Raw genomic sequence first — 72089 nt, 5'->3', positions numbered from 1 at the left:
AAATCTTATCTTTCTCCAAACCTTCATTTCTCAACTCAATTACCTTTGAGCGAAGGTTGCCGAGAGCTATTGAGCAGCTTTCGTGTTCGGCATTCTTTTGTTTCCTCAAGGCATTGCTAAGAATTAAGCCCTGCAAGAAAAAGAAAGAATTAAGCATGACAATGAAATACTTTATTTCCAACTTTAAAGTTAACAACTTCTGTACCTTTGTACTGTTGTATGCAAGGCTATCAGCAAGATCATCCTTCGACATGGCCGGAAGGCCTTCCTCAAGCTTCGGAAATCCCATACTTGCGGCTATCTCCCAGCAAACGAATATTTCTTTGTTATCCGGGAGATAGTATAGGAAATCATCTTCGTTAGTGCCATTGAACACTAAGGCCCCCTTCGGATATTTTAGTTTCCGGGCATAGTGTCTGGCCTCTAAGATTTCTTCTTTGGATAATTTTTTCCCGGAAGCATGTCGAATAATGTAATCAACATCTTCGGCCAAAGCTTCGGAGGCAGGAGATTTAGCTTTTTCTATCATATCTTGCCCCTCTGCCATGCCGGTATCTGGAGTTTGTTGCTCAGCTTTATCCTCAGGCGTGACAGCCTTCGTCTCAATGGGCACTGTAGGCCCAGCTTCGGCTTCGGCCTGGACCTTGGCAACTTTCTTAATAGGAGTAGGGGTCAAGGCTTTTCTAGTCTCCATGACAGCGTCTAGCACGCTGGCCATCCTCCTCCTTTTGGGAGTTGTGGCAGGAGCCTTTGTCATCTTCGGCAATTCTGCCTCTGCCGGTGGGCTCAAAATTTTTGGCATCATCAGTGTTTCTTCCAATTTTGGCTCTCTGGCCGTATCATCCTTGGCTTCGGCTGGCCCGACTATAGGCACCTTCGGCACTACAATCGATTCTTTAGCGCTCTGCACGATGGGAGCAGCTTGTTTTGCTTCGGTAGTTGAAGAGGTCCCTTCGCCAAATTTAGGCACTACGACCGGTTCAATATATCGCGTCCGGTGGGTCAGAACCTTCATTTTCTTGCCCTTCGGCACAGCAGTGGTGGCCGAAGTGGCAATTTATCTCTTCTTTCCTTGCCTTCGCAGTGGGTAGTGATAATCAGGGTATACGAAGCCAATTGCATCAAACACCCTGTTCAATCTTTTCTTACCTCGACCCCCGAAGGCTGCGGACAAGGCATCATCTTCGGCCTTGGAATATGTCCCAAGCAGCTCGTCGCTGGTAGCTTCAATGCATTTCAACCAACCATCATTTGCTTCGTCAAACTTCTCTCTAAATCTGAAGGTATATTTTAATCGAACTAGGCCACCTTCACTAGATTCAGCAGTAGTCTCCTTCGGCATATCCCAGTTCTCCACAAGTGGTCACATTATAGGTTATGTGCTCTTGAACTATATCTCTTGTGCCAATGAAGGCGCAAACATTGCTAAAGGCCTTCTGGCATGCTTCGACGTCACTTTCAATAGTGACCTTCGGCCTTCGAAGGCCGAAGCGAGACCAGATGGGGCGCTAGATAATTTCCTTGATGTCTTCCCTTTTAATCAGATCATTTTTAACATAAAACCACTCCTCCATCCAGGCCCCGGGCCATTGTTTCCGGTATGTTGGCACCGGGTAGCTTGCATTAGAGTGAGTAGTGAATCCGTAACAACCGAAGTTGTTGTGGTACTGTTCCTTGCCGGTAGCCTTCGTCTCGTATAATAGCTCGTGCATATTGCAGAAGCACTTCGCGCTCGGCTCCAGCCCCTGGCTTCTTACAGCCCAGACAAACATCCCCATCATAATTATAGCTTTGGGGGGTAATCTGATGAAGAAAGATCTGGAATATCTTTAATACCTCAACCATAAATTTGCTCAACGGGAACCGAAGGCCTAACTTCAGGAAGCTTCGGTAAATAACAACTTCATTTTCCTCAGGAGCAGGGGCAGTGTTGTCTCCTCCAACCCTCACAATAGACATGTCGCGAAAATATCTCCCTCTCATGTCATCAATATGACTTTGTTTAATGGTCGATTTTCTGAAGATGGCATGGCTTGGCCGCCAGGGCCGGTCCTCAGAATCTTCATCTCCACTTTCCACATCATAACTATCACTGTCATCAGAATCTTCAGACAAACCCTCCATTATCTCCTTAGTAATTTTTTTGTATTTGTTTTTGCCAAAGACTCATAAAATCCAGCAATAAAAGGATCCGCAACTTTCTTCTCTTCATACAGCTTCTTCTCCTCAGTTATCTTCTTCTCCTCAGTCATCTTCTTCTCCTGAGTCATCTCCTCAGATATGGAGCAAGCACGTCTCTAAACTGAAGCTCGAAAATCAAACAAGAGCTGGTAAGCAAGAGTTAAAAATTTGACAAAATAACGCAAACAGCAGAAATGGCGCATCAAATGCTGCCGCTATAGGTTCCTATTTATACGCCTAGCGCTTTGCAACTTGGCGGGCCCCATTTATCATTGACTTTCGCTATTCTAGCGAAGGGAAGGTGTTTTTTCGGACCTTCGGCTTAAGACCTTCGTTCACGTCGCAGTATGAATTTATTGTTATAACAAATCAATACTGCGAGGGGCTACTGTTGGGGGCCTTCGTCTTCTGAAGGTCCTCAAAAACACAACTAACATGTTTTCCAAGTATAATACATTCACAGGGACCTTCGGCCTCGGAATGAAGTTGTACACGATATGAAAAGCATGGTTTGGGAGAAGGATGAACCAGTTCTGAAGCTACGCGTAGAGAAGCTTCGGCTTAGCGGCGAAAAATGAAACCGACTTAAATAGGAAAAGGCTATCTAGTCCTCGATAGATTGTCCTTAAGTCAATAGTAAATATCAAGGGCATGAATGTAATTTTACACAGGCTGCGTCCTGTGCCTATAAATAGATGAACAGTAACACCGCACTGTTCACGCTGATTGGTGTTCACTCGCACGTCACTCTTGGACTCAAACCTTCTGTCGAGCCGAAGGTACAAATGTAACTTACTGTTATTAATGTTTGCCCATGATGAAATAATGAGAATATAAATAATCTTATGATTCAATATGATTGTTCATGTTGTTTTCCATATCTCATATGCCTCTACTTTTATTATCGTATACTGAGATTATGAAGGTATGTCCTTCATAACCTTCGTCTGAAGATCATTATATCCTAAGGGAGATAATGCTTCGAAGGACGAAGGTCTTTAACTATTGACATTTTGTGTTGCCTTGTTCTTAACTCATAGCATTTGAGAACAAGTCCCCAACATCTTGCAATTGCATCTTGAGTTCCGCCAGCTAGGGATGAAAACGGGACGGAAAATTCCCGTATCGTCCCTTTCGAATACTGTTTTTTCCCGATCGTTTTCGAATTGTTCAGAAACTGATTAGAAACGGTACGGAAACGATTTAGCTAGTTTTTTTTTATCGTTTTCGTATTTTTCGTTTCTGAGTCGTGCTAATACCGTTTTCTACCGTTTTATATAATATGAGATAGATCTAGCATATAATTTATTTAAGTTATAGACTTTTGTTGTGTTAAAGTGAATGAATAAGCGAAAAGCAAATGTTATAATTACTCTAACTAATATTAATGATGAAAAAGAGTTGTTTGTGTATTTCTAAATCTTAAAAATTAGGCAATACATCACTTTATTATGTTTTTTGTTAAAACTACAAAATAGTTATCTTTCCGACTATAGTTTATCATTTTCGATCGTTTTCGAATAACCGACAATTCCGATCCCGTATTCCGACCGTTGATTTTTCGTTTTCGTTTTCGTCCTGGCCAAAAAATATGAAAACATATAAATTCCAGCTTCATCTGTAAAATCCAATCTAGAACATAATGTCCCCTGAATGCCTGCTTGAATTCCACCCACATGACCAAATGTCCAGCAGGCTGAATAGCTGAAATTTTTTCCCACCAAGTGCTGGCAGGACCTATCAATTGTTGGGCGGCAAACATGGGCTTCTAGGTTTCAGTACATCGGATCAATCCGAATTTTTGCTCCATGACTTGTATCCATTCATCCGCTTCCAAAGGTTCTTCTGCTTTGACAAAAAGCGGTGGACGAGTTTCAGAAAACTCCAAGTACGTGGTGTCTCGGGGCCCTTGAGGTTGACCTCTGCCTCCATGTTGCTGAAACTGATTCCTCGCCAATTCACACAGGAAACGTGTGTTGTCAGCGGTAGCATTAACTAAGGCAGCGATAGCCTCAGCCAATGTGGGAGGTACAGGTGGCGGGTTTGGAGTTTCCTCCCTGTTGCGGGAAGTTCCCACCCCGTCTTGAGCACGCGTTCTTGATGGCATCTGAGGAAGAAAGATATACTGAATTATTACATGCCAAAAGTACACCACCTTTATTACATTATTCCAAACTAGTACTAATTATACATACTCATTAGTACAACTCAACTTCCTTATTTAATTTACATAAGGACACTACTTATACTACACTACTCTAATTATCTTCGTCCTTGGCCGCTCCCCCTCCACTGCCAGCTTTGGGAGAACGTTCATCTGCGAGGTTCATGGAAGGAGGGGCTCCAAAAAGATCCAACTCCCCATCAGGTCCTCCACTAGCTGCTCCAAATGCTCTGGCTCCCATGGCTGCGACTTCAGGTGGTACATTCAGATGCAGCCGGTCGTATAGCACGTGCACTTTCTCATGTAAAGTGTTACAATACGCTTGCAGATTCTCCAGGGATGCGCTTAGTTCCACTACCCGGGCTAGAGCATTTGCATCACAATCCCAGGCGAAAGAGCGTGAATTTACGACCCAGTCGATAGTCGTGTCTCGTTCCACGATTTCCTGCTGCAAGCGATTTACCTCCTTTGATAGCTCAGCAATGCGGCGACTATCTTGCGCACGCTCCCTATTTCCATGGCGTAGTTCTGACATGAGTCGTTCCACCCTGGCCTCTAGATCTCCTATTGGATCATTGCTTCCGCTACTGCTCTCCTCATGTCTAGGAGCCAACTGATGCCGGGGCACACCTTGAGGTCCGGTTGCCTTCCTTTGGGTGGTCTTGGTACGCACCATACCTCCATAAGAGGGGAAGATTTATTTAGTGTAGTTTAAACATGATGCATGCATGTCCTAATGATTATGGAACCTACTTTTCGTTGATCCCCTACCTCCTACGTATACTATTATTTGGCACTCGGTTACCCGACTTCAAAAGGTAAGTTACTACCAGAAAGTGACAAGATAAGAGTGAAAGAATGTTTCAAGGTAAGTATTTTAAAAATCTTTTGAAGTACTATGTAATGTCCGAAGAGACGAGCTTCACTCCGATACTAGCTGTGATGGAACCTCCAAAGGTATTAGGCCCACCTACAGATGTCCTTGTCCTACGGACCTCAGACAGTTAGGCCGGTGTGCATAATGACTCGTAAGTTTGGTCATCTGTATCTTCATCATATCGCCCAAGAGCGCTCAACCCATCACGCAGACATTACACATAATCGGAGTAGAGAATGAGCGGAAAGGAATACAATAATATAATTTGCATTCAGATAAAAATATAGAAAGAGTAATTATTACATAACCGGGTGTTTGAGTGCGGAACTTATTATTACATCACCGGGAGGCAAAACAACTTCCCCAAATAAGTTTAGTGTTCTTCCTCCTGCTTGGGAACCATCTTGGAGCAGAAACAGTAGAACTCAGCTGTTTCATCACCTACAACAACATGAGTTCGAAAACCCTGAGTACGGAGTGTACTTTCGCAAGTCTTACCAGTCAAAGGAAAAAGACTCTCAAGGATATGCTGGCTTTTGGGAATCAAGGTAAAGCTTAGCAAGATTCAAAGGCTCTATTTACAGAAAAGCTTACTATGAGTGGATCCTTAAAAATCCATTTTTATTATAAGGTTAAGTAGTTACCTGTATCTAGAGTTCTTTCTATTCTAGATCAAGCACTTGGCCTATGCTAGCCGTCTTTTATCATCCCTTCAGTTCACTAGAATGCTACGTGTAAGTCAGTGACCAAGTCTTCATGTCCGAGAAGTAACGATGATCCGAATTGATTAATACCCAGCTGTGGATCTCCAACCACACGACATATGTTGCACTTAACCCTTGCATATGTCAACTCGCCATCGGTTTTCTCAAGACCAAAATGGGTTCACGCCAACCGAGAGCACAAATACTCCACTGTCCAGCCTCTTGACACGGAGGGTACACGCTACTCTCGCCATCTCTCCACTCCCATTGCGTGGTGGCCTTTCTGGTATTGGTCTGACCGAGGTAAAGCTTACCCATGACGAGGCATATGGCCAGTTAAAATGGTCCTCAGTCAAGAGGCCTACATCGGCTTGGTCCTTAAGCAACTCAGACGGAGACACTACACCAAGACTCTCTTCTTGTGCAAGTCACCCGCTCGGTCTCATCTTATCATTCATTCCCAAAGTTTGGTACCTGGTAGAGGTACATCTTTTTAGATGTTGAACTCATCACGGCCGTGATGGATCCACCATCATAAGTCTTTTCTTTGTAAAAATCCCCATCCCATATGAAGCACCACCTTTTGTTTAAAACAAAACATTTTGTTTTCTAAAGCAAAGCTAAGCATCAGAAAATTTTAAGTAAATCTGGTAACAATGAATGGTAATCATCTTTCCAAGGAAGGGAATGCATCAATTGTTTAGCACACAACTCCAACCACCTAATGCATCATATAAGGTGATAAAGTTTTTAAAACATCAAGGAGAAGGGATAATGCACCGAGGCTTGTCTTATGTTGCAAAAGGTTATGGGTCTACTCCACAGATGTCGAAGTAGAAGTTATTCTTGGCTGGAGGATTCTCAGCTTGAGTGACAACTTCTTCTTCAACCACAATTTCTTCCTCGTTTTCTATACATGACAATACATGTACATGAATGCTTATGTGATGTCATGAATATGCAGTTACAATAGAAACATACTAAGTTGTATCTTGAATACAACTTTCCTTCACGGTATACACTAATCACTAGGGTTTCCTAAGTTGACATTCTATTAGTGTTAAGCAACTAAACCCTAGGAGGCTAGTTATTGGGTTTGTGATCAAACAATGATCAAATCATTTTAATTTTCACCCAAGGTCTTCAATCATTATACTAAGCCTACCCAAAAAGTTTTACCATTTTTGGAGCTACTAAATTATTTCTAAAATTCTAAAAGGCTGAGTTTGAACACCTTTAAAGGCTACATAATTCTAGGTTTGGGATAAAAATCTTGGAACTATTTTTATTAAATACTAGATGATTTTATGAGTCTAGCCAAATTTGTCTCATAATTTTATTAGTTTTCTACTATTTTCTACAATTTTCCTAAGCTGTCGGTAAAAAGAAAAAGATAAATCATGAACAGTGTTGTGCCAATTCTGGCCCTAGCCAGCCCGCGACAGGAGAATACACGTGCGCCCGCGCCCACGCTGGCAAACTTGCGCAGAGGCCCCTGGCCTATTAAATAACTGGTAAAGAATCCCTAAGTGCTATTCATATGTCTCTCTGACCATTGCACTTAAGCCCATGTATTTCTATTTCTTCACAAATCAAGTCCCTGGTGACGGCGCGCCAAGCGCATGGCCGGAGCCGTGCGTACTCGCCGTCGAGGACGTGCTCCGATGGTGTCGAGCACACGAACACCCTCAGGGATGCAACCCGAGCCTATTCATGCGCTCCATTTGATTAGAGCGCCGCTAATTCATAGCTATCCACGGTGGCGGCAGAACCAGATCACCGACATGTCTTTACCTGTGTACCCGAGCCGGTCTAGTTTAATCCAAGGATGCAGTAGGACTAAGTGGCTTACTACGGTTATAGTTCTTGCGCAAACTCGGACGAAAACTACTTGGCACAACCAGTCGACGGGAACCATGTCCGAGGCGGCGTTCCCGGACAGTACCGTCGCGTTCTCTACCCTATGGCGCGATAGCGTTCAATCGGTCGAGACCGAGAGCTTTCCTAACGTCAGAGGATGCAGAAACGCGAACCAGAGGGGCATGAACGGACCTGTGGATGGCTGACCACGGCGCGAGGTCACACGGCGGCGCGACTAACCGAATTGGGGTAAAACTGGAATTCACGAGCTACGGTGGTTAATCGGGAGCGAGAAGTGGTGTTCTGGCTTCGTAATAAGATAGCGGAGCAGGCAGGGGCATCAATTTATAGCGACCAGAAGCGGTGGCTCTGAATTTTGGATGAGAGCGGGACTCATTTCCCCGACGAGATCATTACCGAGACCCACCGTGGAGCACATGCGTTCACCGGGTGACGATCACGACCTAGAGGACGCCACGACCATGACAACACGGTGAATCTGGTTTAGTTCATCCGGCAGGGCAAATTGAAGGGCTTCGTTCTCCAATTTTTATGTGACAACCCACTAATCCGACTACATCAAAGTTGTTGCCCAATATACCAGCTTCGACTTTGTTATAGGGTTCTTGATTAGATTCTCACTAAATCATGCGCAAATCGATCTCAAAGTTCATCAGAATTCACTGACAGACAAGTTTCAGTATTTGATTTTACTGACAGTCCAACTTCAGGTCCATTTTTCTCCAATTTCCATGTAGCTCTAGAGCTCAATCACTTAATCAAACTAAGACTACCATAGTAGATCTACCATTTTGCTGTAGTAACTTACGGCAAAATCTCCATGGATTAAGAGATATGGGGACTCCAAGTCAACCCAATCACATTGTTTTTCAGGGTTAAGCCATATGGGTGCCTTTGAGACTTTTTGTAATTTACTCCAAATTATTTCACAAAACTTGGAAATCTCCAAATGTAAAAGTTGCTTAGTTTTTGTTACTCTACCACTTTGATATATGAACTTTGGTCCAAAAGTGTATAGAAATTAATCTCATATCATAGAGCACTAATTAGGGTTTCTAGGGTTCTTATTAGGGTTTTGAGTGTTCTAGGGTTTATGTGCCACTCAATCACTCTAAGCTTAGTCTCTTCTGAACATATCCACTAACCTTTGAGATCATACTCAATTTGCTATCACACACACCCACATACCTCTATCCCTTAGCTAGGTACCCTATCCTAGGGTTTATGGATCACTTCAAGTCATCACATCACAACTTGTTTTGAAATTTTAGCCTAGTGGATGCATTCAAGGTGTAACATATATAATGAAATGTCAATGCATATGATGTCATGCCCAAGTTTTAGTTCTTGTAACACCAAGGGTGTTACACGAGCCTTGGCCGAGGCAGAGGCTGTGGTAGATTGGACCTTGGTCCGAATATTCCTTCCTAACGGTTGCACATTTTGCCTGGAGTGATGACCGTCCATTACTATCGTCCGTTACTAACCATTTCCTGTGTTATGGCTAGTAATGGACGGACTGTAATGGCTATCGACTAGTAACAGACGTCTCTAATGGCGTCAGCTTCTGGTTGGCTATAACAGTAGCTCTGATGGCGACCGTTACTGTTTGTTCGCCTCTCTCTGCACGTGTACAAATACGGAGGAGGTGAAGCTGCTTCTTGTCGCACGTATGAACAGTCTCAAACGCGTTGCACATAGCCCATTCCCGTCCCACCTTTTGTGAGCACAGGGAGTGTGGGAGAGCAGACCCCCGAAATCGCCGTCCGCAGAGCTACAATTGCACGAGTGTGCGGGTGATCGGGTTTTTAGGGAGCGTACTCGTGATTGCTCACTCCATCTACTAGACCAACGCTGATCTGGTTCTTCATCGTCGATGCCGTTCGTGGAACTGCACTGCGTACATCTGCCGCATCGACTACGTATGACTACATCAAACATACACACGAGATGTCTCGTGTGAATGGAGCCACTGATGCCTTGAGCATCGGTCCCTCCGGATGGTACACTCTATTCTTAGTATCTGTGCATATTTTACTGTTGTTTACTGCTTATGTGAGTAGTGATACACATATGCACATACATGTCATCACATACATCACTGTGGTTTTCTGGATTAAATTAAAACTGAAAATGCCTATTTCTCTAACAATACAAAAACCTGATATTAGGCATTTTTCTGTTAGTGGTTTTGCTGCTGCATTAAAACCAAGTGAACCTTTTGATGGGACATTTTACAAGCGGTGACTATTCACTCCTGAAGATGAGAGAATGTTCGATGTTGCCGATAACCTGTTTCGAGGCACCGTGATTGACGCTCTTGCCAACAAGTATGTTGATTTTTATCTAACATGCACATCTACAAAAGAGTTATGGGATGCATTAGATGAGAAGTTTGGTGTTTCTGATGTTGGTAGCGAGTTGTACATCATAGAGCCGTTGTTTGACTACAAGATGGTGGAAAATTGTCCTATAGTTGAACAGGCTCATGAAATAGAAGCACTGGCTAAGGAACTCAAACAATTTTCATGTGTCTTGCCTGACAAGTTCGTAGCTGACAGTATTTTTGCTAAGCTGCCACCTTCTTAGACGGATTTTGCTACCACTCTAAAACATAAGAGACAAGAGTTTAGTGTGGCTGAGCTTATTAGTTCTCTTGATGTTGAGGAGAGGGCGAGAGCAAAAGACACTCATGGAAAAGGAGTTGAGACTTCTAGTGCCAATATGATACAAAAGAAGAACTCCAATGTGTCACACAATAATAAAAGGAAGAACAAGCAACAGAATGCCATGAAGCCCAAGTAGGTAGCCTTGTTCAAAAAGAAGAACAAAGGAGCTGGTTGTTTTGTTTGCGGGAGTACTGATCATTGGGCAAGCGCTTGTCTAGACCGCAAATTTAAACAAGAGAAAAGACAAGCTCAAGAGAAGAAAACAACAAACATGGTTGTTAGCGAGACCGCAGAAGGAATATCAGGGTATGATAATCTTTTACCTACTGTTCTTTCAGTGTGTCAGTCCCCTGAGTGATGGGCTGACACTGGTGCTAACATTCATGTGTGTAATGATATTTCTTTGTTTTCTTCTTATCAGTGCAAAGGGGTTGGAGCCTTCCTGATGGGGAACAGATCACATGCGCGTGTTCTTGGTGTTGGTACAGTCATTCTAAAGTTTACTTTGGGAAAGACAGTGCTATTGAAGAACGTGCAGCATGTCCCCTCCGTCAAAAAGAATCTTGTTAGTGGCTCACTTTTATGTCGAGATGGCTATAAACTTGTGTTTGAATCTAATAAATGTATATTGTCAAAGTATGAGACATTTGTTGGAAAAGGCTATGACAGTGGAGGCTTGTTCCGCTTATCTTTGCATGATGTGTATAATAAGTCTGTGAACATTGTGATTTCAAACGAGTCGTATATTGGCATTAACAACTTTGTCACATCAATTTTGGTTGTGTGTCGCAGTTAGCAAATTTAAATTTAATCCCGAAATTTGATTTAGTCAAAGGTTCTAAGTGCTAGGTGTGTGTGCAATCTAAGCAACCTCGCAAGCCTCATAAGGCTGCGGAGGCGAGGAACTTGGCACTACTAGACTTAATACATTCCGATTTATGTGAGATGAATAGAATATTGACGAAGCTTTGCATTATTTTAAGACCTAGAAAGCTTAAGTTGAAAATCAACTCGAGAGGAAAATTAAACAGTTAAGGTCTGATCGTGGTGGAGAATATTTTTCGGGTGATTTTTCTGATTTTTGTGTGGAACATGGTATTATTTATGAGAGGACAGCGCCATACTCTCCACAATCCAATGGGGTTGTTAAAAGAAAGAATCATACTTTAACTGATTTGGTTAGCGCCATGTTAGAGACTTCAGGACTATCTAAGGAATGGTGGGGTGAGGCGATCTTGACAGCATGTCATGTTCTGAATAAAGTTCCCACAAAGAATAAAGAAATCACACCATTCAAGGAATGAGCAAAGAGGAAATTAAATATCTCCTATTTGCGCACCTAGGGTTGTTTGGCTAAAGTGATTGCGCCAATTATCAAGAAGCGCAAATTAGGACCGAAAATTGTTGATTGTGTTTTCCTTGGGTATGCTTTCCACAACATTAGATATAGGTTCTTAATTATAAACTCTGGAGTACCAGACATGTTGGTTGGTACTATTATGGAGTCTAGAGATGCTACGTTTTTTGAGGACAAAATTCCCATGAAAGCTACACATGATATGTCTAATGATGAACCATCGATACCCCATGAGCATTTTATTCTGGTAGAACACACCGAGGAATTCCATATACATAATCCTGTGGAAGATGACAATGTATCTACTCGAAAGAGTAAGAGACCAAGGATTGCAAAGTCCTTTGGTGATGATTACATTGTATATCTTGTGGATGACACGCCAAGTACCATTGAAGAGGCATATTCCTCTACTGATGATGACTTTTGGAATGAAGCAATAATGAGTGAGATGGATTCTATTATGTCCAATGCAACTTGGGAGGTCGTTGAGCGTCCTTATGGGTGTAAGCCCATTGGGAGTAAATGGGTGTTCAAGAAAAAGCTTAGGCTTGATGGTACTATTGAAAGGTACAAGGTGGGGCTTGTAATTAAAGGCTATTCATAGAAGGAAAGTGAGGATTTCTTTTATACTTATTGACCTCTAGCTCGATTGACCACAATTCGTGTGCTACTTTCTCTTGCTGCCTCTCATGGTCTTCTCATCTATCAAATGGATGTTAAGACAACATTCCTAAATGGAGAGCTAGATGAGGAAATCTACATGGAGCAGCCAGCTGAGTTTGTAGCAAATGGTCAAGAAGGCATGGTTTGTGAATTATTGAAATCTTTATATGGCCTAAAACAAACACCTAAGCAATGGCATGAAAAGTTCGATAGAACTTTGATATCTACCAGCTTTGTTGTGAACGAAGCAGACAAATGTGTATATTATCGGTATGGTGGGGGCGAGGGAGTAATTTTATGCTTATATATTGATGACATTCTTATCTTGGGGACAAGTCTTGATGTGATTAAACAGACAAAAGAATTTCCGTCTAATAATTTTGAAATGAAAGATTTGGGAGAAGCTGATGTTATTCTTAACATTAAGCTACTGAGTGAAGGCAATGGTGGGATCACACTTGTGCAATCCCATTATGTGGAAAAGGTTTTGAGTCGCTTTGGTTATAGCAAATGTGAATCTGCTCCAACACCTTATTATCCTAGTAAGCTATTGAAAAAAAATCGAAGGATATCTAGGGATCAATTGAGATATTCCCAAACAATTGGTTCACTCATGTACTTAGCTAGCGCTACGAGGCCTGACATCTCGTTTGCTGTGTGCAAACTTAACTGGTTTGTTTCAAATCCGGGAGATGATCATTGGCATGCTCTTGAGAGAGTTCTACACTATCTAAAAGGTACTATGAGTTTAGGCATCCATTATACCGGGTACCCAACAGTACTGGAGGCTTATTGTGATGCAAATTGGATATCTCATGCTGATGAGATATATGCCACAAGTGGATATGTGTTTTCACTTGGAGGTGGCACTGTTTCATGGAAGTCTTGCAAGCAGACCATCTTAACGAGGTCGACTATGGAAATAGAACTCACAGCATCAGATAGCGCTTCAATTGAGGCTGAGTGGCTTCGTGAACTCCTTATGGATTACCGATGGTTGAAAAACATGTGCCGGCTATTTCTATGAACTGTGATAATCAGACTGTGATAATTAAGATAAATAGTTATAAGGATAATATGAAGTCAAGGCACATAAAGAGGCGTTTGAAATATGTCAGGAAATTGAGAAACTCCAGAGCAATAGCGTTGGACTATGTCCACACGTCTAAAAATCTGGCAGATCAATTTACTAAGGGGCTATCACGTAGTGTGATAGATAATGCATCAAGTGAGATGGGCCTGAGACCCACCTAAAGTTTATCATAGTTGTAACCTGTTCTATGTGATCGGAGATCCCGTGAATTAGAATGGTGAAACAAGCTAGTGATAGACTGAGAGGAAAGACCCTTAATAAGGTTCATTTCGGATGCACATCTTTCCTTACTGTAAGGTAGGTTGGTGTTTACACCTTAATATGTTCCAAGTGGCTTTGTGAAGCAAAGATGTTGTCCTATAGAACATCTTTAGAGGAACATACCTATATGGGTTAACTGCTAGTCACAGTTTATGAGATCTGGGTGGTCTATAGATACCCATGAAAGGCTATGGAGTTTGACTTATATGCTCTAACTAGAGGGGATGCTCTTAGTAATCTAGTACTGGTAAAGAGTTTAGTTGAAACTTATTCCACACAAAACTGCTAATTCAAGGCCAAGTCCATTGTGTAGTTGTGGTTAATTGTAGTTTAGGTTCTAGGTGGATGTTCAACTTAACAGTCTCCATCGAAACACCAGTATATGAAACATTTGAGATGATGAGAGCATTTTAGTGTGACTTAGCATTTGCTGGGGATTGTTGGATTAATGTAGACCTGTCCTAAATTAATATTCAATAATAGTCAATGCTAAAGACTCACTTTAATGCTACAATGTACTAATACTTTAGTACCATACCCAAAGTTCAAGGGACAAATCAATCAACTTAAATAGGTGGACCATTGGTGCATCTATTGAGAAGTTGAGAAAAGGATGAAGGACTACCACACGCGCGCGCTGCCGGCCTGGCCAGGCCGTGGTAAATCAAACCTTGGTCTGAATATTGCTTCCTAACGGTTGCACATTTTGCCTGGAGTGATGATCGTCCATTACTATCGTCCGTTACTAACCGTTTCCTCTGTTATGGCTTGTAATGGACGGGTTGTAATGGCTGTCGGCTAGTAACGGTGAGAGAAGCATTTTGGTGCACAAGCGACAAACGCAATGCAACAATCAGGATGCATGCTTGTCCTATCCGGCCTCACAAGTTTTACCAACATAATGTGGTAATAGTGTTCTATATCGGTGGCATACCTACGTTCTCTCTCGGTATATTGCTATTTGTCAACTACACATACGTGTTCGAGGTTAGCGTTCCTGCAGAAAATTCCATCACAGCTCAATTTTCCATGATGCAATTCACACATGACAGTTTATCACAATTTATACTCCATATATTTCTATATGGAGGTTAGCTCCTCATTAAACGCCAAGCCACACATAGGCGCCGCTGCCACACTTTAACCATAGGGCAGCCCATTATGGTAACTCACCTTCTTACCTAAGCATAGGTGCATCGTTGCAAGTACATTACACTTCTCAGTATTCCCATGTATGTATACCCATTCACACACATGGGGTACTGAATCCCATAAAAGTAAATAATCCACATCGCAGCCTTAATATATGCATATGAAGAACATATATATAGTCAAGTGCCATATTTATACACTCCCCTAGATTGATGTTTGTTCATCATGCTCTCACAACTCACCTTACCTGAGCGTCGATCCATTCAAGATTGAATGGCCCAAAAACTAACATTACACATGTATGCAATATCCCCCAGGTTGTGGGTTAGTGTTTTGAACTAAGCAATCTGGTAGTCCTTAATTTAGGGCTTAACAGAGGATGTCGCTAGCATTATAGTTTTTCAAATCCGTTTTTCAAAACCAAACAGTGGGTTTAGTTGAAAATAGATTTTCCAAAACCCAAACTTTGTTTTGAAAATACGTATGTAACTTTATATACCTAATCTTGCTCCGATGCCAGTTAAATTTCCTCGATTATCAAGCCTACACTGGCTCGGTCCTTAAACCACTCAGACGGAGACACTACACCGAGACTCCCTTCTCGTGCAAGTTAGCTGCCCAATCTCGATTTTAACTTATTTCCCAAAATTTGGTACCTGGCAGAGGTACTCTATTCAGATGTTGAATCCACCATGGCCATATGGATTCACCATCCTAAGTTGTTTTTCTAAAAGTTCCCATATCCCATGTTACACATCATTCTTTTGAAAACAAGTTTTAATCTTCTAAGAAGCGCTAAGCATCATTAATTATCTTTATAAAAGAGGTATCGAGGAATGGTAATCAATTTTCCAAGGAAGAAAATGCATCAAATATTTTATCACACTACTCCTATTACTTAATGCATCATATAAGGTGTCTCTTGCTTTGATTACAAGTCACTTGAGAATAAGAAGGGAAAAGAAAAAGGCCAAACCAAGCAACAAGAGCAACAAAGAACACAAGTGATCCTCTCACAAGCCCTAATGCACGAGATCTGATTTTGGTGCTTTGAGTGGATTGATTGCTTTGATTGTGTCTTGGAGTGTTGGGATTTTTCTCTTGCAATGAATGTAGAATTCAGAATACTTAGATAGGAGTGAATGATGTGGTTGGGGGGTATTTATAGCCTCCCAACCACTTCTAGCCGCTGGCTGATTTCTGTCGGCGATGGGCGCACCGGACAATCCGGTGCGCCACCGGACATCCATTGTGCACTGTCCGGTGCGCGCCACATCAGCGCAACCATTAGGGTTCGGAGCTGGTCGACCGTTGGAGTCGTTGTCGTCTTGCTTCACCGGACAGTCCGGTGCCCTCTGACTTATGTGCTCTGACTTCTGACATGCACTGTTCACCGCGGCAGGTGACCGTTGGCGCGCAGGGAGCCGTTGCTCGGCTGGTTCACCGGACAGTCCGGTGAATTATAGTGGAGCGCGCCCTAGAATTCCCGAGAGTGGCTGGTTTGGAGTTGTACGGCCCTGGTGCATCGGACACTGTCCGATGGCACACCGGACAGTCCGGTGCTCCACTTTCAGCACACTCAAGTTCTTTGCTCCGTTTTTAATTGTGTCCTGTTGGGGGTATGCTTCGTAGCCGAAGATCCTAAAGAAAGAGAACACCTTCAGAAGATCTTCTCAGGAGCAAGCGCTGAAGCTGTTACCTATAGAGCTTCGGCACAATGACAGATCTCAAGACGAAGGGCCGAACCGACTTAAAGACCCATGATGTTTTGTGTCATTATTATAGTCGATTGTAAAGGAGATAAATGTAATTTTACGCAGGTTGCACCCTGTGCCTATAAATAGGTGAACAATACCTCGGCACTGTTCACGCAATCCGGTAATCGCTAATGCATTACGCTGGAATTATTACTTTCTGCCAAGGCGAAGGTATAAACATACCTGAATATTATGTTTTAATATTTAGGTTCATATTATAAGATATGTGAATAATGTCATTTGTTTCCAATAAATCTTTCTCTAATGTTTGATATTTTATATTTTATTTCGGATTGTTTTATGTTTGATCACGAAGGTATGACCTTCGTGGTATCTTGCCCATGGCCTTCATCCGAAGTTCATTAGATCCTTAGGGAGATAATGCTTCAGCGGGCGAAGGTCATTATTATTTAACATTTTATGTTGCCTTGTTCTTAATTCATAGCATTTGAGAACAAGTACCCAACATTGGCGCCCACCTCCGGTGAACTCACTTCCACTTTTTTGAGCTGATGGCTTCGTTCAACAACTATGCTGGAGCTGCTTCGGCTCCGAAGCTGGTACTCCTGATAACAGGCGGTTCATGCTCAAAGCCAGCCAACAAGAAGCAGAAGAAGGAGACACAGAGAAGGGTACAGCATGTCGGGGTGCAAGGACCCTTCATCAAGTCAAGATGGTCCCACATCCCGATTACCTTTTCCCAAGAGGACCTTCAGCTCAAGGATTACCCTCACAACGATGCTATGGTTATTTCTTGTGTTATCAAAGGATTTCTGGTCCACAATGTTTTGGTTGACACAAGCAGTGCAGCGGATATTATATTTGCTAAGGCCTTCAAATAGATGCAAGAGCCCAAAGATAAGATCCATGATGCTACACATCCCCTTTGTGGCTTCGGAGGAAGGCATATTGTAGCACTCGACAAGATCACGATGCTAGTGACTTTCGGATTTATCAACAATACAAGGACTGAACAAGTTGTGTTTGATATTGTTGACATGGAATACCCTTACAACGCAATCATTGGTCGTGGGACACTCAATGCTTTCGAAGCAATTCTTCACCCAGCATATCTTTGCATGAAGATACCTTCAAATCAAGGGCCTATTGCTATTCATGGAAGTCAGGAAGCTGCCAGAAAGGCCGAAGGAAACTGGACAGATTCAAAAGCAATCCATAACATAGATGGAGCCGAAGCTTGTGAGCAATACAAGTACAGAAGGGAGAAGGCTGCTTTGGCTGATCAGCCGAAGCCCATGCTCTTATGTGACGATATAGCAGAGCAGAAGGTGCTATTGGGATGTCAATTGTCTGAGGAGCAGGAGAAAACCCTAATAAGGTTTCTGTTCAACAACAAAGATGTCTTCGCATGGTCAGCTAATGATCTCTGTGGTGTCAACAGGGATGTTATTGAACACTCGCTCAATGTTGATCCATCCTTCAGACCCAGAAAGCAGAGGCTTCGGAAGATGTCTGTTGGGTCTATGCTTCGTCGCCGAAGGTCTTATAAAGAGAAGTGATCCTCGGATGAAGCTGTTCGTACAAGATAGCCGAAGGTGCCTCTTCGCAGAGCTTCGGCATTACAAACCGACTTAAAGATAGAATGACCTTTTAGTCCATAAAGGTCTGAGTCAACGTTGTAAGTTCTTATAAGGGGCATACTTGTAATTCCTCACAGGCTGCGTCCTGTGCCTATAAATAGTGAACAGTATTCCGTTACTGTTCACGCATTCTGATATTTGCAATCGCATTTCTCGGAATACAACCTTTGTCAAGGCATAGGTATCATTGTATTTTATGATTCAATACATTAAGTGAATATTATATAATGCATCTGTGAATCATTTATCCATTCTTACCTTTTACTTTGCATTATTCTACAACGTTTATTGAAAGTTTATTACGAAGGTTCAACTTCGTAATAAGACGCTTATCAACCTTCGTCTAAGATCCATTATCCCAAAAGGTATAATGCTTCACGGACGAAGGACAAAATCATTTAACATTTTATGTTGCCTTGTTCTTAATTCATAGCATTTGAGAACAAGTCCCTTGAGCTGATGGCTTCGTTCAACAACCAAGCTGGAGTTACTTCGGACCCGAAGCTGGTGCTCCCGATCACAGGTGGCTCGTCCTCAGAGCCAGCTAACAAGAAGCAGAAGAAGGAAGCACAGAGAAGAGTACAGCATGTTGGGGTGCAAGGACCCTTCATCAAATCAAGATGGTCTCACATTCCTATTACCTTCTCTCAAGAGGACCTTCAGCTCAAAGATTACCCACACAACGATGCCATGGTTATCTCTTGTGTTATCAAAGGATTTCTGGTTCACAATGTCTTGGTCGATACAGGCAGTGCAGCTGACATCATATTTGCTAAAGCCTTCAGACAAATGCAAGAGCCAGAAGATAAGATTCATGATGCTACACATCCTCTTTGTGGCTTCGGAGGAAGACAGATTGTAGCACTGGGCAAGATCACCATGTCAGTCACCTTCGGATTCATCAACAACACTAGAACTGAGCAAGTTGTGTTTGACATTGTTGACATGGAATATCCTTACAATGCAATTATTGGTCGTGGTACTCTTAATGCCTTCGAAGCAATCCTTCATCCTGCCTATCTTTGCATGAAGATACCTTCGGATCAGGGACCCATTGCTATCCATGGAAGTCAAGAAGCTGCAAGAAGGGCCGAAGGCAATTGGACTGACTCAAAAGCAATCCATAACATAGATGGAGCTGAAGCTTGTGAACAGTACAAGTTCAGGAGGGAGAAAGCAGCTTCAGCAGACCAGCCGAAGCCTATGCTCTTATGTGAGGACATAGCAGAGCAGAAGGTGCTGTTAGGATCTCAGTTATCCGAAGAGCAAGAGAAAACCTTGATAAGGTTTTTGTTCAATAACAAGGATGTTTTTGCATGGTCAGCCAATGATCTTTGTGGAGTTAATAGAGATGTTATCGAGCACTCGCTCAATGTTGATCCATCCTTCAGACCCAGAAAGCAAAGGCTTCGGAAAATGTCAGATGATAAGGCCGAAGGTGCTCGTAACGAAGTCAAAAGACTCCTCAGTGCAGGAGTTATTAGAGAGGTGAAGTACCCAGAATGGCTGGCTAACACTGTTATGGTAAAAAAGGCCAATGGCAAGTGGCGAATGTGCATCGATTTTACAGATCTTAACAAGGCTTGTCCGAAGGATGAATTCCCTCTACCAAGGATAGACTCTTTAGTTGATGCAGCAGCTTCGTCAGAGCTCATGAGTCTGTTAGACTGCTATTCAGGCTATCACCAAATTTGGATGAAGAAGGAAGATGAGCCGAAGACTAGCTTCATCACTCCAAGTGGCACATATTGCTATCTTCGGATGCCTGAGGGGCTCAAAAACGCTGGAGGAAGTTTCAGCCGAATGACTGCGAAGGTTCTTCAATCTCAAATAGGCAGAAATGTGCTAACCTATGTTGATGACATCATTGTCAAAAGCACGAAGCAGGAAAATCATATTGCTGATTTGCAGGAGACCTTTGCTAGTTTCAGGCAAGCTGGTTTAAAGTTAAATCCAGAAAAATGTGTCTTCGGAGTGAAGAAGGGAAAATTTCTTGGATGCTTGGTTTCAACAAAGGGAATTGAAGCCAATCCAAGTAAAATTGAAGCTATACTTCGGATGGAGCCACCAACTACAAAGAAGGGGGCTCAAAGATTGACAGGAAGATTGGCATCTCTCAATAGATTCATATCCAGATCAGCAGAGAGAAATTTACCATTCTTCGAAGTGCTGAAGTCGGCCGAAGTCTTTCAATGGGGCTCAATCCAGCAGAAGGCTTTCGAAGAACTGAAACAGTATTTGATAGATCTAACAACACTGACTCCACCAATGCCAGGGGCTCCTTTATTATTATATGTGGCAGCTTCGCACTCAGCGGTAAGTGCATCGCTTGTCCAAGAGAAGCTTGATGGTCAAGTCAGAAGGCAGGCCCCAATATATTTTGTTTCCGAAGTCCTTAGTTTATCAAAGAAAAATTATACAGAGTTGGAGAAGATACTGTATGCTGTCTTGATGGCCTCCAGGAAGCTTCGGCACTATTTCCAAGCTTACAACATAATTGTTCCTTCTTCGCAACCTCTGAAGGATATTATGAGGAACCGAGAAGCTACTGGAAGGATTGGAAAATGGGCTGCAGAGCTCAATGAATTTTGTATTGAATATGTTCATAGATCTTCGATTCAGTCACAGGCACTGGCAGACTTTATTGCTGATTGGACGCCAGGGGCTCAGGAGGAGGAAACAAATAAAGACAACGAAGCCTGGACAGTGTTTTGTGATGGATCTTGGGGAACCTTCGGAGCAGGAGCGGCTGCTGTGTTGGTTTCACCTTCCAAAGTCAAAACTTGTTATGCAGCAAAGCTTGATTTTAATTGCACAAACAACATTGCTGAGTACGAAGCATTGATTCTAGGTCTTCGAAAGTTAAAAGCAATGGGAATCAGAAGAGCCATACTTAAAACTGATTCCCAGGTTGTTTCGGGTCATATTGACAAAAGTTGCAAGGCTAAGGATCCGAAGCTTGAAAAATATCTGGATATGGTTCGAAGAGTTGAAGCTTCCTTCGAAGGGTTTTCTGTCAAAAATATCCCTAGAGGACAAAATGAGCATGCTGATTTGCTAGCTAAGTCAGCAGCACAGGGGCTGCCTTTACCTTCGGATGTATTTTTCGAAACAATAAAAGCACCTTCGGTGGAACTTCTTGAAAGAGCAGTTCTTAATATATCTCCTGTTTTTAGCGAAGATTGGAGAACCGAGATCATCTCTTACCTTCAGGGTAAGTTTCTTTCAGATGACGAAGCTTATAACAAGAGGATAGAAGCAAGAGCTCGCCCATATGTCATGATAGAAGGGGAGTTGTATAAACATGGAGTTTGTGCTCCGCTGCTTAAATGCTTATCTAGAACCGAAGGTATAGAGTTAATGAAAGAAATACATGCAGGCCTGTGTGGATCTCACATTGGATCTAGGCCGTTACTCAGAAAAATTTTCCGTCAAGGGTTTTATTGGCCGAAGGCAGCTTCGGATGCAGCAGAATTGGTTCAAAAGTGCGAAGGTTGTCAGAAATGTGCAAGAGATCAAAAACAACCTTCGTCATTGACACAGCTCATACAACCCACTTGGCCATTGCAAAGGTGGGGCCTTGACTTGTTAGGTCCGTTACCACCAGCCCAAGGGAACCTGAGATATGTTGTGGTAGCTGTGGAATATTTTTCTAAATGGATTGAGGCGAAGCCTTTAGCCACAATAACTTCGGCTACCATCCAAAAATTTTTCTGGCAGAATATTGTTTGTCGTTTTGGGGTGCCAAAGGCTATCACTGTGGACAATGGAACACAGTTTGACTCCGAAGCTTTCAGGGATTTCTGTGACCAAATTGGTACGAAGATCCATTTCGCATCAGTCAGGCACCCGGAGTCAAATGGACTCGTTGAAAGAGCCAACGGCATTATAATGACAGGAATAATGAAGCTAATCTTCAATCAACCTAGAGGAAAATGGCCAGATCAGCTAACCAAAGTGGTGTGGAGCCACAACACGACAACATCAAGATCTACAGGCTTCACTCCATTCAAGTTGTTATTCGGTGACGAAGCAATAACTCCAGAAGAAGCTAAAGCCGGATCAATAAGGATAGTAGCTTCGGCAGAATCAGATTCCGAAGCTGCTTATTCTATAGAAAAAGATGCTTTAGAAGGGATCAGACTGCAAGCCGTGGAGAATATTAATAAATATCAAGCTGAAACAGTCAAATGGCGGGATAGAAAGGTTCGGCTAAAAAATATTGAGCCAGGGCACTTGGTGCTTCGGAGGGTGGCCAACCCGGAAACAGTGGGCAAATTGCAGTTGAAATGGGACGGGCCTTTCTTAGTAGCATCTTCGTCAAGGCCCGGTTCATACAGATTGAAAGATATGGACGGCAATGACATTCCTAGATCTTGGAATGCGGATGAGCTTCGGCGATATTATGTATAATTCGATGTAATTTTTCATATTTTTTATTTTTTCTTTCATGGCACCCTTTTCCTTTCCAAAGGGGGAGAAAGGTTTTTAATGGGGCCAGCATATGTAATTTCCTTTTCTAGTCTTATAAGAGTAAAATCCCCCAAAGAATGTAAATGTAAAAGCTGAGAGCGCACCATCGAGTGCCAAAAAAGTAAAAACGAAGAAGCTCCAAAGACGTTCCTAAGGGAATGCAGAGCTTATACCGCCTAAGTAAAAGGCGAAGAAGCTCCAAAGACGTTCCTAAGGGAATGCAGAGCTTATACCGCCTAAGTAAAAGGCGAAGAAGCTCCAAAGACGTTCCTAAGGGAATGCAGAGCTTACAGCGAAAAGTCAACGCTGATTCCGCCAAAAGTAAAGGCGAAGAAGCTCCAAAGTCGTTCCTAAGGGAATGCAGAGCTGAGGTGTGAATGTTTTTAAGAAAATAATGGCTATGAGTATGGCTTCGGATACGTGTTTGGCCATTCATTTGCACATCACATTACATCATAGCATTTGCATTCATAAACATTCATCTAGGCATATGTAGGATAATCATCTTCATCGCATAAAATGGTTGCTTCGGCAAGAAGAGAAAAAAGAAAGGGAAAAATTCCTACGAAGGAGAGCTTCGGAAAAAAGGAAAATGTTGTTTTCTATGCTTCGTTGCGTACGAAAAGAAGGGAAGGTGTTTTTTCGCCTTCGGCTCAAAAAAGAAAATTTCGTCCACATCGAAGCATTTATCATACATCAGTGAAAGGTTAAGGATATATTACAAGGTATGAACAGCATACATTAAAAATAAGTTTTTGTTTACATTTATAAAAGTTATCTCAAAAAGTTTTTCAAGTATTGTCTGCAGTCTACTATCTAAATCTCCAAGGAGCTTCGGCTTCGGCGTTATTTTTGATCATCAGCTTCGGCTTCGTCATTCTACATGAATAAGGTCGTTGGAAGTCAGAATCAAGTTTACAAGAAAAGGTAAGCACAAGGTATGATTTCTTACTGGATCAAGGTGGCTACGAGCTTCGTCTCCAGCTTTCTCTCGACCACCTTTTGTCCATATCATTTTTATGAATCGATTTGAGATGCTTCGGGCGAGATCAGGGATGTCATCCAGGATTGATGGTGACAAAGTGAAATTTGGCCTGTTGACAATTCTCCCATGATCACAGCTAGCCTTCAGGAATGCTGCAGCTGTCCCTCGAGAGGCCACCCAGGCACAGAAGTCACCATGCCCAGCTATGACTTCGTCGAGCTCGTCAATCTCCCCCTCAATGTGTTCGAAGGTTTTTGGTAGATCTTCAGCTGATGGGGTAAATTTTTCGCTGTTGGCTCCAACTGAGTGAAAAATCTTTCTTAGTCGTTGAATACAATTATTGCTAAATTCAAGGCATTTTTCTTGAAGATTTGTCAGTAGTTTTCTCAAATCCGAATTTTGCTGAGCTTCGGCTTCAAGTTTTGCATTGAGATCTTGTTTTTCTTGTTCGAACTGCTCAGACTGGCGGAGAAGCTTCGTGTTCAGTTCTGATATTTTTGCTTCAGCTTCCGCCAGTAAACCTTCGGCTGCCTGGAGCTCAAAGTTCTTTTTCTCAAAAGCATCTGATTGCTCTTTTATTTTGTTTTCCAAATTTCCAATTATAACTTCATGCTTTTTATCTTCAAGATCTTGCTGCATTTGCAAGGCTTTGCTCAATAGCATACTCTACATAAACATAACCTTCGTCAGACATGTTTTTATTAGAAGTAATAAAAGTTAAGGGACAAGTCATTCACCTTGAAGTTGGAGTAAAATAAACTACCAACGACGTGTTGTCGTCGGTAACGGCTGATGTCCGTCTCTAGCTTCGGGAATCCAATATTCCTGGACAGAGTGCTGATGATTTTGGCCCCTGTTTGGTCTCGAATACACTCTAATTTCTCATCATCAACACCTCCGAAGAGGAGTGCCCCAGGTTTGTATCCACAGGATTGGGCATACTCTTTAAGCTCTTCTATTTCAGCTTTTGTTAAATGTTCTCCAATTAAGTTTTGGAACGTGAAGGCTTTGTTTTCCGAAGTTTCATCAGCAATTTCTTTTCCTTTCTTTGACGCTGCGGTCACGGCCTCTTCGGCAGCAGTGGTAGCTTCTTCTGCAGCCATGTTTAGTAACATTTGGTCAATATGTTCAATTGTGGTTTCCAAATTCAAATCTTCAGCTGAGGTAACTTCGGCGGCTGCGGCCTCCGAAGGTGCAATTTCAATATCTGCCCCCTCTGCTGCTGCTCGTGTTTTTTGGGCCGAAGCTCTTGGTGGTGTTTTATCAATTACCTCTGTTACGGTAATAATTCTTTGTTTCTTCCCCTTGATTGTTTTCCTCGATTTCTCAGGCTCCTTGTCCTTCTGAAAAAACTTAGTCAGTTGAGGACCCAGTGGGCTTAGCTTCGCAGGTAAGGATTCAGTCATTACCTTCAGAATTTCTTCAACAACAGCAGCAGAAGGTGATGCGGGGGTTTCTTTTGCTTCGGATATTTGTTGCTTCGGAGAAGAAGTTTTCTTTTTCTTTGGAATTTTCTTCTTTACTGGCTCTTTTTCACCTTCATCTAAGGCTTCAGTTGCCCTTTTTCTCTTTTGGCCTCCGGCACCTTTGTTCAGATCTTCGTAGTCTGGGTATTCGAAACCCAAGGCGTCCAACACTCGATTTAGCCTTCGTTTCGGACGGGTGCCGAAGGCTGCGGTCATCAATTGATCTTCCTTTTTTGAATAATTGCCAAGTATCTCGTTGCACATCACTTCAATCGTATCCAGCCACTCTTGGCAAGGAGTTTTAAAGTATTTTTTAAATTTGAAGTAGTAAGGCAAACGTACAAGTTCACCTTTTTTCTTTTCCCCCTTCAGCTTCGGCATTTCCCACTCTTTTACACTAGGAAAAACCTTGAAAGCCAAGAATTCCTGGACCAAGTCCCTTGTACTGATATTCTCTGCAATTATTTTGAATTCGTACATTGCTTTTTGGGTCGGACCCTCTGGTAACATGTGGCACTGGGGGCGGGTTTCTCCGAAGGTCAGTTCCAGTGGACTTTGCACAAGCTTTTCTTTATCATCATCAACCTTAACATAGAACCATTCTGATTTCCACCCAGCTGCCCATTTGCTTCGGTAGCTGATCACAGGATACTTCGTAGTTTTCCGATAAGCAAAATTATAACAACCAAAGTTCTCATGTAAACCATCCTTTCTAGCCTTTGTCTGATAGTGCAGTTCGTGAACTCGGCAGAAGCTGTCAGCAAATGGTTCCATCGCCTGGCTTCGGAGTGCCCAGATATAAACATTAAGCCTAACGATAGCGTTAGGAGTTAGTTGGTGAAAATAGATTCCAAAATTTTTCAATATCTCTGCAATAATCCCATGAAGGGGGAATCTTAATCCAGCTTTTAGGAAGCTCTTAAAAATAACAATCTCATCTTTCTCCGGCTTCGGGGTAGTCTCTTCTCCCCCGAAGCGTAATAGCTTCTTTTGATTTTCAGTAAAATAGCCTGATTTTACCATCTTGGACAGATCAGCCTTCGAAACAGTAGATTTCCCGAAGTCCAAATGACTGGGTTTGCTTGGCGTGGCAAGGTGATAATCATCTTCGGGGTCAGTTTCCCCAGCATCTTCTCCTTCTGCTTCAGCAATAGCTTGTTCCGCATCATCATCAGGAATCTTCTCCGAAGTCACTAACCCGGATCGTTGCATGGCTTCGGAGATAGGGACAGTCTCCGAAGCTTCAGTTTCGTCCCCCTCACGCTCAACCCTAGCTGTAGAGCGAACTCTGGCCATTTAATTATGAACTTGTGAAACTTTAATACTTTTTTCTCCGAAGCAGGCTTCAAGATGGAGCTTCGTTCAAATCTGACAAACAAGCTTCGGCGATGGTTAAAAATTTTGGCAGCAAAACAGTGCAAATAGCAGTAAATGCTGTGGTAACTTCACACCTACTCGTCTGTTTATATAGTGCCGCAGGTAAGAAGGTGAAGCGCCAGGAGTTTTACACCAGGCGGACACTCGCTCGCACTCGCTGTACGGTGGACCGCAGTGACCGAACAGTAACTCTGCAAGGTGGGGCCGCTGCGCGCAGGGAAATCGAATCGTTTCTCGACAACGAGCTCAGGGAAGGTGTTTTTTGAGACCTTCGGCGCTCCGAAGCTTAAGAAACTTTTTTCACGGATCAAGCTCGTTATGAAAAACGATCTAACACCGCGAAAGGGGCTACTGTTGGGTCTATGCTTCGTCGCCGAAGGTCTTATAAAGAGAAGTGATCCTCGGATGAAGCTGTTCGTACAAGATAGCCGAAGGTGCCTCTTCGCAGAGCTTCGGCATTACAAACCGACTTAAAGATAGAATGACCTTTTAGTCCATAAAGGTCTGAGTCAACGTTGTAAGTTCTTATAAGGGGCATACTTGTAATTCCTCACAGGCTGCGTCCTGTGCCTATAAATAGTGAACAGTATTCCGTTACTGTTCACGCATTCTGATATTTGCAATCGCATTTCTCGGAATACAACCTTTGTCAAGGCATAGGTATCATTGTATTTTATGATTCAATACATTAAGTGAATATTATATAATGCATCTGTGAATCATTTATCCATTCTTACCTTTTACTTTGCATTATTCTACAACGTTTATTGAAAGTTTATTACGAAGGTTCAACTTCGTAATAAGACGCTTATCAACCTTCGTCTAAGATCCATTATCCCAAAAGGTATAATGCTTCACGGACGAAGGACAAAATCATTTAACATTTTATGTTGCCTTTTTCTTAATTCATAGCATTTGAGAACAAGTCCCCAACAATGTCTGATGACAAAGCCGAAGGTGCTCGGAATGAAGTGAAAAGACTCCTCAGCGCTGGAGTCATCAGAGAAGTAAAATACCCAGAATGGCTAGCTAACACTGTTATGGTGAAGAAGGCCAATGGTAAATGGAGAATGTACATTGATTTTATTGATCTCAACAAGGCCTGTCCGAAGGATGAATTTCTATTACCAGAGAGCCTGTCCGAAGATGTCTTATTCATTCACTTTAATAATTCTCTTGTTATTCAGGCTACCATCAAATCTGGATGAAGAAGGAAGATGAGCCAAAAACCAGCTTCATCACCCCCAGTGGTACATATTGTTACCTTCGGATGCCTGAGGGGCTCAAGAATGCTGGAGGAAGCTTCAGCAGAATGACAGCAAAGGTCCTTCATTCTCAGATAGGCAGAAACGTGCTAACATATGTTGATGATATCATAGTAAAAAGCACGAAGCAAGAAAATCACATTGCTGGTCTGCAGGAGACATTCGCTAATTTTAGGCAAGCTGGTCTGAAGCTGAATCCAGAAAAATGTGTCTTTGGAGTAAAGAAGGGGAAATTCCTTGGTTGTTTGGTTTCAACAAAAGGGATCGAAGCTAATCCAAATAAAATCGAAGCTATCCTTCGGATGGAGCCGCCAAACACAAAAAAGGGGCTCAACGGCTAACAGGAAGACTGGCATCTTTGAATCGATTTATATCCAGATCAGCAGAGAGAAATTTACCATTCTTTGAAGTGCTGAAGTCAGCCGAAGTTCTTCAATGGGGATCAGCTCAGCAAAAAGCCTTCGAAGAGCTGAAGCAGTATTTGATAGATTTAACAACTCTAACTCCACCAGCGCCAGGGGCTCCTCTGCTGCTGTATGTGGCAGCTTCACACTCTACAGTAAGTGCGGCGCTTATTCAGGAGAAGCTTGAAGGGCAATTGAAAAATCAGGCTCCAGTATACTTCGTCTCCGAAGTTCTCAGTTTATCAAAGAAAAACTATACAGAATTGGAGAAGGTGTTGTATGCTGTTTTAATGGCCTCCAGGAAGCTTCGACATTATTTTCAAGCATACCATATAATTGTTCCTTCATCACAACCTTTGAAGGATATTATGAGAAACAAAGAAGCTACTGGAAGGATTGGAAAGTGGGCTGCGGAACTCAACGAGTTCAGCATTGATTATGTGCATAGATCTTCGATTCAGTCCCAGGCGCTAGCAGACTTCATCGCCTACTGGACGCCAGGGGCTCAGGAAGAAGAAGCAAGTAAAGATGCCGAAGCTTGGACAGTGTTCTGCGATGGTTCCTGGGGAACCTTCGGGGCAGGTGCAGCTGCCGTTTTAATTGCACCTTCCAAAGTCAGAACATGCTACGCAGTGAAACTTGATTTCAGTTGCACAAATAATATTGCTGAATACGAAGCTTTGCTTTTGGGGCTTCGGAAGTTGAAGACAATGGGGATAAGAAGGGCGGTTCTCAAGACTGATTCCCAAGTTATTTCTGGCCATGTTGACAAAAGTTGCAAAGCAAGAGATCCGAAGCTTGAGAAATATTTGGATACAGTTCGAAGGCTTGAAGCTTTCTTCGAAGGGTTTTCTGTCAAGAATATTCCACGAGGAGAAAATGAGCACGCTGATCTACTAGCCAAGTCAGCGGCACAGGGGCCGCCCTTACCTTCGGAAGTATTCTTTGAAACAATAAAAGCACCTTCGGTTGACCTTCTTGAAAGAGCAGTGCTCAATATATCTCCTGTTTATAGCGAAGATTGGAGAACTGAGATCATGTCTTTTTCTTCAGGGCAATTTCCTTTCAGATGACGAAGCTTATCATAAGAGAATAGCGGCAAGAGCCCGTCCATATGTAATAATAGAAGGGGAGTTATACAAGCATGGAGTCTGTTCTCCATTACTCAAATGTTTATCTAGAGCTGAAGGTATAGAGCTGATGAAAGAAATACATGCAGGCCTGTGTGGATCTTACATCGGATCTAGGCCTTTGTTGGGTAAAGTTTTTCGTCAAGGATTTTATTGGCCGAAGGCAGCTTCGGATGCAGCAGAATTAGTCCAAAAATGCGAAGGTTGTCAAAAATGTGCAAGAGATCAAAAACAACCTTCGTCTCTAACTCAATTAATACAGCCCACTTGGCCATTGCAAAGGTGGGGCCTTGATTTGCTAGGCCTACTTCCACCAGCACAAGGGAATTTAAGATATGTTGTGGTGGCAGTAGAATATTTTTTCTAAGTGGATTGAGGCGAAGCCTTTAGCCACAATAACTTCGGTCACTGTTCAAAAGTTTTTCTGGCAAAATATTGTGTGTCGCTTCGGAGTGCCGAAGGCTATCACCGTGGACAATGGAACACAGTTTGATGCTGAAGCTTTCAGAGAGTTTTGTGAACAAATTGGCACGAAGATCCATTTTGCATCGGTTCGGCATCCGGAGTCAAATGGACTTGTCGAAAGAGCTAATGGCATTATAATGACAGGAATAATGAAGTTAATCTTCAACCAGCCCAGGGGGAAGTGGCCAAACGAATTAATCAAAGTGGTGTGGAGCCACAACACAACAATGTCAAGGTCAACAGGTTTTACACCATTCAAATTGTTGTTTGGTGACGAAGAAATAACCCCAGAAGAAGCTAAAGCGGGATCAATAAGAACAGTGGCTTCGACAGAGGACGAAGCTGATTATTCTGTGGCAAATGATGCTATAGAAGGGATCAGGCTTCAGGCTGTGGAGAATATCAATAAATATCAAGCTGAAACAATAAAATGGCGTGACAGAAAGGTTCGGTTAAAAAATATTAAGCTAGGACACTTGGTACTTCGGAGAGTTGCCAACCCAGATACAGTAGGCAAGCTACAGTTGAAGTGGGAAGGACCTTTTCTGGTAGTATCTTCGTTAAGACCCGGTTCCTACAGGTTGAAGGATATGGACGACAACGACATTCATAGATCTTGGAATGCGAATGAGCTTCGACGGTATTATGTGTAGCCTGATGTAATATTTTTTATTCTTTCCTATGGCACCCTTTTCCTTTCCAAAGGGGGAGAAAGGTTTTTAATGGGGCCATAGCATGTAATTTCTCTTTTCCTTATATCAGCTCTACAAGAGCAATATCCCCCGAAGATGTAAATGTAAAAACTGAACATGCACCATCGAGTGCAAAGAGAAAAAGGAAAAAACAAGGAGAAGCTCGAAAGACGTCCCTAAGGGGATGCAGAGCACGACGAAGCTACAAAAAGCCGTTCCTAAGGGAGCGCAACGTAAGTTTTCTGCTCAAAAGTCGTTCCTAAGGGAATGCAGAGCTTACAGTGAAAAGTCAACCGTCGAAATATAAGGTGAAGCGCAAAAAGTCAACGCGAATACCGCCGAAGTAAAAGGCGAAGAAGCTCCTGAGGGAGGCTTACAACGAAAAGTCAGCGCTGATACACCGAAAAATAAGCGGTGAAGCCAAAAAATAAACGACAAAGATTTGTTATTCCTAAGGGAATAAGAGTTGTGATTATGGTTTCGTATGTGTCTTTGAACATTCATTTGCACGATACATTACATCATACATTTGCATTTATAAACATTCACTTAGACATACATAGGATCATCATTGTTGGAACTTGCTACCAGGTGCAAGGGGATCCAACGGGGGTGAGAGTTCACGCAAACAGGGTTCTCGCACGAGATGGCAAAAGTTCTGTTGATCTAGCCTCTTAAGGGCACTGTGCGGGGGTATTTATAGGTACCTGAGTGCCTAGTGTCCTGTGTTAAGGACGCATGAGCCCTCAGACATCTAGGTTATCCCCGGAATATTCCCATAAAGCGGGGTTACAGACAGTAATTACAGGGATGCCTTTACAAATTAGGCCCGTAACGCGCAGCGGCCACGCAGGGCCTGTTACAATGGGCCGGATCACACGTGGGCCTCCATGCTGGACGAGGTCGCAATGAGGGGACGACCTCGTCACAGGTCTTCGTCCGATGACGTGTGGGACGAAGGGTGAGCCTGCCTGTTGTCTTGTCTCCGTTGGTCCGACGATTACGGCGAAGGCATCGAGCGAAGGGTGGCGTCTTCGCCTTCGCCCCAACATTTGCCCTCTGAGGGACCAGTTCGACTAAGTCATCTGGTGCCGAAGACGTCGCTAGATGGCGGAGACGCTGCCCTCGCTCGAAGTGGTTCCGCGGGGGTTTTTGACATGACCGTTGATTGACACCGTACTGTTGGACTGCGGGTTTCCCGAAGCGTCGCGCCCTGTGTATAAAAGGGGGCGGGGGGCGGCGCGTTTTGAACTTTATCTTTTCAGCGCTCCGTGAAAACCCTAGCCGCCTTTTCCACCATCTTTTTGCTCGTCTGCCCTCCTTGCTCTTGTTCGCTGGAGATCTGGCCCGAGTGAAGCAGATCGCCCGCCACCGCCGACGGTACGTAGCGATGCCGACCTCTTCTTCTTCTGCTGCCGCTACGCCGCCGGCCGACGCGTCGTCTGAGGAGACGCTAAGTACTGTGGCGGCGGAGGAGTTGCGCGCCGGCGAAACGGTGGATTTCGGTGTGTCGCGGATGTCCTCGGTCCGCGTGCAAGATATGCAGCAGCTTGGTTACTTTGGCGGCAGAGTCGCTCGTGTCCCGGGGACGGAGGAGGTCCCCGAGCCGGAAGGCGAGTTGGTTGTGTTCGAGGCGTTCTTTGCCACTGGTCTTCGCCTGCCTGCACACCGATTTGTGGGAGAAGTCCTGCGCAGATTTAACGTTCAGATCCATCAGCTGACTCCGAATGCCGTGGTGGCTCTATCGAAGTATGTCTGGGCAACGACTTCGTACGGCGGACAGCCATCAGTCGAAGTCTTCGCAAAGTACTATTGCCTGCACTGGTAGAAGAGGATGATTGGAGATGAAGTTGCCCAGTTTGGGTCCTGTACATTTACGCCGAAGACCGGCAAGACCACGATGGAGGTAGTTGAGTTGGTTCCTTGCGCCCGCAACAAGTGGGGCAATTGGCATGAGTTTTGGTTCTACGTCGCGGAGGGCACAGTCAAAGGCCATCCGGGGCTCCCCGTGTCCGAGATGTGCTCGCATTACTACTCAGCATACCGCCGTTTGAAGTGGCAGAGGAGGATGCGGACGAAGGGGCCCTTCGGTGCGCCACCGGTCTGAGCAGCGGGCGCGATTTGGTTGAGGAGTTTGTGGCGTACGGGGTATGGCCTTTAGCGCATGGCTGGCCGTTGGGCGAAGTATGCCCTCGCCAGATGCCTTCCCATGGTGGGAAGCTCGTGCGAAGTCCCGCCTTCGCGCTGGATCTGCATAGCCGCGATCCGGTCGCCTTTGTGCGTGAGGTGGAGGATGGGGCGGTGCGGATCGTTGGTCGGTACGTGCCGAAGACAGAGGGCCAGCGTAGCTGGGATATTCGCGGGTCTAATGACCGCTTGAATAGGGTTTTCGAGTTGAATCGTCTGTCGTATGGCGGTTATCCCGGCCAAGACGATGTGGATCGTCGTGGGAAGAAATCGGTGGTGGATACTGGAGACGACCCCGCGTCGGCGGCCGCCCCGTCCTCTAAGAAGAGGAAACTAGGTATTGCTATGGGAGGACTTGGGGTTTCCGATGGTTTTGCTAGGGAATTGATGAGGACATGCGCGACCCTGGGGGGAAGGATGTCTTCGCCCGAGCTCCGGGAGTCTTCGGCGCGGATGCTGAGGGTTACCGGGGGTTGGTGGCCTAAGAATGTTGCTATCCCCCGCGCGGCCGGCGAAGACTTTTTTACATCTCGCATGGTTCGTGATTGGAAAGTGTTTCCTTACGGGCGGAATACTGCTGTTGTTGTGTCGGCAGTGATGGACAAGGATCGTCAGGGAGCTGTGCAGAAGCGCCAGGCGGTCGTCAGGCTTCATAAGGCCAGGCCGAAGAGGCAGTGGGGGGCTGTGAAGGCTACTACCCCCGGCGGAGGCCAGCCGCCGCTGGCGGCGAAGTCGGCCGTCGCTGCATCCAGCAGGGCGCCGGAGGCTGTGAAGGCGGCTGCCACCGGTGGTTCCAAGTCTGCGAAGGCTGCCCCTGCGTTCAGCAGGGTGCCAGAGGCTGCGAAGGCGGCTCGAGGGTTGCCGCCGCCGGGCAAGCGCGTCGCCGACTTCGCCACCGACATTAGTGTGGACGATTATCTTGTTGGTAAGTCGTTGGCTCGAGTTTTTTTTAAATTTGTTGATACGTCGCAGGGTCGGACGAAGGCCAACTTGTTGTTGCTCCGGCTGCCGCGGCGACCGTGGCGGCTGCCGTGGTGCCCAGGGCGAAGGGCAGTGCTCTTAGTGCCGGCGGCGAGATATCGGCACTCACTGCCGTCAGGGACGAGGCGGGTGCCGTGTCCCGCCGGCTGAAGGAGATGAAGGAGGCACTAAGTCAGGTACGTTGAACTAGACTTCGGTTTTTGTACCGGCTTCGCCGGGGCTGTGGTCTTATGTGTGTCTTGTAGGCGTCTGACTTCGCAGACCACGCGGCGTCGGGGGCCCTGATGACAGTTGTGTCTACCGAAGTCAAGAGACTTTGGACTCAACATGCTGACGCCGTCCGGGAAAAGTCGGCCGCCGACAGTAAGTGCCGCAAGCTGGCGGATAAGGTGGCCGTGCTGGAGGGTGAGAGGACTGACCTCCGGCGCCAACTGGCGGAGGAGAGGAAGGAGGCTAATGAGGCCCTCGCCAAGGCGCAGTCTGCGCAGGCGGAGGCCAATTTAGCGCGGGCGGAGGGCAGTCTTGCCAGGCAGCGCGTCGAGCAGTTGGAGGAGCGGCTCAACGCTCTTCAGACCCATGTGGAGAGGGCCGAGGCCTCGACGCGCACGGAGGCTGAGCGGACACGCAAACAGCTTATGAATTCATACCATGAGCTGGGCGCGCGGACCACTGACTTCGAAGTGCCGGACCGAGAGCCCGGACTTCGCTGCCTCGAGTGGATACAGGAGGAGTTGCAGGCGCTCCCCACCATCGTGGAGGGGTTTATGTCCTATGCCTCCCTAGTCACCTTTGAGGGGGCGATGAACGCGCTCTCTCGCGAAGGGTGCCGACACTTTGAGGTCTTCGACCAAGCTGATGAGGATTTCGAGCGTGATATCTACATGGTTGAGGACCCTATAGTGAAGGAATCCGCTGGAGCCCTCTACGACCGGATGTGGGGCCCCCACGGTCGGGAGGTGGTCAGGGAGCGGGCCGAGACGGCGAGGGGTCAGGTAATGTTTGGCTTTTGTTTAGTGTTTGTTGCGTGTGGGTTATATGTGGGTGTGCTGAATTTGTGTGCTGTGTCTCAGGCGGCGCGTGGCGAGAAGTTGGAGGACTTCGGGGCTTTGAACAGCGCGCAGCCTGAGTCGGAGTCGAACCCGGTGGTGGCTGCGCCCGAGACCGCCCCGGAGCCGCCCCCGGAAACCGTCGAAGGCGTTCCCGATGCCCCCGCAGCCACCGTGGCCGGCGGAGGCCCATCGCCAACTGCCGCGCCGAGGGCCGACGATCCTGTGCAGATGGTGGCGGAGCCGGCAGCGGAGGATCCCACGACGGCTGGGTCTTCACAGGTGGCCTAGTGGGTGTGGGTAGTTAGGAAATTTTGGATATGTTGTTGAACCTTGGTTGCTGCGCAAGTTCAAGATTTTGGGCCTGCGCAAGCAACCGCTACTGCTAATTTTTTGGCGGCTTCGACCGTGGATGATGGGAATAAATCGGATGAGACTGCATCTAAGTTTTCCGATTTTGGTGACTCTGGGAGCTCTGTTGAGTGGACCGAAGAGTCGTCGGATGACGACTTGGACTACTTTGCGGCCTTGGATGTGGCCGCGGCGGAGGCTTTGCCGCATGCTGCGGATGCTGAAGTTGTGCCTGGTCCGAGTGCTGGGCGCAGGCGGCGAAGGGCGGTTGCGAAGCGTAGAGTGAGTGAGGCGGACGGCGGTCGGCTTCGTGTGAGCAGGGCTGGCAGGCAAGAACTGTTGTCCTTGCCGGCCGCTGTGAGTTCAGGTGAGGGGGAGCTGTGAAGTCTTTTTGCGGGTGAGGAGCTGAGGATAATGCTGTTTAACTATAGGGAGATGGGAATTATTCCGAAGGTTGAGCCGATGTAAGGTGTGATGCCCTCGCTTGTACATATGTAATGGCTTGTATGATGAGGTTGTGTGCCTTCGCACATTCGGCTATGCTCACGAAGGCGTTACGGATGTTGTCTGGTGTATTTGTTGTGTTAGTCGGGTACGCATGTAGCCGGTCTTTGCGCGGACAGATTGGTGTACGCTTGTTAAGGTTCGTCCGACTGCACCCTTAGGCGACTGTTGTGCGGATAGTTTTTGCGGAAGACTTCGATTTGTCGCAATTGTTGTGCTAGTCCGGCTGCACCCTTAGGCGACTTTTGCACGGATAGTCTTCGCAGAAGACTTCGATTTTACGCACTTGTTGTGCTAGTCCAGCTGCACCCTTAGGCGACTTTTGCACGGATAGTCTTCGCGGAAGACTTCGATTTTACGCACTTGTTGTGCTAATCCGGCTGCACCCTTAGGCGACTTTTGCACGGATAGTCTTCGCGGAAGACTTCGATTTTACGCACTTGTTGTGCTAATCCGGCTGCACCCTTAGGCGACTTTTGCACGGATAGTCTTCGCGGAAGACTTCGATTTTACGCACTTGTTGTGCTAATCCGGCTGCACCCTTAGGCGACTTTTGCACGGAGTTGTCGCACGCGAGGGTAGCTAGCGCTCGGCCTCGCGGTGACTTTGTATTGGTCGAATGTCGAAGACCGTCGGCGCGGTCTTTTTCGACGTGGGTTTTTGCGGGGGATTTTTCACTTGTATATTACATGACTCCGCCTCGTTAAAAACCTCACCCCCCGGGAAGAAAAGAGTGCGGGCCAGAATGAAATTGTTTTTGCGAATTACAAGGGCGAACCAGCCCTGATGAGTCAAACAAAAAATTTGCGGAGATTATCAACATTCCAGGAGTGCTCCAGGTCTTCGCCGTTTGGCGTTGCGAGCCTGTATGCGCTGGGGGAGGCCTTCGTCTTGACAATGAAAGGGCCCTCCCACTTGGGCTCCAGCTTGCCCCAGTACTCTGTCCGCGCTGTTCGGACGAGTACGAGGTCCCCTTCGCTGAATTCCCTCGGGATGACTGCGTGGTCGCGCCATGCTTTTGTCTGGGCTTGGTATTTATTTAGAGCCTGTAGAGCGAAGACCCGGTCTCCATCGATGAGATCCTTCGAGGTGGGTTCGTCGACGTCGGGGACGGCTGACGAAACTGTTCGCGGGGACCCATGCTTTATTTCTTGTGGAGTCATGGCCTCCGATCCGTATAGAAGGCGGAAAGGGGTGAGCCCAGCCGCCCTGCACTCAATCGTGTTTAGCGCCCAGACTGCCTCAGGTAGCAAATCGGCCCACTTGCCCTTTTTCGGCGAGGAGCATCTTTTTGACAGCTGTGAAAATTTTTCCTTTGGCGCGTTCCACAACTCCATTGGACTGCGGGTGATATACTGAGGCGAAGGCAAGCTTGGTGCCAATGGAGAAGCAAAAATCCTTGAAGTCTTGGATGTCAAACTGCTTGCCGTTGTCGACTGTTAGTTCGGACGGTACTCCGAAGCGGCAAACAATGTTTTGCCAAAAGAATTTCTGTGCGGTCTTTGCTGTTATTGTGGAAACAACCCTCGCCTCGATCCATTTGGTAAAGTACTCAACAGCGACGAAGGCGAACTTGAGGTTCCCCTGAGCCGTGGGCAGGGGCCCGACGTTGTCCAGGCCCCAGCGCTGGAGAGGCCATGTGTGGGTGATTAGCTTTGTGAATTGCGAGGGGCTGCCTGATCGAAGAGAAAACTTCTGGCAGGCTTCGCAGGACCTTGCAACCCGATTTGCGGCGCAGATCATTGCGGGCCAGTAGAAACCTTGGCGGATCACCTTTGCGGCTAGGGCCCTTGGCCCTGCGTGAGAGTCGCAAGTACCACTGTGGACTTCGCGCAGGATTTGGACGCCTTCGGTCTCGGTGACACATTTAAGCATTGGCTGACTGACCCCTTTCTTGTAGAGTTGGCCCTCAATCAGTGCGAAGTCCCGGCTTCGATGTTTGAGGCGCTTGGCCTCGTTGATGTCGGTTGGGTGGTAGTACCCCTGTAGGAACAGGGATATTGGTGCCCGCCAGTCTTCGGTCATGATAAGGTTGACTATGCGGTGACCTTCGCTGTCGTTGGTTATTTGGAGCCCTTCGGGGCTCCGGACGGCTGGTGTGCCGATAACATGGTAGAACACGTCGGAGGGCAGGGGCTCGCCTCTAGCAGCAGCCTTGGCCAATGTGTCGGCTTCTTCATTCTTGGCCCGGTCCACATGCTGCAAGGTGAATCCCTTGAATTGTCTCTCGAGACTCCGGATGGCCGCGAGGTATTGCATAAGTGCGGGGTCCTTTGCTGCATAGTCTTTCTCGACTTGGCCGACAACTACCTTGGAGTCTGTTCTGATAATGCAGGTGGTGACCCCAAGAGCCCTCAGCTTGCGGAGGCCGAGGATGACTGCTTCGTATTCTGCTATGTTATTTGTGCATCTGTCAGATTCCAGAGCGAAGCTGAGGCGTGCCGCTTATTTGTGCTTGACCCCGGCGGGTGAGGTGATGACTGCGGCGGCGCCTGCCCCCGCATGGCACCATGCGCCGTCGCAGTGGATCGTCCAAACCTTCTCTGCGGACGGGTCCGGCTGTGTTATTGGCCCAGTCCAGTCGACGACAAAGTCTGCCAGGACTTGTGACTTGATGGCTGTCCTGGGCTCGAAATTGATGTGGTAGCCGGAGAGTTCGGCCGCCCACTTGGCAATCCTGACCGATGCCTCCGGGTTTCTGAACAGTTCACCTAGTCCCCTGTCTGAGGTGACTCGGACCTTGAATGCTTCAAAATAATGGCGCAATTTGCGTGAAGACATAACAACTACGTAGACAATCTTCTCCAGTTCCGTCATGTTACATTTGGACGGTGTTAGCACTTCGGAGACATAGTAAACTGGGCACTGCCTAATCACGCCCTCAACTGTCTGCTCCTGCACCAGTGTCGCGCTGACCGCATGCGGCGAAGCCGCAACATAGAGCAACAGGGGTAGCGAAGAGTCGGGGCTTGTAAGGACTGCCAACTCCGACAGGTACTGTTTTAATGAGGCGAAGGCCGCCGCCTGCTCTGGTCCCCAAGCGAAGTCTTTTGTGCCACGGAGAGTTTTGAGGAAGGGGAGATTTCGCTCAGCGGATTTGGATATGAATCTGTTGAGGGCGGCCAACCTGCCCGTCAGGCGCTGGACGTCTCTGGTGGACTGCGGAGGCATCATGTTGATGATGGCCTGAATTTTGGTTGGGTTGGCCTCGATGCCGCGGTGTGATACCAGGTAGCCCAATATTTTCCCTTGGCGAACGCCGAAGACGCACTTTTCCGGGTTCAGGCGAAGTCGTGCGTCTCGCATGTTCGCGAATGTCTCGGCGACGTCAGCGAGATGGTCCTCCTTGCTCCTGCTGGTGACGACGATGTTGTCAACATATGTGAATATATTTCTGCTGACTTGCCCCTCGAGCACTGTTTTGGTAAGCCGGGAGAAGGTGGACCCGGCGTTCTTGAGTCCCTCCGGCATTCTGATGAAGCAGTACGTGCCGAAGGGTGTTATGAAGCTGGTGCTGGCCTTGTCTTCCTCCTTCATGTATATTTGATGGTAACCGGAGAAGCAGTCGAGGAGTGACATGACTTCGCACCCAGCCGCGCTATCGACTATTTTGTCGATCCGAGGCAGCGGGAAGTTGTCCTTTGGGCAGGCCTTATTGAGACTGGTGAAGTCGATGCACATTCGCCACTTGCCGCTCTTTTTCTGCACCATCACGACGTTGGAGAGCCACATGGGGTAAGCCATTGGCTCGATAAATTTGGCTTCCATGAGGCGATGGACCTCGGCCTTGGCGGCTTCTATCTTTTCGTCGTACATTTTGCGGAGCCGCTGTTTTTTCGGTCTCACCGAAGGGTCGATTCCCAAGCTATGCTCAATTATGGATCGGCTGACCCCGACCAGGTCGAGGGCGGACCAGGCGAAGACGTCTTTGTTCTTAGATAAGCAGCAGAGGAGTTTCTCCTCGTCATGCGAAGTGAGGTCTTCGCTGATGGTGACTGTCTGGTTGGGCGTGGCCTGGTCGAGAGGAACAGTCTTGGTCCCATAGTTGCTCTGCAGCTGCGCCTTGTATTCTTTGTCGGTTGGGCTGGCGGACGCAGGGACCTCGCGCTGGGCCGTGAGGCAGTGTACATTTATTTGCCCGGGGACGAAGTCCCGCTCTATGTTGCGCGCGGTTTGCTGATTGTCGTAGACCGTGATGGCGCCTAACGGACCTGGTATCTTCATGCACAGGTACAGTCTGTGAATGGCTGCCTCAAACTTGTTGATGGAGCCCCGGCCCATGATGGCGTTGTACGAATATACCATATCCACAATATCAAAGGTCACTTGCTCACTTCGGGCATTGGGTGCTACACCGAAGGAGAAAGGCAGCTCTATTTTGCCGACAGGAAAAGTGCCCTTGCCGCCGAAGCCATACAACGGGTTGTCCGAAGGCTTGAGCAGGCTGTGGCTTATGCACATGCAGTCGAAGGCATGGAGGAAAATGATGTCCGCCTGACTGCCATTGTCGACTAGGACTTTGTGCAGGTCCCAGCCTACCACGCTGCAGTTGATAACCATGGCGTCGATGTGGGGGCGCTGCGCAGGTCGACGTCTCGTGCGTCGAAGGTTAGCGGTACGTGGGACCACTTTGTCTGCACGACTGGGCCAGTGATGGCGACGTGGTTGATGCTGCGGTAGTGGTCCCGCTTCTACCGCTTTGTGTCGAAGTCGGTGCTGGACCCCCCAGTGATCATGTGAATGACTCCGCGATACGGCTGATCGGCGAAGTCTTCTTGCTTTGGGGCGTGGGGGTGGGGGATGTTTTGATGTTGCTGGTGTGGAGGTGGGGGTGGGGGAGGTACAATTTGTACTTCCTGATGGTGTTGGTATGCGTGTTGCGGTGGATGCGGGGCGGGGGCGTGGATATATGGTGGAGGGGGTTGTTGGTAAGTGTGTGCGACAACTCTAGGGTTGTCGGCTGGCTGCGCCCGTGCCATCCTGTCTCTGGGCAGTCTCTGGTTTGGTGGGCGCAGTCTTCGCCATGGAAGAAACAGTAGAATCGGCACAGCGGCTGCGCACGCCCCCGACCCCTACCGCGAGTTCCATTTCCGTGGCCCTGGGGGGGATATTCCTGGCGGCGAGGGGGGTCAGCAGCGGGGTGCTGGTTGGCGATGTTGTGCACTTGCTGTTGAGTGCGGCCGTCTCGACCGGAGTCTTGCTGCGGAGTCCTCGTCCACGTGCGGCTGGACTATGGAGCATCTTTGGGCTTCCTCTGAGACTCAACCTTGCGCTGGTGGAGCTCTTCGGATTTGGCGTATTTTTCAAATAGCTGATATAATTCCTGGAGGTTCTTGGGCGGATCTCTGATGCAGTGGCTATAGAGGACGCCGGCGCGAAGGCCACTGATGGCGTAGTGGATGGCGATCTGGTCATCGACTGAGGGCAGCTGTGACTTGAGTGTTAGAAATTTGCGGTAATACTCCCGCAGAGTCTCCTTTTCCAGCTGCTTGCAGAGTGAGAGTTCGGCCAAGGCGTCGGTGTCTGGGCGGTACCCTTGGAAGTTGAGCAGGAATTTGTCCCGGAGGCTTCTCCAGGAATCAATGGACAGCGGAGGCAATCTGGTGAACCAGGTGAGAGCTGGGCCTTCGAGGGCGATGATGAAAGACTTGGCCATTGTGGCGTCGTCCCCTCCGGAAGATGCAACGGCGACCTGATAACTCATGATGTATTGTGCTGGGTCAGTGCTGCCGTTGTACTTGGGATAGGTCCCTGCCCGGAAGTTGGCGGGCCAGGGCATCACTTGCAGGTTTGGCGCCAGGGGACTTCGCTCGTTGAGGTAGTTGACCCCTTGGAATGGCGCGACGTGTGGGAAGGTGTGGTCACGCTGGGGGAAGTGCCGATCTTCCAGTTGTGCGCGCTGTTGCAGGGGTGGCCCATGCTGTAGGCCAAGGTGGCCTTCGCGCATGTCTTCCAGTTGTGCGCGCTGTTGCAGGGGTGGCCCGTGCTGCAGGCCGAGGTGGCCTTCGCGCTGCATCAGCGCGATCTCCCGTTCGAGGTCCTGGGCCTTCTGCTCTTCGTCGCGTATCATTTGCCGCACCTTGGCTAGTGCGGACACGCGCTGGCGCTTGGCCTCCAGTATCTCTTTTTGCCTCTGGAGATTTCGGTTCTTGAGGCGCAGGGCGCGCAGCTGTAGCTGTTCTTCCGCTGAGACGCCGAGGACTTCACCGTCCTCGGTGAGGTCCGCACCCTCCGGTGGGGCGAAGCCTGGGGGGTTGCGATTGTCCTTCAGGGCCGTAGGTGCGGAGAGCGTCGTCTTCGCAGGTGCGGAGAACGTCGTCTTCAGTAGCCTCTTGGTGAGTGGAGTGGGTGAGGGCGAGGGCCTTGCCCTTTTTTGAGGCCAGCAGTGCTGCCTTCGCAGCCTCGTTAGCCTTCGAGTTAACTTTCTTGGGTGCCATCGCGGGTGGTTTTTTCGTCGCACGAACGGTGGGCGCCAAATGTTGGAACTTGCTACCAGGTGCAAGGGGATCCAACGGGGGTGAGAGTTCACGCAAACAGGGTTCTCGCACGAGATGGCAAAAGTTCTGTTGATCTAGCCTCTTAAGGGCACTGTGCGGGGGTATTTATAGGTACCTGAGTGCCCAGCGTCCTGTGTTAAGGACGCATGTGCCCTCAGACATCTAGGTTATCCCCGGAATATTCCCATAAAGCGGGGTTACAGACCGTAATTACAGGGATGCCTTTACAAATTAGGCCTGTAACGCGCAGCGGCCACGCAGGGCCTGTTACAATGGGCCGGATCACACGTGGGCCTCCATGCTGGACGAGGTCGCAATGAGGGGACGACCTCGTCACAGGTCTTCGTCCGATGACGTGTGGGACGAAGGGTGAGCCTGCCTGTTGTCTTGTCTCCGTTGGTCCGACGATTACGGTGAAGGCATCGAGCGAAGGGTGGCGTCTTCGCCTTCGCCCCAACAATCATCATCATAACATACACACTTGCTTCGGCTTTAAAAGAGAAGGCTTCGGAAAAAAGGGAAAAAGAGGCAATTTTATGCTTCGCTGTGTACGCAAAGAAGGGAAGGTGTTTTTCGCCTTCGGCTCAAAAATATTAATTTCGTCCACACCAAAGCACTTTATACATTGACGGAAAGGTAAGATTATGTTACAAGGTATGGATAAAGTCCACAAAGTGAAATTTAATTACATCATACTTTATACAAGTTATCACATGAGTTTTTTGAGTTATTTCTACAGACTACTCGAGCTTCGTCAGCATTCATGGAGCTTTGTCTTTTTACTCCGTAGATTCAGCTTCGGCTTGGTCATCCTGTATGTAAGTATTATAAGCTAAATTCAAAATTCAAAGGAAAAGGTAAGCATAAGGTATGATTTTGTTACCGGCTTAAGGTGGCTTCGAGCTTCGACACCAGCTTTGCTCCGTCCACCCTTTGTCCATACTAATTTTATAAATCTATTCGCAATACTTCGGGCCAGGTTGGGAATGTTATCTAAGTCTGCTGGTGACAAACTGAAGTTGGGTCTATTGACAACTTTTCCGTGTTCACAGCCAGACTTCAGAAAGGCAACAGTTGTGCCCCAAGAAGCTACCATGGCACAGAAGTCACCATGCCCAGCTATAACTTTGTCAAGATCATTAATTTCACCTTCAATATGCTCGAAGGCACCAGACATGTCTTCAGCCGAAGGAGTGAACTTCTCGTTGCTGGCTGCAACAAAATAGAACACCTGCTTTAGCTGTTGAACGCATCGATTGCTGAACCCCAGGCATTTATTCTGAAGGCTTGTCAAAGATTCTTTCAGCTCCAAACCTTTTTGGACTTCGGCCTCAAGTTTTGCATCAAGCTTCAACTTTTCTTGTTTGAAATTTTCTAATTGAGAAAGAAGCTTCGAACTTAATTTTGTTATTTTGGCTTCAGCATCCGCTAATAAGCCTTCGGTTGTTTGAAGCTCGAAGTCTTTCTTTTCGATGGCAACTGATTGCTCTTTTATCTTGTTCTCTAAGTTCTCAATTATAACTTCGTGCTTTTTATCCTCTAAGTTCTGCTGCATTTTTAAAGCCTTGCTCAACAGCATACTCTGCGGACAAATAACCTTCGTTAGAAAACATTTATGTTATTACAAATAATAAAAGTTAGACAAAAGTTGTTTAGCTTAAAATTGGAATAAAACAAACTATCGATAATGTGTTGTCGGCGGTAGCGGCTGATATCTGCTTCGAGCTTCGGGAAACCGATACTCTTTGATAGAGTACCGACAACTTTCACGTCGGTCTGATCTCGTATGCAGCCTAACCTTTCGTCATCAATGCCACCAAAGAGAAGCGCTCCCGGCCGGTACCCGCCAGATATAGCATATTCTTTTAGTTCTTTTTTTAGCTTTTGTCAGCTCTTGGCCAACTAAGTTTTGAAAGTCAAAAGCTTCATATTCTGAAGTATCTTCGGTCATTTCTTCCTTCTCGGGTTTTGCGGTCGTAGTCTCTTCGGTGGCTGTGGCAGCTTCTTCCGCGGCCATGTTTAGTAGCATTTTGTCTATATCAGCAGCCATGCTTTCTAAATTAATATCTTCGGATTTGGCATCTTCGGCTCTGGCCTCTTCTGCGGCAGCCTCTGAAGGTACAGCTTCAGTATCTGTCATGCTTTCAATAGTTGGCACCTTCGGAGCTGAAGCTCCTGGTGGTGTTGCTTCAATGACTTCTGTCACAGTAACGATTCTTTGCCTCTTTGGCCTAGGTGCCTTCGTTTTTGTGGGCTCCTTTTCCTTCTGAAAAAGCTTCATCAGATGTAGCCCCAGTGGACTTAGTTTGACAGGCAAAGTTTCAGTCATTACCCTTAAGATTTCCTCTATTTCAGTAGCAGAGGATGTCGTAGAAGTCCTTTCTTTTTCATCAATTGATTTTTGCTTTGGAATCGAAGCCTTTCTTTTCTTCGGAGCAACTGTTTTCGCCTTAGACTCTTGTTTTTCTTCTTTGGTTGATCTTCATCGTCCTTATTCAGAGCACTAGCTACTCTTTTCCTTTTTTGGCCTTTGGCACCCTTGTCCAGCCGCTCGTAGTCAGGATATTCAAAACCTATAGCATCCATCACTTGGTTTAGCCTTCGTTTCGGACGGGTGCCGAAGGCCGCAGTCATCAATTGATCTTCTTTTTTAGAATAATTTCCAAGTATTTCGTTGCACATTACTTCGATTGTATCCAGCCATTCTTGGCAGGGCACTTTGAAATGTCTCTTGAATTTGTAATGGTAGGACAGCTGGACAAGTTCTCCCTCCTTTTTTTCCTTCAAGCTTCGGCATGGCCCACTCTTTCATAGTTGGAAACACTTTAAAAGCCAAAAATTCCTGCACTAAGTCCCTAGTGCCGATGTGCTCCGCGATAACCCTAAATTCAGCCAGTGCAATTTGGGTTGGACCCTCTGGTGTCATATTGCACGGGGGTCTGGTCTCTCCGAAGATCAGCTCTAACGGACTCTGGACCAGCTTCTCCTTATCATCGTCAACTTTGACGTAGAACCATTCCGATTTCCAACCAGCCGGCCACTTGCTTCGGTAACTGATCACGGGAAATTTTGTAGTCTTGCGGTAGGCAAAATTGTAGCAGCCAAAGTTTTCATGTAACCCATCTCTTCTGGCCTTGGTTTGGTAATGCAGCTCGTGCACTCGGCAGAAACCTTCGGCAAACGGTTCCACCCCTTGGCTTTGGAGAGCCCAAATGTAAACGCTAAGCCTAACGATAGCGTTAGGAGTTAGCTGATGAAAGTAGATCCCAAACTTCTTCAGCACATCAGCAATCATCTTATTTAAAGGGAATCTCAAACCAGCTTTGAAGAAACTCTTAAAAACTACTACTTCATCTTTTCCTGGCTTCGGAGTAGTTTCCTCTCCACCAAAGCGAACCAACTCTTTCTTTTCTTCATTAAAATAGCCCAATTTCAACATCTTAGGTAGGTCACCTTCGAAGATCGTGGATTTTCTAAAATCCAGATGGCTGGGTTTGCTCGGCACCGCGCTGCTATAATCATCTTCAGAATCAGTCTCCTCAACATCAGCTTACTCTGCTTCAGTGGCAGGGACGTCCTCCGATGTTACCAGCCCAGATCGCTTCATTGCTTCGGAAATCGGAACAGTCTCAGTAGCTTCGGTCTCATCTCCCTCACGATCAACCCTAACAGTGGAGCGAACTCTGGCCATTTGATTATGACTTTCTTGAAATTTTTGTTGTTGACTTTTCTGATTTTCCCGAAGCTCTTCCTCTTGTGACGAAGCAGAATCAAAAGCGAAGTTTCGTCTGAGCACGATGATTAAGATTCGGCTATGACTAAAATTTTGGCAGCAAAACAGTGCAATAGCAATGAATGTTGTGGTAACTTCACACCTACCCGTCTGTTTATATAGTGCCGCAGGTGGGAAGGTGAATCGTCAAGATCTCCCGCACCGAACAAACAGTCACCCGCACTCGCTGAACAGTGGGCCACAGGGTTCGAGAAGGTGAATCGCTGGGGCGCGCGTAATTGCTGCAAGATGGGGCCACCGCGCGCGCGACGATTATTTTAATTGTTTCTCGTCAACGAGCTCAGGGAAGGTGTTTTTGGATCTTCGGTGTCCCAAAGCCTAGAAGATTTTTTCACAGATCAAGCTCGTTACGAAAAACGATCTAGCACCGCGAAGGGGCTACTGTTGGGGGTATGCTTCGTAGCCGAAGATCCTAAAGAAAGAGAACACCTTCGGAAGATCTTCTCAGGAGTAAGCGCCGAAGCTGTTACCTATAGAGCTTCGGCACAATGACAGATCTCAAGACGAAGGGCCGAACCGACTTAAAGATGGATTGACTTAAAGACCCATGATGTTTTGTGTCATTATTATAGTCGATTGTAAAGGACATAAATGTAATTTTACACAGGTTGCACCCTGTGCCTATAAATAGGTGAACAGTACCCTGGCACTGTTCACGCAATCCGGTAATCGCTAATGCATTACACTGGAATTATTACTTTCTGCCAAGGCGAAGGTATAAACGTACCTGGATATTATGTTTTAATATTTAGGTTCATATTATAAGATATGTGAATAATGTCATTTGTTTCCAATAAATCTTTCTCTAATGTTTGATATTTTATATTTTCTTTCGAATTGTTTTATGTTTGATCACGAAGGTATGACCTTCGTGGTATCTTGCCCGTGGCCTTCGTCCGAAGTTCATTAGATCCTTAGGGAGATAATGCTTCAGCGGGCGAAGGTCATTATTATTTAACATTTTATGTTGCCTTGTTCGTAATTCATAGCATTTGAGAACAAGTCCCCAACAGTCCCTAACTTGATTTCTTTCTTAGTTTGTGTTGAACCTTATGTACCTGTAATACATGAATTCTTGGCAAACTAGTTAGTCCACGTGTTTGCGTTGCTCATCAACCACCAAAATTAATTATAGGAAATGGTTAACCCTATTTCCCTTTCATTTTTCAGTATGACATGGATTAATACAGGGGGCTTCGACTTCGGGATGAAGGTCTTCTCTCATGGCAAAGACATACATGATGTGAAGATGTAGCCCGAAGATGATAAGAATGGACGCCGAAGCTATGACCGAAAAGCTTTTGCTTAATATGGTGATGAAGACCAAGTACGATGCTGACCAAAAGGGGAAAAGACTACTTAGTCCTTAATGATTTATGTTATGTTTATAATTAAATGTCAGGGACATGAATGTAATTTTACCGGGGCTGCGTCCCGTGCCTATAAATAGATGAACAGTACCACCGTACTGTTCACGCTAACTGTAATCACTCCTTGGCGTCTTCACCTTCGAGCAACTCGAAGGTATCAATGTAATATAAATTTCATTGATATTCTTATATGTCTTATGGAATGCAAGTATTCATGAATCGATGAATTATATTTCCATGTTTACCTCTTCACGTTATTGTTTATTTGTGAGATGATGAGGGCTTGACTGTCATGACCTTCGTCCGAAGATCATTATGTCCATGAGGAGATAATGCTTTGGAAGATGAAGGTCTCTTAATACTTAACGATTGTGTTGCCTTGTTCTTGATTCATAGCATTTGAGAACAAGTGGACAACAAACACATTCTTTTGTTTCTACATCATGGGTAGAAGCACATAACATCCCCGAAGAACCAATGATTCCACCTTTAAGAGTTAATTCAGTTGGGGGAAAAGTTTAGTCCGATAAGATGTGTTCGAATCTAAGGATTGAAATAAGAGGGATAGACTTCCCCGCTAACCTAGTAGTAATGGGTACTCAAGGGTTAGATGTCATCCGAGGGATGAATTGGCTACACAAAAACCAAGCCACTATCAGTTGTGACAAGAGGACAGTCAAGTTAGTGTCCCCATCCGGAAAGGAAGTAGTATGTGAGCTGTATATGCCTGAACTAGAAGAAGGAGCCTGTCACTATTTGTTAGTAGATGGCAAGGAGGCCAACCTGATTGAGGATATTAGAATTGTGTCGGAGTTCCCCGACGTGTTTCTTGAGGAGTTACCAGGCATGCCACCTGAAAGGAAAGTTGAATTTTCCATAGAGCTTATACCTGGCACCGCCCTTATTTCCAAGAGAGCCTATCGAGTGTCCGGACTAGAATTGGTGGAACTCAAGAAGCAGATTGATGAGTTGTTAGAGAAAGGCTACAATAGACCAAGTGCCTTGGGCAGCCCTAGTGTTATTTGTGGAGAAGAAGGATGCTACAAAGAGGATGTGCATTGATTACAGATCCTTGAATGAAGTCACTGTCAAAAACAAGTACCCCTGCCCCAAATTGAAGATCTATTCGATCAGTTGAGAGGAGCCAGTGTGTTCTTAAAGATAGATCCGAGGTCAGGTTACCAACAGCTCAGTATCTGACCTTCGGATATATCGAAGACAACGTTTATCACCAAGTATGGACTATATGAGTTCACGGTCATGTCATTCGGTTTGGCGAACGCGCCAGCTTATTTTATGTACTTGATGAACAACGTGTTCATGGACTACCTCGACAAGTTCGTAGTGGTGTTCATTGATGATATCTTTATATATTCCCAGAATGAGCAAGAGCATGAAGAGCACTTGAGGAAAGTACTACAGAGGCTACGAGATTGTCAGCTATATGCCAAGCTTAGCAAGTGCGAGTTCTATATCAGTGAAGTCCTGTTCTTGGGTTATATTATAAACCGAGATGGACTAGTTGTGGATCTAATGAAGGTAGTAGCGATTCTGGACTGGAAAGCACCAAAAGATGTCTAAAGAATCAAGAGTTTTATTAGAATGGTCGGCTACTATCAGTGTTTCATTGAAGGTTTCTCCAAGATTGCCAGGCCAATGACAGCCTTGCTGGCAAAGGAGGTTGAGTTCAAGTGGACCCCAGCGTGCCAAGAGTCTTTTGAGATGTTGAAGGAGAAGTTGATAACAACACCAGTATTGATTCTGCCAGATGTTCATAAGCCATTCTCAGTGTATTGTGACGCTTTGTACACCGGTCTGGGATGTGTGTTAATGCAGGAAGGGAAAGTAGTGGCATAGTCGTCCCACCAGCTGAAGATTCATGAGAAGAATTATCCCACTCATGATATGGAGTTAGCAGCAGTGGTTCATGCACTGAAGACCTGGAGGCACTATTTGTATGGACAGAAATGTGATATCTACACGGACCACAAGAGTCTCAAGTACATATTCAGTCAGTCAGAGTTGAACATGAGGCAGCGAAGATGGCTGGAGTTAATCAAAGACTATGAGCTGGAGATACATTATCACCTAGGCAAAGCAAATATGGTTGCAGATGCTTAGAGAAGAAAGAGTCAAGTCAATATGTTGGCCGCTCACCTGATGTTGTACGAGTTAGCAAAGGAATTCGACAGACTGAGTCTCCGATTTTTGAATAACACTCAAGGAGTGGCAGTCGAGCTAGAACCCACTCTAGAGCAAGATACCAGGAAGGGCCAGAAAGACAATGAGAAGATCAATGACATCCGACAGCTAATCATAGATGGGAAAGGCCCTGATTTCCGTGAAGATACAGAAGGAGTGGTGTGGTTTAAGGATAGGATGTGCGTTCCCGACATCAAATCGATCCGAGAACTAATTCTCAAGGAAGCTCATGAGACAATGTATTCTATACACCCTAGTAGCGAGAAGATGTACCAAGACCTGAAGAAAAAATTATGGTGGTACGATATGAAAAGGGATATAGCAGAGAATGTTGCCAGATGCGACAGTTGTCAGAGGATCAAGGCAGAACATCAGAGGCCCGCATGTTTGTTGCAGCCATTGCAGATTCCTTAGTGGAAATGGGATGAGATTGGGATGGACTTTATAGTTGGCTTGCCTCGCACTCGAGCTGGTTATGACTCCATCTGGGTAGTAGTGGATCGTTTAACAAAGGCACCCAGTTGCAGAACTATATATGTCTCGAGCCGTTGCAGAACTATATATGTCTCGGATTGTATGCTTGCATGGCGTTCCAAAGAAGATAGTATCAGACAAAGGCACCCAGTTCACTTCTCATTTTTGGCAGCAGCTACATGAAGCTTTGGGCACACACTTGAAGTTCAGTTCAGCTTATCACCTGCAGACAGATGGTCAAACAGAGAGAACCAACCAAATTCTTGAAGACATGTTGAGAGCTTGTGCATTGCAAGACAAGTTTGGTTGGGACAAGGGGCTACCGTATGCAGAATTCTCCTACAACAATAGCTATCAGGCCAGTCTGTAGATGTCACCGTTCCAAGCACTCTATGGGAGGAATTGTAGAACTCTGTTGTATTGGGACCAACCCGACAAAAGGCAGGTGTTCGGTCCAGATATTTTGCTTGAGGCTAAAGAGAACATCAAAATGGTTCGAGAGAATCTGAAGACATTGCAGTCTAGACAGTGAAGCTATGCTGATACCCGAAGAAGATAATTGAGTTTTTAAGTGGGAGATTATGTCTACTTGAAAGTGTCACCCATCAGAGGAATCAAAAGGTTCAGAGTCAAGGGAAAGCTAGCACCTCGAAACATCAGACCATACCAGATTCAAGCAAGACGTGGAGAAGTAGCGTATCAACTTAGCCTACCAGAAAGTCTGTCAGCCGTGCATGACGTGTTCCATGTGTCTCAGTTGAAGAAATGCTTGCGAGTACCAGAAGAGAAGTTGCCAACAGAGGACCTTGAAGTTCAAGAAGACCTAACTTACACTACAGGAAACGCCTAAATTTTCGTGGGCCAAAAACCCACGAAAATAAGCCTAAACCGACGAAAATAGCCGCCGAAAATAAGTTCGACGAAAATAGGGAATTATTTACGTCGGTACCGACGAAAACGTATTATTTTCGTCGGCCTCCCCAAGGCCGACGAAAATAGTTGGTCGGCTGACTATTTTCGTCGGCCTCGGTGGCCGACGAAAATAGGAACATAATTTTCGTCGGCCCTAGGTAGTGGCCGACGAAAATATCTGGACACGTATTTTCGTCGGCCACAACCCAGGCCGACGAAAATTCATGATACCCCCCAAAAACAGATTTTTCTACACCTTTTATTAATTCATAGAAAAATAAACATATACACAATCACATATACAGATTTCACAAACAATACAGTTTTCACAAACAACATTCATAAGCAATTACATAATTGTTTCAAACATATTCCATACATAGTCCATATATAGTCCATACATAGTTTCAATAGCATAATCACATCCATAATAAAGTCTATACATATCCATACATAGTCCATAAACCCCACTCCCTCCTCCGCCACCAGGTTGGTGGCCACTCCCTCCAGAACCATGGACGAGAAAGTCTTGGACGTTGACAGCACCATCGGATCCCTGAGCATGTGACGCTGAACCCTGCAATTCATCAATCATTCAAATAAGGCTGTGTTTGGTCAATATTTGCATAAAACTAAACATGGAACGTCACCTGTGATCCATGGTGATGAGGAGGTTGTTCATGCATCCACGGGTACTGTTGTGCTGGCCACCCCTGAGGTGGTGGCACCCACCCCGTCGGTGGCGGTGCCATCCACGCTTGAAATGGCTGAGAGCCCGCCGGTGGCTGGAAGACCGGTGGCACCCATCCCAGGACTGGCTGCGATCCTTGGGGTGGTGGAGGCGTCCAAGTGCCTGGAGGTGCCTGCGTCCACCCAACACCAGTCCACTGTGGCTGCGACGCTGGAGCTTGTCCTGGCCACTGTCGCCATCCTTGTGCCTGCGAGCCATTTTTGATAATAAAAAAGAGTTGCTATGGAATTGAAGTGTTCAGATAGTGTTACCTGGGGAGGGCGAAAAGCGGGCAAGTTCATATCAGGGCCGAGTCGAGTAGTCATTTCCTGCAAATGGATGAAACGTTAGAATCGCAACATTATATTCAATGACACGTGATGAGATAGACGAATTACCTGAAAATAAGAAGTCATATACTGCGTCAGCTGTCCGACCTGCTCCTACGCTGCTCGAGCCTGCTCCTGTGCTGCTCGAGCCTGCTCCTGTGTTGCCCGAGTCTCCTCCTCCAGCTGAGCCTCTCGAGCAGACTTGGAGGAGCGAGAACTCCCTGCCGAAGACGATGCCTTCCCTTGACCTATTGTCCTGTTGTACTCCACAACGCTGGTGCCAAAGGCAAACCTGCATGATACACATAGTTGAGCCATTAAGTGGACACATTCTTGTTAATGAAATTGTCGAATCAAAGACAACCACCTTACCTGCCATGCTTTCTACCCCCACCACTGTGGTACAACGCCGAGGCATCTAAGTCTGAATGCATCCAGTCGAAATCAGGCCCATGGCGTTGAGTCATTTCCTCCCCATATGCATTCTGCAAAGAAAGTTAGAGTTGGAGTTAGACACAAAACATGCAATTTAATTCATAAATACAAACTTGTTTACCATTTTCTCCGTTGCCGCCTCGCTGCATAGCTCATCAGGGTTCGCCGGATCAGGGCCACGGTGACCACGGACGTAAACCTCCATAAAACTTGGAGCAACTCCACTTTCAGCTTCCTGCATGAAAAAGAAGAGTTAAACCATAGAATTGTAATAGATGTAACATACAAGTTTCATTTATATATGTTGGGGACTTGTTCTTAATTGCTAAGAGTTAAGAACAAGGCAACATAAAAAATGTTAATCGCTAACGCCCTTCGTCCTCCGAAGTATTATTTCCCTTAGGATATAACGACTTGCGGACGAAGGTTATGAAGGTCATACCTTCATAAATTTATCAAACAATGACGAAGGATAAAATATAAAGAACGCAAAAGGACACATGAACAATCATTTATTATTATTGAACATAAACAAAAGTATTATTGAACTATAAGTGTACCTTCAATCGGAAGGAAATGATAGTACAAGCGTGACGCAAAAAGCGAATGCCAAGTCAGCGTGAACAGTACGGGGATACTGTTCACCTATTTATAGACACGGGACACAGCCCTTACAAAATTACATTCATGCCCTTTACATTTGACAATAACTCTATAGCAATCTATCGAGGTCTGAATAGCCTTTTCATCTTTAAGTCGGTTCCACTCTTTGCTGTTACGCCGAAGCTTTCCTGCTCAACACCTTCGGCTCTGTATCAAGCTTCGTATTATTCCGGTCTGCTGCAATGCCGACTTTAGTCTGAGGGTACCTGTTCACATATTGTACTACAGAAATACTGTTAAATCCTGTTTTTGAGGACCTTCGGACGCCGAAGGTCCCCAACAGTAGCCCCTCGCAATATTAATTTGTAATAAATTTAGATTGCGATATGGACGAAGGCTTTACGCCGAAGGTCCGAAAAAACACCTTCCCTTTGCTAGAATAGCAACATTCAATGACAAGTGGGGTCTTTCAACTTTCAACGCACCGAGCGTATAAATACGACCATATCGCAAACTCATTTTGCACGCTTTCTGGCCAACCACTCCCGCTCACTCAGTTTTTAGCTCTTGTGCACTGTGATTTGCTAAGGTTTTAGCTTTGAAGCTTCGGCTTTGAAAACAGTTTTTTAGTGTTTCCGAAGATGTCTGAAGCTGCTAAGAAGGCTGCTGCTGAGATGAAGCTGAGTCTTGATGAAGAGAAGAACTTAGGATTTCTTATAGCGATGTCGAAGACCAACACAGAAAAAATCACCAAGGAGATTCTGGAAGGGCTGTCTGAAGATACTGGTGACAGTGAAAGTTATGATGTGGACAGCGGTGGCGAAGACTCCGAAGATCGCCCCTGGCGACCAAGCCATTCAGTTTATGGTAAATCAACTATCAAAGAAAATCATCTTGTTAACATGAGAGGAAGGTATTTCCGGGATTTGTCCGTTGTTAGAGCCGACGAAGGGAAGAAGACTTGCCCAGACCCCGAAGAAAATGAAGTCGTGGTATTCCGAAGCTTTTTGAAGGCTGGGCTGCGATTGCCCTTGAGCAGCTTCGTAGTGGAGGTGCTGAAGATCTTTGAAGTCTATCTTCACCAACTTACCCCCGAGGCAATCATAAGGCTGAATATCTTCGTGTGGGCCGTGCGAAGCCAAGGTCTGAAGCCTGATGCAAAAAGTTTCTGCAATATGCACGAATTATCATACGAGACAATACCTTGGGGTAAGGAACAGTATCACAATAACTTTGGCTGCTACAATTTTGTTTCTCGGTCTGGGTCAAGCTGCCCCGTGCCAACTTTTCGGAAGAGGTGGCCTAGCGGCTGGATGACAGAATGGTTTTATGTAAAAAATGATCTGAAAGCACGAGAAGATATCAAGGGTATAATTATGCGCCCTATTTGGCAAAGCTTCGGCCTTCGCAGGCCGAAGGTTGAAATGAATGAAGCTGCCGAAGAATGCCAGAGAGCCTTCGGTGTTGTCTGCTCTTTTATAGGAACAAGGGACTTAGTACAAGAGCACATCGCCTTCAGGGTGTGGCCGCTTGCAGAGGAATGGGAAATGCCACAAGAAACCACTAAAGAGGCCGACGAAGGTGGACTTATCAGGTTTAAGTACACTTTTAAGTTTGGAGATAAATTTATTGAGCCAGATGATGAGTGGTTGAAAAGCATTGACAATTTAAGTGATGAGCTGCTTGGGACCTACTCGAAGGCCGAAGATACTGCAATGTCAGCAACCTTCGGAGGCCGAAAAAAGAAGAGGCTGAATCGGGTATTTGATGCCATCGGGTTTGTCTACCCTGACTATTGCTATCCCACCCGAAGGCAGAAGAGAAAAAACACAACCTCTGCAAAGGAAGAAACTGCAGCTGCTCCTAGCGAGCCAGAACCGAAAAGGAAGAAAATAAAGGTTCTTACGCATCGGCCGCGCTATATTGAACCAGCTTCGGTGCCTGAGTTTACCGGAGAAACTACTTCGGCCACCGAAGCTGAAAAACCAGTCGAGCCAACCTTGCTGCCAGAAGTCGCAGAAACAGCCGAAGTGCCAACAACGACAGAATTGGAGCAATCAAAGATTTTGTTACCGGAAACGAAAGAGAAGGCCGAAGCGCCATTCACAGAAAAAATGGAAGAGGTAAAAGAAGCAACTGAGGGCTCTAAAACATCAGAAGTTTTGAGTCCTACAGCAATCATTGGGACAACAAAAAATGAAAAAGTGCCAGCTGTAACTCCGAAGAGGAAAAGGATGGCTAATGTGCTAGATGTACTAGAAACGATCAAATCTTCGAGCACACCTCCGAAGAAGGCTGCTGTTACTCTTGAAACAACAGTTGAAACTTCTGGTTCTAAAATTCCAGAGCAAGTGGCTGAAGCCGAAGCTGGGCCCTCAGAGCCCGCAAAGGGAAAACCCTTGGAAAGTGAGGCCGAAAAAATAACAAAGCCAACTTTTGTTGAAGAACCCGGTGTTGTTGCCCCCGAAGCATCCCCCAAAATTCGTGATTATATTTTCCGTCATGCTTCAGGGAAAAAATTATCAGAAAAAGAAGAACAAGAGGCCCAACATTATGCCCAAAAACTGAAATATCCAAAGGGAGCGTTAATATTTAATGGCAGCGGAGAAGAAGACTTCTTGTATTGTCTTCCCGACAGCAAGGAAATTTCCGTCTGCCGGGAGATGAGCAAGAGCTTCGGATTCCCGACTTTAGAAGACGGGCTCTCAGTGCTGTCGAAGAACGATCTGGCTGACAGCCTGGCTTACAATAGCTTAAAGGTACAATATATGAGATCCTTGTATTTTTCTGTTCGTTTAAATCCACTGACACATACATATATTTCTTTTTGCAGGGCTTGATACTTAGCAATGCTCTTAGAGCGCAGAAAGATGCTGAAGACGAAGGGTGTACTATAGCCCTGAGCAACCTTCGTTCCGAAGTAATTGAACTGAGGAACGAAGGTCTCGAAAAAGACAAAATATTATACTCATTGATAGATAAAATAAAGGAGGACGAAGCTGCTTTTAAAAGTCAAGCTGAAGCTCAGAAACGCGAAATTGAAGACCTTCGGAAACAACTGGCCAGAGCCAAAGAAGAACGTATACTTGAAGAAACAAAGCGTGAACTCAGCGATCAATGGGCAGATCACCTAGAAGTGACTGTTGAGGAGCTTCGTTCATCCAAAAAGAGATGCTACAATAAATCTATAGATTGTGTTAAAAAATTAAAGGCTAGCTTCGCCAAGGTCGGCGCATTCTCAAGTAAGGAAAACTTTTCGAGGGGCAATCCCGAAGGTGTCATTGAATGGATTGACCACGAAGCTGAAGCCTTCGAAGAAATTTTAAATAGCCGAGGAGATATATGTGCCTTCTCTGGCGCCAGAGGGATTGCCACCATTTTAGAGAAGAAGGGCTGCGAACATGTAAAAATTTTAGCACAGTCCGAAGCTGCTTTGTCCTTTGAAGATACAAAAGATCCTTCGGCCGAAGCTAGCATAATTGGTGGAAAGTTTTTTACCGATATCTGGGATAATGGTGGCCGAGAAATGGCCGGAGAAATTATTCGAAGAAGTGAAAAGGGCATTCACGATGCGAGAGAAGTAGCTGAGTCTGCTGTCAAGAGCGCAGAAGCCGAAGGTCAATTAGGTACTAAATAATAGTTTTTATCGTGTTGTAATCTTTAGGCTTTTAAGATCTGTTTGCGATTTGTAATAGCAATGTAGCCGTGTCCTGCTTCAGATCCGACTAAAGCGCCTTCGGACCCTCAGCCGAAGGGGGACGACGAAATTAAAAAGATGGCCGAAGATATTATGGATGAAGTTGTCGATCGACTGTTGAACGAAGCTGCAGAAGTGGTACTTAGGGAAGACTAGATGCTATTTGTAAAGACATTTTAAATGTAACATGTGTAATATCTTGTAATCCTATATGTAATATATTTGTTTTATTTTTATGGTTCAACTCTTTACGATGCATGAAACTTTACATACGTACCTTTTTTGAGTCTTTGACGAAAAAACACCTTCCCTTCTTTTCATGCTTCGTGAAGAGGAATTACCATTTATCACAACAATATCCGAAGTATCCTGGAAAGTTTTGAAGCTTCGTAGAAACATTCCTCAAGGCTATACTTCAGAAATCAATATTGTTTCTCCTTGTGACTTGGCATTATTTGCCCCTCTTTCAAAGCGTTTTCCCGAAGATTGATATCATATTTCCTTCTTATGCCACATGCAGTATGATGTATGATGCTTATGTTATGCAAAGATGATGTGATGATGCTATGCTATGTAAGGTGATATTCCGAAGATACACGCATATTTGCGCGATAAAACAGATAATCTTTTTGTGAATCAGCGTTGACTTTTCGCTATAAGCCTCCCTTAGGAGCTTCTTCGCCTTTTACTTCAGCGGAATCAGCGTTGACTTTTCGCTGTAAGCTCTGCATTCCCTTAGGAACGTCTTTGGAGCTTCTTCGCCTTTTACTTAGGCGGTATCAGCGTTGACTTTTCGCTGTATGCTCTGCATTCCTTTTGGAACGACTTTGGAGCAGAAAACTTACACTGCGCTCCCTCCGGAACGACTTTTTGTGACTTCGTTAAACTTACTCTGCGTTCCTTAGAACGACTTTTTGTTGCTTTGAAAAATTTTCGATAGTCTGAAGGTCCTTTTTATTATCACAAGCTTGTGAAGAAAACATATTTTTCTTGTAGGAATCACCGAAACTAATTACATGAAACCTAAACAATGTCCTTTATTACAGAAAATAAAACTGAATGAAAAAGACTGCTATTAAGGTAGGATATTTGTCAATAGATGTGCTTTGATTCTGGCACAGTGCTGTTAACCGTGCGAGCTTCGGACTGTTCTCTGAAGTCCCTTTGATGCGGAGCATATTGGCTCCCTTCTGGCTGCTGGCCTTGCTGTAACGGAGGTGGAGGCGGAGGCTGTTGCCAGGAAGCTTGAGGCTGACTTGCCGAAGCAACAGAGACTGCAGGATGGTTGCCCACATACTCTGGGATGTAGGGCGAATGATACGAAGCTGTATGCATGACCTGCTTCGGCTGAGCTTGTTGTGCTGCTGCTTCAGCTATTTCCTTTTGCTTCTGAATAGTGACATGGCACATCCTGGTAGTATGGCCTTTGTTCTCACCGCAGAATAAACAAAAGATTCGTCTCGGTTGATCGCCAAATCTTCCACCGAAGCCCCTGGCGCCTCTGCCTCTTGGAGCTGGAGGTCGGAAGGAACTTTGTTGTTGCCCTGAAGCCTGTGAGGAGTATTGTGGCCTTTGTTGCTGACTCCCTTTATCATCATTCTGAGTGGAATTGTGAATTGACCTGACATGCCTCGGGTAAAACCTTCCTCCGAAGCCCCTGGTTATTTCAGAAAACCTGAAAGCCTCCTCCCTTCTTTGACGAAAATCATTGTCAGCTCGAATGTATTCGTCCATCTTCTGGAGCAGCTTTTCCAGCGTTTGTGGTGGCTTCCTGGCAAAATACTGTGCTGACGGCCCTGGCCGAAGCCCCTTGATCATAGCCTCAATGACAATCTCATTGGGCACTGTTGGCGCCTGTGCCCTCAATCGTAGAAACCTTCGGACATATGCCTGAAGGTACTCTTCATGATCCTGGGTGCATTGGAAGAGAGCCTGAGCAGTGACCGGCTTTGTCTGAAACCCTTGAAAGCTAGTTAACAACAAGTCCTTCAGCTTCTGCCATGAGGTAATCGTTCCTGGTCGAAGGGAGGAATACCAGGTTTGAGCAACGCTTCTGACAGCCATAACGAAAGATTTGGCCATGACTGAAGCGTTGCCACCGTACGAAGACACTGTTGCTTCGTAGCTCATCAAAAACTGCTTCGGGTTTGAGTGGCCATCAAATACGGGGAGCTGAGGCGGCTTGTAGGACGGAGGCCAAGGTGTAGCCTGCAGCTCAGCGGACAGGGGAGAAGCATCATCAAAAACAAAATTCCCATGATGGAAATTGTCATACCAGTCATCTTCGTTGGGAAAGCCCTCCTGATGAAGGTCTTGATGCTGAGGCCTTCGGTGTTGCTCATCCTGAGCAAGATGACGAACTTCTTCAGAGGCTTCGTCTATCTGCCTCTGCAGTTCAGCTAGCCTGGCCATCTTCTCCTTCTTGCGTTGAACCTGCTGCTGAAGGATTTCCAGATTTTGAATCTCCTGATCTAGATCATCCTCCGGAGGTGTTGGACTGGTAGCCTTCCTCTTCTGGCTTCGTGCCTCTCTAAGAGAAAGGACGTCTTGATTGGGGTCCAGCGGCTGCAGCGTGCCAGCCCCTGGTGCTGAAGCCTTCTTCGGCGGCATGACGAAGGTGATGCTTGCCGAAGGTGTTGAAAAGCTTCAGAAATGGAAGTGAGTTCACCGGAGGTGGGCGCCAATGTTGGGGACTTGTTCTTAATTGCTAAGAGTTAAGAACAAGGCAACATAAAAAATGTTAATCGCTAACGCCCTTCGTCCTCCGAAGTATTATTTCCCTTAGGATATAACGACTTGCGGACGAAGGTTATGAAGGTCATACCTTCATAAATTTATCAAACAATGACGAAGGATAAAATATAAAGAACGCAAAAGGACACATGAACAATCATTTATTATTATTGAACATAAACAAAAGTATTATTGAACTATAAGTGTACCTTCAATCGGAAGGAAATGATAGTACAAGCGTGACGCAAAAAGCGAATGCCAAGTCAGCGTGAACAGTACGGGGATACTGTTCACCTATTTATAGACACGGGACACAGCCCTTACAAAATTACATTCATGCCCTTTACATTTGACAATAACTCTATAGCAATCTATCGAGGTCTGAATAGCCTTTTCATCTTTAAGTCGGTTCCACTCTTTGCTGTTACGCCGAAGCTTTCCTGCTCAACACCTTCGGCTCTGTATCAAGCTTCGTATTATTCCGGTCTGCTGCAATGCCGACTTTAGTCTGAGGGTACCTGTTCACATATTGTACTACAGAAATACTGTTAAATCCTGTTTTTGAGGACCTTCGGACGCCGAAGGTCCCCAACAATATACTTACCATGCGGCGTGCGGTACCAAGGTGTCCATCGGCCCCGTACCTGTGCCCCGGTCCTTCAGTACCACGGTTGGTACGGTGCTTGTTGGACTCTGCAATCCACTTAGGCGACGCCCATCTCTTAGCCAACCACCTCCAGGCTTCCATGTCCTTCGCCAGCCAATCCACAACGCTCTCTAGGTACTGCTCCTCTGTGAGGTAGATCTCATTGGCCCCTAATGCTTTGCTCATTTTCTGCCCCTTTATCTTCTTGTAGTAGTAGTTGACGGCCGCGATGCGAGCATTGTACATGGCATCCCTGATTACCTTAACAGCGCATTTCCGAAAGTGCCTCTTCACACGTGCCCACTGAGCCTGATCATCCTCGATGTCATCCGGCAATTGGAACCTCCCCTACATATCAATGGAGAAGTTAAGTTAAAGTAAGATTAGGAGAAGCAATAATTCAGTGAATTGCTTATATACGAAAGTAAACTCACCCAGAACTCGTCCCACACAGCCACCTGACAAGTCCTTCGTTTTTGTTCTGAACTTCCCCCTCCGCTACTGCTTTCCCCTGACTCCCCTAGCTGGATATAGTCCTTTAGACCCCAGTCGGCCCACTGCATAGCCGCGAACCTCTCGCCATTGAGCTAAACGAAAGACAAAGAACATCAACGATCGTCCGTGGCTTAGGTGAACTCCCTATTAGGTAAAGGCCCTAAACCCACCCAAGAGTGTAGACCGATGCTTGTGATTTGTGACGTGTAGCCTACGATTGCCGCGAAATTTCGGCAGCATAACCCTGCTGCTCTCCAAGCACACGCCTGAACATGGTGTGTTGGAGAACAACTGAGTTACACAACCGAAATTCCGCGTAAATCGTAAGGCACATATCACAAATCACAAGCATCGGCCTACACTCTCAGGCTGTCCAAAATACATGGACAATTCCGGAGCGGCGAACCTCACAAGCCAATGTGACGTTCGCCGTTCCCGAACGGGTGACGCATACGGTTCGCTGTGGTTAACGATTAAAACTAAACTCTAAACATTAAAACATAACTCGGAGACAAATATGAATTTGAATTAAAGCAATAAACATTTAAACTAATCACAACATGACAAGATGACTAATATAAATTAATGACCTCGGAGCCTCGGCAATTATACTTGCCTGATGGCGAAAATGCGGGCGAGGCGAGGCGGGCGACGGCGCAGCTGGGAGACCTTCGCGATGGAGCGGGCGGGCGTGTGGGCGGCGGCACGGCGCAGGGAGGCTGTCGCGATGTGGTGCAGCGCGCCTCGGGCGGGACGATGGCGTGGCGAGGGGCGGGCGGGGTGCCTCGGACGACGGGCGTGCGGGCAGCGGCGTGGGGCGGCGTGGGGCTCGGTGGGGCGGGCGTGGGGCTCGGCAGGCGTGCACGGGCGAGGGGCACGACGTGTAGGGGCTAGGGGCACGGCGTGCAGGGGCGGGCGTGGGGCGTGGGCCTCGGCGGCGTGGGGCTCGGCGGCGTGGCGGCGTGCAGGGGCGGGCCGGCGTGGGGCTCGGCGGCGGCGCGGTCCCGCGGCGGCGCTGCTGTGAGGGCGCGCGGGCTCCCTTAGCGCGCGGGGCGGCGGCGTGGCGCGTCGGTGCGGGATAAGCGGGCAGCGGCGTGGGGCGGCATGCGGCGGCGCGGCGAGGCGAGGGCGGGCGTGGGGCTGCGGCGCGGCGAGGCGACAGCGGATTGAAACGAGTGAAACGCGCGATTGAAACGAGCGAGGCCGAGGACGATGATGTAGGGCCTCTATTTTCGTCGGCCTCACTAGGCCGACGAAAATAGAGGACGATTAATGACATATTTTCGTCGGTGTGGCCTCGGCCCACGAAAATACGCGTTATTTTCGTCGGCCTAGTGACCGACGAAAATAAGTTTTTGTATTTTCGTGGGCCTGCCGACGAAAATATTGATGGGCCCACGAAAATACGCATTATTTTCGTCGGCCTAGGGACCGACGAAAATAACGTCGGTATTTTCGTGGGCCGGCCGACGAAAATATCTCGGCCCACGAAAATTTTAGGCGTTTCCTGTAGTGTTACATTGAGAAGCCAACTTAGATTCTGGAGACAGCAGACCAGGTCACTCGAAGAAGCACCATCAGGATGTGTAAAGTCAAATCGGGCCATCACTCAGAAGAAGAAGCAACCTGGGAAAGAGAAGATGATCTGAAAGCCAAGTACCCTAAACTCTTTGCTTGCCAACCCTGAATCTCGAGGGCAAGATTCTTTTTAAGGGGGATAGGTTTGTAACACCCTGAATTTGGGGGTATAAAATTTATTTCTAAATATCTACCAAATTCAGGTGTTACCATTTACCTCTCTCTAGTCTCTCTCTCTTTTTCTTTTGGCTAGAATTAAGTTAATTAAGAGTGGGTTTAATTATTTATTTTGTCAAAACAATGTGAGTCATGAAATGTTGCATCATGCTGAGCCTAAAATATACTTTGAATTGATGCACATGTTTGAATTGGTTTGAATTTGAATTTTGGTTTGGATTTGAATTGAAAACCCTAGAGAAAATAAAAAGAAAAACATTTAGAAAATCCCTAGAAAAAGAAAAACCTAATTCAGCCCAGCCGGCCCAGCTCGGTCCAGCCAGGCCGCGTGCGCGCTCGCGTCGCCTGACAGGTGGACCCACCTGCCAGCGACCGACCGCGTCCTGTGCACGTGCGCTCTCTCTCCCTATCTCCCTCCCACTGCCCGGTAGGCCAGACCTGTCGGCGCCGTGCCCAGCTCGCTCACTCTCCTCCTATCTCTCTGCCTAGTGGACTGCCCCGTCAGCACTGTTGCGCGCTTGCTCGTACCCGCTCTCGCTGGCTCGTGGGCCCTGCCCGTCAGACCCGCCCTCTTCCTCCGCAACCGTCGCACCCATGGTGTGCGCCCTGCCCGCCAGACTCGCACCCACGTCTACACGCCTCGCCCACGTCGCCCTTGCACTAGGTAAAGACCCCGCACACTCCCTCAGCTCGCACCTGCCTCACATTCGCGCTCCCCCGCCCTCGCACTCACCCAGCCACGACATCGCTTCCCCTCACTGTTCCTTCGCCATTCCGCCGTCGCCGCTGGACTTCTGCCAGCGCTTTGCCCACAGTGAGCTTTGCCTGAGCTTGGTGCACCAGGAACCCATGGTGGTTTCCCCTTTCCTTAATTCCTCTTCCCGGCCCGCGCTCAACCTCTTCCCTGCGCAGGTCAGAGTTCGCCGCCACCGTGATCCTTCGATGTCCAGCCAACCGGAGCCTCTCCGCGTCGTGCCAAGCCACCCCGAGCTCCGTCCCGAGGAGAGACATCCATTCCCGTGCTTGATTTTTCCTATTCGCGTCTGACCGTAGCCAATTTGGCTTCGTTGGAGTTCGGCCGTGCCTGCTCACCGTGCCTCGCGCGGTGTCTGGCCGACTCAAATCCGCCCCATGCCCCGTTGTTGGCCCATAGCACTCCCCTACCCCCACTAGAACTAGACTGAGCCCTATCGCACTTGATTGCCTCTCCCCGCGGTTGGGATCCCTTGTCGGAGTTACCCCCGTCCCGCCCGGAGCTCTCCCTCTATCGTTCTCCCATCTCCCCCACCAGCGTGTTCACCGGGTTCTCCTCGTTGATCCTGGCCAACCCCGGCGACCTCTGAACCGTTGTAGCCCACACCTGCCCCAGCTCCGGTGACCGCACCGCCGTGAGCAAGAGCGGCACCACCCGCATCCGTTAACCCCTCCGGTGCTTGATTTCGACTGTCCGATCTCAATCGCGCGGTCCAGATCACCAGATACCGCTTTGTGCATGTGTGCCCTACGCCTGGACCCATCTGTCGACCGCTTGTGCCCCTGGCACTAGGCCCGACCGGTCAGTCCGCTTCCCCGCCCCCGGTCGCTGACCGCCCTGGCCCGCTAGTCAGTGCGTGTCCGCGCCCGTGTCCGCGCGCTCGCCCGTGGATCTGTTCTCGGCCGTTGATCGTGGATCTGACGACTGAGGGGACCCCGTACCCCTTCGCGCGGAGGTTTTGCTAAAGAAGCCCTCGGTTTTGTAGGAATTAACCCGTCGTCATTTAATTTTACGCTCAGATCCCTGGATTCTTATAAACAGACCCCCGACCTTTTAAATAATTTCAGTTTTGAACCTAATTTTGTATTTCAAACTTCAAAACTTGTTATTTTCATATCTTTTTCATATGAACTCCAAATTTAGTGATTCAAATCGCAAAATATTGAAAGGAATATTCTTTGTTCAAATAAATGATGTCCATCCTCTGTCTATGCATTCTAATTTTATGCCTAGGCTATAGGTTAGTCTATGTGATAATTTATTTGTTTGATAAGATAAATAAAAAGGAAAACCCTAGTGGTAAATGGATATTTAATCTTGTGAGATTAATAATATGTAGTATATGAATTTATCCATGGTTTAACTTTTATCTCTCATTTAAACGAGTAGAATCAGATTATGTAATCATGGAGATAAACAACACGTATAGAATAACAAACTACTAAATGTGATTAGTTCACCCTACACCCTAAACTCCCTTTTGAGTTTATACTTTTCCTTTTAAGATGTGTTCCATTGTTTGTACATGATTGGTGTGCTGTTCATTTGTCATTTTCCAAATGTATTGAATGTGTGGTCGCTTTATTTAGACGACGAGCAGCCTGTGGTTCCTGAGCGTGTTGCCAAAGATCTTCATGAGCAACAACCTGGTGAAGGCAAGTGTCCTCTGACCTATTATGTCCTACATACTTATAATTCACTGTCCTGCATTACATTATTGAAACCTAAGGATTGACTAGTCTGTATTTACCTTATCATTGGTTATCATGGTTAGATTTATGTAACTTAATCAATGAACATGATGTGAACATTTATGATACGATGATGTTATCCCGGTGATGATCTTGTGATACTTTAGGGGACTCAGGTTGTTTCCTGGGTACCTCTCCGTAAGGACCTGTTCGTGGGTAACTACCCGAGATAACAGTGCAACCATGACGGTGAAATGGGACACCCTTAGCTGATTAATTATAGGAACCTAAGGTGTAGTTGGCTTCGCCGTAGGGTCGTCAATGGGGTCCGGGCGAGGCTGGTTGCAGAGGTTCTGTGATTTGGTTTTGTTAGTCACCCTTCCTTTGGGTAGAGGTACTGTGTTTATCAAACTGGAGAAACCTAACGGGCGACTATGACCTCTGGGAAATCTTTGTAAAGGCTACGTAGTGAGATCCTGCTAGGTCACCTTGGTAGTGATCAATGGAGAGTCATGATCTCTGGGCAGAACGGGAATCACGACTTGTGGGTAAAGTGTGCGACCTCTGCAGAGTGTTAGAAACTGGTATATCAGTCGTGCTCACGGTTAAGAGCGGCCTTGGGATCCTCTTTGATTAGAAGAACTTTGGATACTCTTATGATGATGTTTAATGATGATGGTTATAACTATGACCTCTGGTATTTCCTCTTGGAGGGAGTACATTCGGGTAATAATTGGGTTTATTACTAAAACTTGGCTCCACTATTAGTAATAAATACTTGACCAACTAAAAGCAACTGCTTAACCTCAACTCCACATACAGCTTGTCCACTTTAGCCAAACGGGACATTTGCTGAGTACGTTGATGTGTACTCACCCTTGCTTTAAAAACCACCCACCCTAGGTTGTCCCCACTATACTCAGTGCTCAGGAGGAGATGGTGGCAACATGGAGGACTTTGAGGAGTTTCAGGACTACGACGAGTTCTAGTTAAATTAGTGGCAAACCCCTAGTAAGCTACCTGTGAAGACCCTATCTTCTACGTTTCGTATTCCGCACTTTGATTATGTTAATGACTATGTTATAGACTCTGTGGATGTCTTGGACATCTTGATGTAATAAAGTACCTTTCTGCTATTTACTTTGAGCAATGTGTGATTATGTCCAATTATGTAATCGCTATGTACGTGAGTTTCTGATCCTGACACGTACATGGTTCGCATTCGGTTTGCCGTCCAAAACCGGGTGTGACAGAAAGTCAGGCAATTGTAATAGTGGAGCATGGGTTAACTTATCTTTCAAAGTGTTGAACGCCTCTTCTTGTGTGGGGCCCCAAGAAAAGAAGCACCTTTCTTTGTGATCTTGTGCAAAGGGGCAGCAATGGAGCTAAAATCATGCACGAACTGGCGGTAAAATCTTGCAAGTCCAAGAAAACTTCGAATCTGCGTGAACGTCGTCGGTGTAGCCCAGCCCTGAATGGCTTCAACCTTGCTGGTATCCACCTTAATGCCCTGCGGAGTAACCACATAACCAAGACACGAGACACATTGCGTGCAAAAGGTGCATTTGTCCATGTTACCAAACAAGCAAGCAGCATGCGAAGCATAAAAAACAGCACACAAATGTTCTAAATGCTCTTTCATAGACTTGCTATAAATAAGGATATCATCGAAATAGACAACAACAAACAAACCTATGAAGGCCGTAGAACTTCGTTCATTAAACGCATAAAGGTGCTGGGAGCATTAGTCAAGCCAAATGGCATAGCCAACCATTCATATAATCCAAATTTCGTTTTCCATTCATCACCTAGTTTCATTCTAATCTGATGGTAACCGCTACACAAATCAACCTTAGATAAAATAACAGCACCACTAAGCTCATCTAGCATATCATCAAGGTGTGGTATAGGATATCGATAATGAACTGTGATGTTATTAATAGCACGACAATCTACGCACATACACTATGATCCATCTTTCTTTGGAACGAGTAAAACAGGAACCGAGCAAGGGATAAGAGACTCATGAATGTATCCTTTATCAAGCAGTGTCTACACCTGGCGCTGTATCTCCTTCGTCTCATCTAGATTTGTACGGTACGGGACGCGATTCGAAAGAGAAGTGCCGAGGACGAGATCGATCCGATGCTCGATGCCACAGAGCGGTGGAAGACCCAGTGGTAAGTCCGTGGGAAAGACATCAACATACTCCTGCAGAAGGTTAACAACAGCAGGGGGTATATCCAAAGACGGTGCATCATCAAGCGGAACAAGCATACACAAGCATAGAAGTGCATAACAGGGCATATGAGCCTCATGTAAATCATCAAAATCAGCACATGTAGTAAGTAAAACAGGAGCATTCAACTTTATTTCAGATTTAACAGGTGCGGCTGATGGAGATTTGACTTGTTGTGCAATTTTAGCAGCCCTACTAAGATATCTTTCAAAATTTGGTCAGGGGTCATCGGATGTATAACTATTTTCTAGCCTTTAAACATGAAAGAATAATGATTCAAACGACCATGATGTAAACTATCACTATCATATTATCAAGGTTGACCCAATAACAAAGAGCATGCTTCCATAGGAATAACATCACCATCAGCATAATCAGAATAAGACCCCAGCGAAAAAGGGGAGACATACTGAGCGTGTTACCTTTATTTTATCACCATCATTAAGCCACTGAATGTGATATAGATGTGGGTGTGTGCGAGTAGGTAAGGATAATTTCTCTACCAAAGTTGTACTTGCCAAATTGTTGCAGCTACCACTATCGATGATGATGCGAATCGTATGGAATAGAGTGTGTCATTGATTTTTTTTGGCCTAGGCAACCTGTGTGCTAAGAACACGCTGCGCAACAAGACTCTCATACATATCGGCGTCGATGGGATCAACGTGTACTTCCTCATTTTCTGCATGGATAGTGGCAATCATAGCATGATTAGTTTCCTTAGAATCGCTAGCTGAAGAGTACTCACCATTGTCACGTATAAGCAAGGCACACTTGTTTGGGCAGTCCTGAATCATTTGTCCAAATCCTCGGCAACGATGGCACTGAATATCCTGTGTACGTCCTGTGGAAGAAACAATGCCTTTGGTGGAAGGCGCTGCAGGCTTGGCTGTCCCTGTGCGCGGTGTAGTGCTGGGCATTGGAGGCGTAGGGCTAGAAGGAGTTGAGCTGTGTGTTGGACCCCGTCCTACAAAAGAGTTAGTATATGTCTTCGATCGGCGTCCCTGCACTTCGTGTTCAGCTTTGCAAGCATATTCAAACAATGTGGTGATATCAAAATAATCCTTATAATCAAGTATATCCTGAATTTTCCTATTCAAACCACCACGAAAATGTGCCATAGCAACGTCATCCGATTCTACCATACCACAACGAATAATGCACTTTTGTAACTCCTAGTAATATTCCTCAATAGATTGTGAACCTCGTTGAAAACGGTGCATTTTGTTAAGCAAATCACAGGCATAATAGGAAGGAACAAATATGTGGTGCATGGCATTTTTTTAATTGAGTCCAAGTAATGGCACTGTTAATGGGAAGTTTTTGTTTATACTCACGCCACCAAATTAAAGCAAAATCAGTAAATTCACTAATGGCAGCCTTAACTTGGGTATTAGCAAGAATATCATGGCATGAAAATTTTTGTTCTACCTCCAATTCCCAATCAAGATATGCAGCACAATCATATTAGCCATTAAAAGATAGAATTATAAATTTAATCTTAGCAAATGAGTCATTAGGGGTATGACGAACCACACAACGTGCACGACCACGACGATCTCCCTCGTCCTGCTCAGTATCACCACCATAGTCCTTCTCGACCTTCGCAGTCAACGCATCAAGACGTGCTAGGATGGTGTCGAGTTTGTTTCGAGTAGCCGTTTGAGCGAGGTCAATCTGGTTGAAGCACGCGATCATCAAAGTGATAGTTGAATCAAGTCGTTCAAGCATCGTCCTAATGTTAGCAGCAAGTCCATCAACTTGTCCCCTTACTTCCTACACCTTGATATCCATTGTGTCGTTTGCTCCTGCCATAGTTAGCGCAAACTCAAAAACACCAAAAAGGGAAAGACCAACGGCAACAGTGGAATGGTGATGACAAATCGTTTAATGTAATGCTATTATCAAGTTCTTATCTGTTATTACCAAGCACATAGGGGTGAACTACAGCCAACAGGTAGAACCAGTGAAAGATTGGACAAGCGATTGCCTGGAGAAATAGAAATCTGCTCGTCGTAGAAATATGTGGAGTTCTGGGTAGGCTGCACTCAAATCAAGGATTAGCATGATCAAACAATAATGCAAAGTTGAATTATAGTGCAAAACACGAAATTATGTTGTTGGCAACACGTGCAAAGGATGGATGGGACAAAACTGCTGCAACGGAGAATTACCGAGGAAGGGGAGCACGAGTATGCAGAAAAACTTCCCAGCGTCGGTACGCGGTCTTAACAATTTTTTTGATTTTTTTGGAGCGATCACCGGGTGCTACGCTGGGTGACTTATATAGATTTTTTGAGAGCTTTTCGGCAAAAAAAGAGCACTGCAATCGGAGTTCCGAGCGAAAAGTTATGGCCATTTTACTACAGGACGTCTGAATCTGCTGGAACTTTCGAATGAAAACGATCGAGATTAGACAATCGCTTTGTATCCTATCCCCCTTTTCGATTTGTTATTTGGTTCTATCCTTTCCTTTTCTTCTTTTCCCTTTCTTTTTCTGTTTTTACGTAATCGAAGGAGAAAAACAAGGAAGTGGTGTTGACTCGGTGTGTGGCGTGATAAAACAGAAGATGGTGGCGGTGCGCTAGGGTTTGAAAAGTGGAAGAAAGAAGGATCGCGAACTAAAACACAATGCAACCAGCAACAAATGATGCGACAACACACAAATTCAACAATACAAATCATTGAAAGAAAGTGTGAGGCTCAAAAGGGTGATGGGATAAGGACTAACCTGAAATCTAATGTGGTTTCATGGTTTGTAGATGATGAAAAACACTCGATAAACTCACCGACCAACCTGGAAATCTGATACCACTTGATAAGGCTGAAGTGCCCGATCTTTCGGTGAGTGGAGATAATTCCGATCAGGCAGAAGATGACCCTCACGATCCGACTACGATGAGCAAGCCCAAGGCGCCAATGGAATTGCTGAATCAACTCCCTGTGGTTACTGACCTTGCTGGTGCAAGATCAGCCTGATCACAAAGATCGTTTACTGCACACAATCGAAGAACGAATAAGAAAAGATGCGAGCAATCTAATTTATTACTCAAGGGTGGAGTTCTGAATACATGAAGACAACGCTAATCTGTGCGTGTTTGGAAATAGCTAAGGGTAATGTAAAACAAAACTCGAGGAACAAAAGGAGGCGTAGCTCCTGGATAAATAGAGAGAGGGGCGCAGCCCCTGGTGGCGGCCAAGGTGGAAAAAACGCAACCCTAGGGGCAGCCCATCCTAGGTTCTCCACCTTGGGCCGCACTTGGGTTAGTCATCTATTCTTCTAGTCCCTCATTATTCAGTAGCATGACTAGAGATGGCAATGGGTACCCGAAACCCGAATACCCGACGGGTTTTACCCGACATGAAGGCGGGTACGCGATGATTTCTCTAGCGGCGGGTATGTTAATGGGTAAAAACCTCTACCCGTTGGGTAGACGGGTACGGGTTGGAACTACCCATACCCGTCTATCCATGGGTAAAATATACCCGCATCATTACAACTTTAACCATCTAATAGAGCCCATCTTAGCTAAAATAAAACCCTTCTCTAGCTATCATTTGTCTAGATAACAAGTTATGTAATCATATGATTTGTTACATGTGAAGTTGAAGTTGTTTTATATGTTTATTAAATACTTTGAGTGATTGGTATATTGGAATTTAAGACTTTCCTAGCGGGTATGGGTTACCCAATGGGTAAAAATACCTGCGCGGGTACGGGTATGAGTAAGTTTTTATACCCGCGAGTATATATGGGTAACCCGACGGGTAGATTTTTTTTTGATGGGTATGGGTATGGAATGGTACTACCCGACGGGTATGTACCCGTTGCCATCCCTAAGCGTGACGAAGTTAAGATCTCTCGCACGGGTATGAGTGATTGGCCTAGCTAATGAAGGAAGTGGCGCCTGAGGTGGAGTTGGTCCAGCTGAGGAGGGAAGTGGTGCCTGAGGTGGAGGTGATGCTGGTGTAGTCGTACTCGTGTTGTAGTTGATGTCCTCATCATCCTCCTTGCACTGGAGCTACCTGGTTGTTCTGATAAGCTGTTGGGGTAGGAAGGCGAGGTGTCTGATTGCTCTGCCTCTGGTACCGATTTCCTCCTGATCGTCTATTCTGACGGTACTGCTGCAACTTTTGGTACTGCCTCTAAGTCTGCTGCTGGTTCTGATGCTGGTTATGCTGCTGATATCCCTGTGGGTGGCCATGCTTGTATTGATGGGATGAACTGCTTAAGAAACGGGGGCGATTGTTACTCCCGGACTAGGGTCCACTCATCTTGCGCTTCCAATCTTCCATCTCCATACGCTTTCTTTCAGTCATGATTACTCTGTTAATCAGATGTTGGAAGGTTGGGAAGGTGTGATTCAATAGCAGGTAATGCAGGGGATCAACCAAACCACTCATGAACTTGTACTGCCTTTTTGCGTCGGTGTTGACATCTTCGGGTGCATAGCGAGACAACTGCAGAAATATGTCCTAGTACTCACTAACGGACATGGGTCCCTACTTCAGTGCTAGAAACTCCTCCTTCTTCACTATCATTAGACCTTCTAGAACATGGTATCGGCGGAAATTGTCTTTGAATTCTTCTCAAGTGATAGCTTCAGGGTTGGCATGGGTGGCGAGATAGGACTCCCACCAGCACTGAGTTGCTCCCCTTAGCAGACGGGGACCATATATTACTTTCTCCCTATCATTGCATTGAGCAGTTGCAGTTCCCGCTCCACTACGCTCAGCCAGTCTACGACGTTCATTGGGTTGGTGGAGTGGGCGAAAACAGGGGGATGACCTCTCATGAACTCAACATGTTTGTCCCTTGGCATTTGTGGCATCTGCATCTGCGTTTGTGGCTAAGGTTGGTGTCGCGCTTGCTACATGGCTGCTAGAGTCTGCCTGATATCTTGCATTGTGTGGGTTTGCATGAAGAACATTTGCTCCACTGTCATAGGGGGTGGCAGGAGAGGCAGCGGCTGGGGCTCCTCACCATGTAGGACACGCTGCTCCTACTAAGCACGCCTCCCTCCTCGGCACCTGTTGTCAGACATCTA

Source organism: Zea mays, chromosome 2 (genome assembly GCF_902167145.1).
Source record: "Zea mays cultivar B73 chromosome 2, Zm-B73-REFERENCE-NAM-5.0, whole genome shotgun sequence".
Classification (NCBI taxonomy): domain Eukaryota; kingdom Viridiplantae; phylum Streptophyta; class Magnoliopsida; order Poales; family Poaceae; genus Zea; species Zea mays.
The sequence above is the reverse complement of the archived record's forward strand: the minus strand, read 5'-3'. Positions refer to the sequence as shown.